At 35.2% G+C, this 60,948-nt stretch overlaps 3 protein-coding genes across 3 annotated transcripts; all 3 read right to left on the bottom strand.

Moving 5' to 3' along the window:
• Nucleotides 1-5,544: 5,544 nt before the first annotated feature.
• LOC123705487 lies at nt 5,545-9,275 on the bottom strand. The gene is made up of 5 exons (XM_045654270.1): nt 9,160-9,275; nt 8,996-9,071; nt 8,771-8,866; nt 6,779-7,029; nt 5,545-6,636 (listed from the first exon to the last, which is right to left on the bottom strand). Exons 1-5 carry the CDS (start codon nt 9,169-9,171, stop codon nt 6,463-6,465), a joined length of 609 nt encoding a protein of 202 aa, XP_045510226.1. The 5' UTR covers nt 9,172-9,275; the 3' UTR covers nt 5,545-6,462.
• Nucleotides 9,276-12,530: 3,255 nt separating this feature from the next.
• Nucleotides 12,531-47,691, bottom strand: LOC123704961 (laminin subunit alpha). Its single transcript, XM_045653473.1, has 62 exons — nt 47,483-47,691; nt 45,642-45,788; nt 44,109-44,236; nt 43,916-44,024; nt 43,609-43,779; nt 43,092-43,308; nt 41,785-41,994; nt 38,821-39,014; nt 38,626-38,701; nt 38,211-38,348; nt 37,988-38,099; nt 37,073-37,248; nt 36,285-36,461; nt 36,012-36,134; nt 35,542-35,700; nt 35,061-35,314; nt 34,684-34,820; nt 34,242-34,380; nt 33,813-34,001; nt 32,933-33,274; nt 32,674-32,826; nt 32,401-32,575; nt 32,028-32,188; nt 31,764-31,923; nt 31,386-31,619; nt 30,968-31,130; nt 30,726-30,888; nt 30,503-30,625; nt 30,238-30,415; nt 29,835-30,138; nt 29,428-29,656; nt 29,191-29,318; nt 28,916-29,040; nt 28,483-28,656; nt 27,924-28,125; nt 25,407-25,486; nt 25,116-25,224; nt 24,789-24,903; nt 24,544-24,705; nt 24,223-24,442; nt 23,694-23,803; nt 23,491-23,612; nt 23,138-23,411; nt 22,815-22,976; nt 22,501-22,688; nt 22,138-22,334; nt 21,913-22,046; nt 21,554-21,751; nt 21,264-21,412; nt 20,897-21,175; nt 20,507-20,720; nt 18,378-18,701; nt 17,985-18,168; nt 17,632-17,770; nt 17,247-17,479; nt 15,810-15,914; nt 15,387-15,578; nt 15,098-15,270; nt 14,667-14,906; nt 14,268-14,429; nt 13,648-13,879; nt 12,531-12,952 (listed from the first exon to the last, which is right to left on the bottom strand). The coding sequence occupies exons 1-62, from the start codon at nt 47,675-47,677 to the stop codon at nt 12,690-12,692; spliced, it is 11,025 nt and encodes a 3,674-aa protein (XP_045509429.1). The 5' UTR covers nt 47,678-47,691; the 3' UTR covers nt 12,531-12,689.
• A 2,057-nt stretch (nt 47,692-49,748) lies between these two features.
• LOC123705225 (transmembrane channel-like protein) lies at nt 49,749-55,499 on the bottom strand. Its single transcript, XM_045653920.1, has 12 exons — nt 55,344-55,499; nt 54,647-54,818; nt 54,435-54,573; nt 54,250-54,354; nt 53,974-54,162; nt 53,653-53,885; nt 53,314-53,505; nt 52,927-53,175; nt 51,648-52,857; nt 50,968-51,564; nt 50,615-50,831; nt 49,749-50,537 (listed from the first exon to the last, which is right to left on the bottom strand). Exons 1-12 carry the CDS (start codon nt 55,423-55,425, stop codon nt 49,864-49,866), a joined length of 4,059 nt encoding a protein of 1,352 aa, XP_045509876.1. The 5' UTR covers nt 55,426-55,499; the 3' UTR covers nt 49,749-49,863.
• Between the last annotated feature and the right edge of the window lie 5,449 nt (nt 55,500-60,948).

Here is a 60,948-nt window from a genome sequence, read left to right as displayed (position 1 = left end):
AGTACTGAAAAATAGTACTAATTTCGGAGCGCTTTAAAACCTTAGCTATTGACTTTATGAAAAAATGTTGTATGTAAAAGTTGTTCCTCGAAAAAAATCTACAAAAATGGTCTGATATCATTTCTTCGCAAAATGATAAAAAAAAGTTTTATTGAAAAATATAAATATCTCTATTATCTGAACATTTTCGCTTATAACTTTTTTATTTATAGTTCTATGACAAAAAGTTACTGGACCAAAATTGTAGAGAATTTAATTTGCAACAAATAATGTTAAGAAAATTTTTTTTCATATAAACAGTTTTTAGATATATCGTATAAGCCATATGTTCCGCTATTTTCAAGATGGCGGCCGTGGGACAAGGGTGGCGACCCCACAAACTTGGTGATAGCTACACACTAACCCCCTCTACACATCAAAAAAATAAAATTGCGTCCTCTAAGAAATGCAACCCCAAATGTAACTTTTTAATGGACTATTTGTAGTGTCTTGTGCACTAATTTAGTCCATGAAGATATTACTTGTATGTCATGCTTGTATGACATTTTAACCTAAGCAATACAATCCTTCATAGGGTGTATTCAGAAAGAAAGCTTGAAACTTATAAGCGCTTATCGGCGCTTGTCAGCGCTGGTAACCCGCGCAGGAAAATATATGAACACGCGCTGATAAGCGCTGATCGGTGCCGACAAGATCCGATAAGCTTCAACAAGTGCTGGTCAGCGCTGGGCGCTGCCAAATAAAATTTGTTTTGGTCTGCTTCAACCTGCTTTCTTTATGTAGAACGAACCAGCGTTTACAAGCGCCGATAAGCGCTTATAAGTTCCAAGCTTTCTTTCTGAATACGCCCATAGGCGTGAAGTTGTCAAAAAGCAAATAATATAATGGACAGAGAGGGACAGAGTATAATTTACCAAAAATATCGGATGATTTTTGGTTGTTTTACTTAAAATACTTAAAATTCAACACAACCAATGTCGTACTGCGGTAAGAGGTCCGGAAGTATTACTGCAAGGCCTTTTTTGAAAAATATCTTCATGCAGGCATGTACAGTAACTCCAAAATTAATAATGCGCATGCCTAATTATCGTATTTCCAGAAACACCCGAATCACCCCGAATCATTGAATCGTAAGTGCCCTAAACAATGCACTTGCATCTTGCACCTTGTTAGGAAGAAATAGGAGTCAATTCAGAGTCATACACAATTGCAAAAAATTCGGGCGATAGGTGACGGTAGCCTGTTAGTCAAAAAATCCAAAAATCCGTCAGTCGTCTTTATTTATTGGTGGTGACCGCACGTATTATCTCTGTATGGAATTATATAGAGCTGCTGTTACATACCCTTCTTGGTTTTGTTTCAATGTTGAATTTTCCGGTAAAATGAAAATTAATAAGAGCATAATGAAAGTTCTGATCATTCTACGATATCAGAAATAGAGATAATACCTGATTCTATAAATCTTTTGGACTGAGATTTTAATGATTAGATTTCTACAATTTAAATGTAAACCAGTGTTTGAAAAACATGTTTTTAATACAAACTTTATCTTATTTTAATCTGAACTGAACTGAAACTGAAACTTTACGTTTTTCTCGCGGTTTTTTAATGGGCTAAACACATAATTTCTAATAAAAGATGATTTAGTTTTCTTAATGTCCTATGTCCTAAAGTGGGGCAGAGGGCGTCCAAAGTGCGCTGCCATGCCATCGCGTTCGGTCTTGGGCTACGCTCTTCACCTCGAGCCACGCCAACCCAACCGTCCTAGCTTCCGTTGCCACCGATCGTGGCTATGGTTGTTGTTTGGTTATCTACTCATGTGGTACAAGCGCGTCACACAGTCTAATACGAAAAGTTAGTCTAATACGTTTTCGAATCTTAAGTTCTCCTCAAAAATAATTATTCTTAAATTTGAAGCCTCAAGTGTATCATATGCTGAGCAATTCCCTTTTTAGAACCACACTGATAAGTCATAAATCTACCATTTTATTTTATTTTTACCAATTTTATATCAGTTACTTAAATATTATTTTCATAAAATTGTGGTGTAAAATAACATTTCTTTCTTTCTTACTTTCTATTTGGAGGTTTTAGAATAAGTTGTAAAGAAACTTGTAATAATTGTTATACAATAGGCAATTTCTTTATTTTCTTTGCGTCTGTGTGGCTAGAGAATGAATGAATTGTTTCTCATTATTTTATTTAGTTATTATTTTATGATTAACTAGCATTCTCAAAAATAATTCTACTTATGGAGTTTTGATAGTACACATTCATTGAAAATATTATCGAAAGAAATACAGAATTTGAAGGCGATGAATTCGTGTAAGCCTTTGTTCAAAAAATACTCCCGAGAAATCCATTTTATAAATTTACTAGTGGAAAACCCGGCTTCGCTCGGGTGAAATTTGACTCATAATACACGTCTAGTTGCAAAATGTAGGTAGAAATTTCTGTAGTCATCGGTTCTCAAGGAATATTAAAGGAATAAGCAAGGCATAGATTCGTATAAGGTATAGCTTCGTTCGTTATGTTTAATAAATATAATAAATAAAAACTGCAAAAGTTTTTACACAAATTATTTTTATTTCAAAATAAACTAACACAAATTAACAAAACATATAATTTTTAAGGTTTACTCTGTGTAAACCTCTTTCTTTTAAGCACTCAGTCCTTAGACTCAGTCTTTTTCTCTACTTTGACAGGTAGATAAGTACTTACTAATTTTAAAAATAAAAAATGAAATTGTGGTTCTTTAACCAAACTGGCTAAATCAAGAATAATAGTAGGATTAGGCCTTATCTACCTTTTCCTAGGGATAAATCAGCTTTAACACAGAATGCCTTGTCTCATTGCATGGCTCTTACAAACCAAGTCACTATTCAGCAGAGGAAGTATACATCTAATGTTTTATTTATTTTATATAAGAAAGTTCTATCTTTTATATAAAATTAATAAAACATTTACTGAACATTTTATGTTCAGTTTGACTGTTTCAATGGCATAATCCTACAAAAAGATACAATCCATAGAATATTATTATAAAGGTATGTAAATTGTAATTTACAATGAGTACTTATCCGAGAATTTGGCAAAGGTACTTATAAAAAAATATTCTCTATTATCACAGGTTGATTATGACAAAATTTCTCTATATATAACATTTTTCGATAAATATTTATCACCTTTCAAGCCTTGTTCTGTGGTATTGATAATTTGAATTTTTACATCATCGAATCTTCGAACTCGAGAGAAGGCAACATAGAGCTGTCCATGGGTGAACACAGGATTAGGTAAAAATATACCGATTTTGTCGAAAGTTTGTCCCTGGCATTTGTTAATTGTCATAGCGAATGCTATGCGAATGGGAAACTGAAGCCGACAAAATTTAAAAGGCAGTTGACTGTTAGATGGCTGGAGACGAATTCGAGGAATAAAAACTCTGGTTCCCACATGGCTACCACAAATAATTTCGGCATCAATGACACGTGAAGCTAACGCTCTAACAATAAGACGGGTTCCATTGCACAACCCAACAGTCGGGTTTAAATTTCTCAAAAGCATTACTATACAACCAACTTTTAATTTTAGAATGTGTGGTGGTAGTCCTGCAGGCGTTATAGTATTTAGAAATTCTACGGGATAGTTTAAAACATCATTATGGTCGTCCTCAACCACAGCGTCAGAACTTTCATAAATTTTAAGCAGGCCGGGGATTTTTTCGACAACTTGGTCGTTCAATTGAAAACAATCATCGTTTTTGGGAGTAAGGATAGCTTTCATTGAATAACTTTTATAATCATTTGTGTTCAGGGAAACACCAAAAATATGGTCTACAATTGAATTATCTACAATGCATCGTTGAGGCAGTTCAATGTGGTCGTCATCATCTTCATTAGCTGATCCATCGCCTACCTTTAATACCCATAGAGCAAACTCTAAATCATCATGCGCTCTCATATTATGAGCCAATTGGAGTTGAGTAAAGTTTGGCCACATTGAAAATTGCTTAATTGAAGCTTTTATACTTAATATCATTTCGTGACCCATTAACTACAACTGGTAAAATCTGACGAAAATCTCCTGCGAATAACAAAGTTTTGCCTCCAAAAGGTAATTTATTTTTCATTATATCTTGAAGGAGTCGATCAACTACAACAATATCATGACATTTAGTCATGGGTGCTTCATCCCAAATGATTAAATGAGTTTCCTTCAATAAATTAGCTGCTGGTGACCCTAACGACATATGAGACGTAGAATCTACATCTGAATTAATTGGAATTTTGAATCGCGAGTGAGCTGTTCTACCACCATCTAACAGAGTTGCTGCAATACCGGAAAACGCTATGGGTAGGCAAATTTTATTTTCAGATCTTAAAATATGTAAAATAGTTGTAAATACGAATGTCTTTCCAGTTCCTCCAGGGCCGTCAAGGTAAAACAGCTTTCTCTCTGTGGGATTATTCACAGCGTTTAGTATTGTATCGACCACACATTTTTGTTCGGTGTTCAATTTTTGGTATTTTTCATAGCCATTTGCTTTTTCAAGTTCACAGTCATAAACAGGATCAGATAAGAAAACATTATTTTCACCAATATCTGGTTCCGGAAGTCCGAAATCTGTTAGTCTCTTACCATGGAGTTTCAATGTTTCATCAATTTCTTGTAAAGCCAACTGTTTGGATAATATTTCAGGGCGTGATCTTGTAAAGTCTTCGATAAAATGTGATGTAAACTTTTCCCAAAGAGCATTTGGATCAGTTACTTCACAAAATACGCAAATTAACGCAAACAGCTGTCGTAATTGCCGAGGAAGTTTAAAATCAATTGCTTCATTCAAACATCTTTCCCATTCTTGATCGTCAAAAAGGAGCCCTCTTGCTTGAGCAGCTTCTCGAAATGAGTTGTAAATAATATTTTCATAAGTTCTAACATCTCTGAAGCAAGTTGGCCCTTTGACGTGAAGAAGTAATAGCCGGAGATAATATCGTTCCCGATCAGAAAAGGAATAATTATACATTCTTGCAATTACTTTATCAGCCGCTGACTGAGATATTCGTGGTTGCCACTGTCCATGGATAAATCTGAAATGTGTCGGAATTTCAGTGTAAAGATATTGTCGAGCACTTTCTTCTGTTCTGTTTAGTTCAAAAAATGCTAATAATGTTGATTTTTCAGCTGATCTAGCTGCTGCTTCATGAACATTCTGATCTGTAAATACGACAGTTTGTTGGTTTTCCAAATGAACACCTAACTGTATAATTGTGTGACTCATTTTGTGCATTGAAAATTCAAATATTCGCCAAACTGCTTCAGGAGCCGAAACATACCTGGTATCAATATAAGCCTTAATTTCATCATGGTGTTCATTACTTGATGTCGATTGATCACTGGACTCTTGTGGCGCTACTGTTATTTGTATCTTTGCTCGGTCATGACCTTTATAAATATATTTATTAATATATTTCACACTTTTGACACTTGAACAAATTTCCACATTTATGTGAGCATTAAATTTTTTTTTTAATTTTTTTACTTCGAGCAGTTCGACTCTCTTCTCTGTGTTGAAGATTTTCATGCCATCCGAGTTCTCCATTAGGAAAAAGTAAAGGAAAGGCTAAAGGATCAATATTGGGACTGGTTGATTTGAGTGTAGTTAAATGTTGAGAATATTCTTTTACAGAGAAGTCTATATTTAATGGAGGTTCACCGTTTTCTCCTACAAAGATGACCGCTACCTCATTATTTGATGGTGTGTTATACCGACGCAAATCAAGAGATTTATGTTTACAAAAATGCATTGATACCGAATATTTGGGTCGATTTTCTGAGGCTGCTTTTAACTCCTCTTCAGCTAAAATTACAGCCACTCTTTTGTATGTTTTGACAAAAGGATTGGATTCATTGAGCATTGTTTGTAAAGACCTCATTATATTGCTTCTACATATGTTATTTCTAGAATCAGATAATCGTTCATTTAATGCTGCTTTATCTTCAATTATGTACAATTGGTTGTATTGTGGTTTATGACCTTGCAACGGAAACAAAGATCCAGTTTTTATATAAACTTGCCCTTGTACCCTATAAGTGAAAAATCCTGGAGGGAGTGTGTTCAAGTTTGAATTTATGGATGCCATTGCAAATACTGAATTATATTGTCGTATATTAGCTTTAAAATGATTAGCATCCGACGTATTGCCTTTGTATAAATCTAATAATATATCTGGAATTGGCTTTAATGTTCTATCTGGGTCTATGTATACCTTCCCATTATGACAACAATTTTTAAAATGATTTTTAATTTTTTCACCTAAAAAATGAAGTGCTTGACATTGAACACATTCATAAATCATAGAACCAACTGAATGTACTGATACTTGAATGGTGTTATTTGAAAGTGCTAAATATACATAGTTAGTCCTGGGGGGCTGATGTTCTGTACTAAACCTGCTTGAATATTTACGCTTTTTCGGGGGTCTGCCCGCCATTTGATATATTTTCTTTCTCCTCTTCTTTTAAAGAAATCAAATCACTGCAGACTGACAGCATTGATTTTTGTTTTTTCTCGTTGTCCGAAGAAACATCATCAGTCACCAGCGACTTTTCGACTACCGTCAACTCTTCGTTATCGACCTTAAAGGAGAAAATATATAAGATAAATATTCAAATAATAATAACTATTGTGAATGTATGTAGGTATATCCTCGCATCTCTATCTGGTAATAAGTATTATTTTTCATTTTACTGTACTCAGTGACTTACACCATTAACTTACCCAAAAGTCATCATAAAATAAATCTTGGGAATTGTCAGGTTGTATTGTAGAGGCAGCTAGGGATTTAACAGATGCAACAGGAGCAGTTACAGGTTGTATTGTAGAGGCAGCTAGTGATTTAACAGATGCCACAGGAGCAGTTAGATTTTTTGGAAAAAGGTCAAACCTTTGTTTGAAAAGTGTCCGAGCTTTAGTTATTCTTAACTGCCTAATTGTTTCTAGGCCACAGCACTCGCAATAATTGAAATTATCTGCAAAAATATATTATACAATTAATAATGTCTATTGTATAATAAGAGCCAGCCAAGAAGCTTATATCTAATACACTGGAGATTGCACTATGACCATTAACTTGAAACAAGAAACTATGACCTACAATGACGTCAGTCATGTTTTTTGTCTCTTTCTGTCGAGTGACCACGCTGGTTTGTAAATTCAGGATTTTTCAAATAGAAAAAACTAAAAATCATGGTCTATAAATAATAACGACATATATTTTTAACAGTATTTATATTATAATATTACTGGTCATACTTTATAGGTACATACAATTTTAATTGGTATAGAATGATAGTTTTAAATAACTTTTGGCTACAAAGCTTGGATATGAACCGATATATAGCATTAACATCCTTTGTAAATAGAGGAACGTTGTGTTTTGCATCAGATGCTGTTTACCAAATTGTAAGCTACTCAGATCTTCTTTTTAAACGCGTTGCTTCGACGGGTCAATTTCAAGCCAAAATCATCAAAGAAAAACTGTTTATAGCAGCCTTGCACAAATTTCAGCTAACTTTACAAAGTTTATTTTTCAAAAGGTATGTTTTTCTGGGTCGTAATCCTCATTAACCTTGATGGGCACATATATTTCTTTTTATTTTACTTTTTGTAAAGCTGAAATACGTAAAACAAAAAAATATGAGGTAATTTAAAAAAGTACATATAAATTTCAATTTAAAAACGAACAATCTTATAACTACATGTGAGTGCAATACCGATGTCGTGTGTTGTTTCATTACTAGTAACAATCTTTAAAATAGTGTTCTAAATTTTCATCATAATATTGTTATTACAATATTATATTCTCTTCGCTATCCAAAAAAACTTGTCATCATGGTTACCTTACTTGTTAAATTTGTTTATTGAAAACTTGTTGAAAAATGATAAAGTATTAGAGAAATAACAAATTTAACATGACTGCTTACTAAAATGATGCTAAATTAGACAATTTTTGCCTTTGAAATTATTCTAAACAGGTAAATGCATGAGTATTGAGGAATATTGTAAATAACGTAAATATACACTTGCCTGTGAAATTTTATGCCAGAATTTGGTGTCCAAACACTTCTGCAATTTTGCACAATACAATGCATTCTTTATATTCGGAAAATATTCATTAAATAAGCAACAATATTAACTTAAATATTCGAAGCGACGCAATTTTTTTGACACTTATGCCATATTGTCAAAGTGAGAGTTGCTACAATTTTATAATGGTAACTACCCATAATCAGGGAGTATCGCTTTTTAATAATTGGTTCAGATACTTATTTTATTTAGCATAAATAATAATTGTCTCATCCAACAATGCTTCTGAATGACGTTGTTGGCAATTTATCAACATACTCATGTACAAAAACTAACCTTTTGCACAGAATATTACAGCATACATAGTAGCCTTGGGAAAACTTCGTATTAACAGTGGCAATACCAAGTTAGGTGTGAAAGTGATAAAAAACATGAACTGGGCAATATTTTCTTGTTACACGTCAAATGTTCATACCGAAATCTCCAGTGTATTAGATATAAGCTTCTTGGAGCCAGCCAAGTTCAAGTAAAACTTGCGCATGAAGGGGTTCATTTCATTATCGAGAAAAACGGTGAAAAAATCGTTTGTTTCTGTATGTGTTCATGACACCTCAACACAGGCTATGCATGTGGTCATTTATTATTATTTGTCGAATTATAGAGAAAAAATATTGAGCCGCTTACCGAGTATAATGTTGTCGCACTCCACACATCGACTGCACATTTGATTTTGTTTGCCATCTCTTGCAAATATTCTGCCATTACAAAAATTGCATGTCACTGGAAGTAAATAAGTACTAATTTTATTTTTAAATGCAGAAGGCTTACAATCCACATTTTAAGAAGAAAACAAAACAAAATTCACTTAAAAACACAACCTGCCCACATACCTACTAAAATACTACTCACCATCTTTGCGAAGAGCCCTTCGCTCCATCCACTTTCCACAATTGTGACAATGTTTACCAAACGCACGGAGATTCGGCTGATAACAAAATGATATAGGTATCATCAAACAAAAGACTAAACGAAGACAGAGACACGACCAACGAAACATTTTATGAAATATTTACGATTTTCGGCATGATGTGTGTAAAACAAACAAATTTATTCACTTATATAATACCACAAGAGCTTCAAAATTATCGGGTATTTTCCGATAGGTTCGTTGCAAACAAATGAAGGAGTCAAGTTTTTAGTTTTCAAGTCCAAAAACCATGAAAATGACACCCATGACGAAAAGATGTAAAATTTTCGTCGGCGCCATCTTGGATTTCAGTTTTGACCTCATATTGGTTAATAGCTACCCCAAAAACCATGAAAATGACACCCATGACGAAAAGATGTAAAATTTTTGTCGGCGCCATCTTGGATTATAGTTTTGACCTCATATTCGTTAATAGCTACCCCAAAAACCATGAAAATGACACCCATGACGAAAAGATGTAAAATTTTCGTCGGCGCCATCTTGGATTTCAGTTTTGACCTCATATTGGTTAATAGCTACCCCAAAAACCATGAAAATGACACCCATGACGAAAAGTTGTAAAATTTTTGTCGGCGCCATCTTGGATTATAGTTTTGACCTCATATTCGTTAATAGCTACCCCAAAAACCATGAAAATGACACCCATGACGAAAAGATGTAAAATTTTCGTCGGCGCCATCTTGGATTTCAGTTTTGACCTCATATTCGGTAATAGCTACCCCAAAAACTATGAAAATGACACCCATCACGAAAAAAAGCCAAATTTTCATCGACGCCATCTTGAATTGTTTTACCCCACCAATCTATTCAACAACCCATAAAAAAGAGGATCTCAGGCAAGGTAATTTTAAAAACATAATTTTAAATTACAAATAATTGGAATATGAAACTTATACAGTTTACTCATAAAAAGTATCAAATATTTCAAATCACGAAAAAGACAGTGCACGCACAATAATCTTTTTTATTTCGTTTTTATTTTTGGCACGAGGAGCGATACACCCGTCCTTCCAAGAGCGCTTCTGAGCGCGGTCTGACGAACCGCGAGAACAAAATGTATGAAGAAATCGACAAGTATTTTTAATTTAGCTCATTATTGAAATAAAATTTTGATTTAGATTCATAAAAATTACACCATATATAAAGGACTATATATCCCTCAATAAGATATAGTTAAGAAGATAGATTAGGCTCTTAATTTTCCTAAAATGGTACCGGTTTAGACCCCATTTTTTTGCATTTTATGCGTTTATTGTGATGGAAAAAACGTATTTCAGCGACAATTTTGTATGACGTCGTACAATTTTTATAAGATGAACGTAGAGCTGAATATATTATCTTTAAATTAAGATATTACTATGTTCTCACGTGTAATTGCTTTAAGTTAAAATGGTACCGAAAAACAGCGTGTTTTTGTAAAAATACGTTATAGCGTCCTTAAGGTTATGGTCTTAGATTACAAAATAAAGTACAGATGGAGCATGACAACCGCCCGTCGCCCTTGTCAAAGAAAATACGAAATCAAAAGCAAATACGTCGCTGAACCAGTGCTATAGCGCATATAGTGTCATGAAATACGTCAAAAAGGGTTTGCAATTTTAGTAAAAAAAATGCTGTCTTGTGATAATAAATCGCTGTAAAATTTGGCTGATTTATTTCTATAAACGAATAATAATTTTACAGATATGAAGGAATACAAAACTTCAACGTATGTTGCCAGTATTTTGAAAATGAATTTGCCATTTTTATTGGTAAAACGGTAAAATGGTTAAAAGATCTTCAGGGTAATGCTGTTGGATTTTTCGATCGTGAATGTGATTATTTGTATAGTGCACTAAAGGTTCATGATCATTATGAGATTATTTTAAAAAGCATAATACATTATTTTGTTACTTTTATAAAGCTTAAAAACGTCATAGTCATTTTCGCTAGCGATTTAATTTATGTGAACTCCATGATGAAAATAAAATGTCCCGTATTCTCGACTAAAAACTACCGCTATTCGCAGTTATATATTTTGAAAAATAATAAATAATATAATTATTATAGTTAATATTGAAACTTTTTTTATGTAATTTATTTAATAAAAAATTGAATACAATTATTTTGTCAATTACTTTAGTAGACAGGTACTTTATGTAATAAAAGAATTTAAATAAAAATTAAAACTTGACTTATCATTTATGTATATAGCCTACGTCACTACCGCCACTATAGTCGAGCCAATTTAATAGGCAACATTTGACGTCTATCAATTTTATCTTCGAAGAGAGGTAATCTGCTTAAAAACATCGATTAAAGTGAATTAATCGATACGGATTTGAAACATTTGTCAATCGAATTTATTAATTTATAATGATTTTTATTCACAAGCAATCAATTCATTTGATTCTAGATGTCGGATTTCGATTTTTAGAGTAACATCTCTAGTATTTAAAAAGAAAAAAGGTTTATTGACACAAAATTGTAGCGACGTCAGTTCTTCAATTTATAAATTGTTTATTATGTTTAGAATGGTTTATCAGTAAAATGAAATCTTAAAATTAATTGTGTCGGTCATTATTATTATAAATATATAATCGTAATTGAAAAAAGTTAAGCAAATGTGCAGATCTAACAAAACAAAATATCATGTTATTCTATGTCGTCGTTACTAGGTTACGTTGTTGAATTTTGTTGAACTGTCAAATGTTGCCTATTAAAATGGCTCTACTATAACATAATAATTCAGATCATTGCAATGAAACCTCACCACTCAAAATCGGTCCAACGGTTTATACTGCAGGGCGTGTCAAAGAAATATTATACATACATACATAAACTCGAAAAACATAACCCTCTTTTTTCCGTAGTCGGGGAAAAATTTGGGAAATTTTTCAATATCTGGCAACATTACACGCACACAGAAGCACCGTGTACGTACAGTGCAGCGGTGAAATGACAGCACACATAGCTTTATTGAAAATGACGATAAATTATTCGGTTTAGTTCGGCAACGCTCCATCTGTCTTTTATTTTGTAATCTAAGGTTATGGTTAGTATTCTTCTTTCTATGGTTTTTATCGCAATCGGCCAATCTTAGGTTTAAAGCAAAAACACATAACAAAAAGTATATCATAAAAAAGTGTCAAAAACAATATTTTCGAGAAACGTCAACGACTGACGAAAAGTATTTTTTGTTATGATTCACTAAACGTTGGCGAGGCGTATCTAAGCAACGGAACGTTTATTAACTACCCAAGATGGCGACTGTGGTTTGCTTGGTTTGTCAGTGCAATTGAAATTTAACGAAATTCTCCATAATCCGAATTTTGCGGATATATGTTGTCGACTCAAAATTAATATTTTTTTATGTTTTGTTATTCATATAAGGTTTCGATCGAGTCTACCGTACCCTTTGACGAAATTATTAATATAGAAATTAGGTACAGGAAATATAAAATGATAGCACCAAAATAATTGATTTAATTTATTCAAGATAATTCAGAACAAATACAGAACCTGAAGATCGGTAGATAGTTACAAAAACTGAGTAAAAAATAAAAATTATGTATTCTTTGGTATTGATAATGCTTAAGAAGTATTGTTGCAAATGATGAAATTTGGATGCGTCGATCAGTCGTTGGGGCAGACGCCGATGTGGGTGTTGCGCTTAGCGGCGGAGAGCGGGATGTGCACGGGCTTCTCGTTGATGACGATGTTGCGTACGCAGCCGGTGAAGCCGCGGCGCGAGCGAACGCCGCGCACCTTGGACACGAGCCGCTCGTGCCCGCCCACGTACAGCGCGGACCGCGTGTCCGTGGAGCCCGACTGGCCCAGACCTGCGTCCGACAAGTGCCCGTCCACGCCCACTGACACCACGTGCCGAGATTTTACCGCTGCGGGTTTTTAATTGTTCATCAGTTAATGGTTAACAATTTATTTTAAGGAGAAGGAATCATGGAAAGGTATCCACTTTTTTCCTGCATGTGTTTACAAAGTGTTTAAATTCGAAGCAGTCGAATAATTTTGTTAAGGGGAAAATCACAATTGAGAATGACTAAATGTAATGAATGAATTCGAAACACTTATATTACGTAAGTACCTACTTACACAGAAAAAATTTAATCAGTTTTAAATTACAAAGTCATCCAAAAAAAATTAGCTCCCCATTTTGGTCGTACAGAGCTCAATCAAAATTCATTTATTTTGTTACTAACTGGTCATGATTGGTCAGTATATTATAATAATTGGTCAGCGATATTACCAGAGTTATTAGCATAATAATTATTACATTCAAGGTCAATCATATTATAACATTTAAGCGGCCCAAGCAATTTAAAAACTAAATTCTCATAGCTAAGAAGAATTGAAAAAATGGTCAATAGTTTTTAACATTTGGTCATGTGCCTACACAAAAAAGAAATATAAAAAGTTACATAAAAATTTCAAAGTAACTTTTCACCAAAAATATATTTAGCAGCCCAATATTGAAATTCAGAGCTCCTCTGCGGCTAAAAAACGCTATCTATTTAAACGCTAGTCTATTTATATCTATGTAACTACATATATGTATGAAAAAAAATCTACTAACCATTGATTCTATGCCAGTTGCCATCGCATAGAGAGAACTTGTCGCCCAACTTGTAGCTAGCGTGGAACGGTCCCTTGCCGTTCTCAACATTAGCCACGACTTCGTTCTCCAACAGTTCAATGATCATGAAGTCCCTCCTGCCGTGCACGCTGAGCAGCAGCCCGGTGGAGTTGCGGGGCTTCACCTCCATTGATATAGAGATTTCGTAGCCGACTTTGAAGTTCTCCATCAACTGGAAAAATACAGGTGTTTTGTAAATATGTTAAACATAAATTTATAAAGAATAGAAAAAAATCAATCACGAGGCGGGTCCCGAACTCGACTCGTGATCGATTTTTTTCTATTCTTTGTAAATTCATATTTATAAAGAGATGGAATGGCATTCCAACCAAACATATCAAATTCAATATGTTAAATCTTAAGCCTCCGTAACTTAGAAATTACGTAACTTTGCACTGGTGAGAGCCTTAGATCATTACTTAATGATCTAAGGTGAGAGCATATTCAAAACAGTTTGATAATTTTTAAATTTATGCTGTACTATTATGCATGAAATTATCTTACTGTAACACACATTGTTTGGACTTGATGATAAGTATTATAGTAGTATTCTATATTACCTTCAAATAATTGCTGTGGGCATTGTTAGAAGGTCCGAAGTAGACACCATCCTCAACATTGTCAGTGCAGCGCAGAGAATTGACTCGAACTCGAATGTCGGTCACGTACTGACCGTTCATCATGAGGCCTTTCAGACAACCTTTGAACGGCTGGTAGAATTTCTGGAACAGCGATCAAGTTTAATAATTGTTGATTAAATGTGGCTGCTAGTTAGTGGATTTACTGATATAAATTAGAATAAACAGAACAATATTTGTGAATAATCTACTATTAAAATTAAACAAAAATATGGGTTACACCTGTAACAATTATTTATTTTTGTAACTACATGAATACTACTAGAAGAGAAGAGAGAATACGATTGAGAAGAGCATTTTTCATCACTCAGTCCAACTAACCCCCAAGTTCCGGTCCATATCAGTAGTAAGATTAGCGAGGCCACCGTAGTAGTAGGGCGGGGTGAGCAGCTGGGGCGTTTCGCAGGCGACGCTCGCTTCGCCCACGTGGTCCGCGTCCACGGTCAGCTTGCCGTGTCCGCCGGCGCGCACCAGCGTCACCGTGTGCCAGTCCGTGCCGTTATACGTGCGGGTGGACGACACGTACGCGTTCTCGCTGCCGCAGTTGAACGCGAAGTGTAGCTGCAATGGGTAGTTACGCTCATTTAATATGTACTCTTTAAAGTGATTCTTTAAGTCACATCAAAATTAGTTATAAGTATCTAGTAAAACGAAATTGTATAAATATAGTGGTTATCATTACCTGTGCGAATTTTGTAGAATTTTTTACTAAATTCAATTAGTGTGGGTACATTTATTATTTAGACATTTACCTTAGCGTCTCGCATATAGAGCGCGAGGAACTCGGTGGGCACGCGTTCGGATTGCGCGTAGAAGATGAGCCCGCCGTGTCGGTCGAACGTGCGGAACGTGATCGTGAGGTCGAAGCCTTCCAGCTGTCTGCCGGGCAACTTGCCATACTCAATTCGACTGTCGTTGCGAGTACCTGGACAGCGGACACGTTGAATTGTTAAGTATAGAGTATAAGATAATATAACTTTGTATATTGTATAACATAACAAAATAGCTAAGTCACTAAAGAAAGCAGATAATATAACATACCGAATCTATAACCCTCCTGTGGGTCACCGATATTGTACTGTGGATCGTAAGCCAAAGCACAACCCAATTCTGGTTTTGGTTGCGGTCTTCTGGTGGTGGGTGGTGCACTTGTGAACGGAGCTCGTGTTGTAGTGGGCGGTGCTGGTGGTATCGTCGCTGATGTCGTGTTCTCTTCGGGCACGGATGCAGGACCTGATTAAAACAAATGTGTTAACATTGATTGGGAATTATTCTACAAATTGTCAGAACTAGACCAAATATGGGGAAAATATGGGATCACTTTAATTATTGTAATTGAAGGCACCATAAAATCATCAAAATCGGTTCACCCAGTGGCAATTGCATTTTAACTTTCATACTACGGTATCCTTCACGCGAGTTGGTCTCTTTTTCGAACTTGGTTGAAAAATGAGCAACAAGTACCTTTATCTGTTACACTTCCGCTCTTATCTGGTACACTCTGCACAGCAGTTAGTGTTGGTGTTGGCAGCACGTCCTCCCCGTGCGGTGCTGGCCACGCTGATTGGTCTGAATATTTTGATAAATATTTACCATTTAACTTACATTTTATTCATTAACTCAATTTTTATAGAAAAATAAGCAGAATTCCATAATGTGAGCAGGACTGGGATTGTCTTACAGACAATGCAATCTTAAAATAATTGTTAAGGTACCTATTTAACAAGGGCGCAATAACTATTACCGACTTCCAGGTATACCAGGTATTTCTTAGAAATTTGGACACAGTTAAGTAAAAAATTATACAGGGTGTCTCAAAAGAAAGTTTATATTTTGTGGATGAATAAAAAAAAAGTAAGCGGTGTATTGAAAAAATGTTTATTAATTATTAAAGTGCATAATACGGGAATTTATTTCTTAAAAATAATATCGTCCAAATGCAGTCCATTGCGTTCACGGCACTCATTTATGACAGCTCGGCAGGTAGACACAGTGATGGCTGCCATTTCGTGTCGGATATTTTCTTTTAAATGCACTAGAGAAGTTGGTTTTTTGGCATACACTTTAGATTTAAGATACCCCCACAAGAAAAAGTCCATGGGAGTTAAATCAGGGCTGCGTGGAGGCCAATTTATATCACCTATCCTAGAGATCAATTTTCCCGGGAAAATTTCATGAATTCGAGGTAAAGACATATTGGATGTGTGTGATGTAGCTCCGTCTTGCTGCAACGATGTTCTCTGGTTATAGCCAGGAAAGTTTTGCAGTGCAGGCACTAAAAACTCGTCTACCATCGCTCTGAATTTACTGTAACTGCACGCCCCCTTTCGTCTTCGAAAAAGTAAGGGCCAATAATTCCTCGCTAATTTCTATTCTTGATAATTTCCTGTGGGGGTATCTTACATCTAAAGTGTATGCCAACAAACCAACTTCTCTAGAGGATTTAAAAGAAAATATCCAGCACGAAATGGCAGCCATCACTGTGTCTACCTGCCGAGCTGTCATAAATACTGTAATTTTAATGTTCGATTAAATGAGTGCCGTGAACGCAATGGACTGCATTTGGACGATATTATTTTTAAGAAATAAATTCCCATATAATTAATAAACATTTTTTCAATACACCGCTTACTTTTTTTTATTCATCCACAAAATATAAACTTTCTTTTGAGACACCCTGTATAACAATAAAAAGAGTGGATTATATTGTATTCTACAATTATTACAGGCGCCTTGAAAACAGCTGAGACGAAGTCTTTTGCTTTCTTGTAAGACCTATAACAAACTGTAATGTAATGCACTGTCTTACATTACAGTTACGTCGTTTGATCGCACCTTCTGATGTAATGTGACAGAAGAAGCAATAAACGTTTATTTGTTTATTTTATTTAGATCGTTTACCTGGCGGCACGCCGCCCGTGGTGGTGGTGGTGCCGCAGCGGCCAAACGTGACGCTGTGGTTTGTGAACGGCTCGAGCAGGTTGAGCACGCGGCCGTTGAGCGTGGCGTCCGCTATGCAGCCACGGAACGGCTGCTTGGAGCCCACCTTGCCGCCCACCACGTAGCCCGGCTGCACGCCGCCCATGAACAGCACGCCGTCCAGGATGTGAAGTGGCGCTGGTGCTGTGTCCGTGCTGGAATTTCAATAGGTATTATGTGTGCTGAAGAATTAGGAAGCAGGGGAGATACTGTGACGTCTTCAAGTAGTGCGTAGTTAGTGATGGCGTTAGGCAGTCTATACAGATCACAATTCACACACACAAATGTTATTAGCGTCTAAAATTACCTGAAATAGTCGAAATCGTCGACTACCAGTCGCAGCGCCTTGTTGCTGTGCGTGACGGTGACGACGTGCCACTGCGAGTCGTTGTACGTGCTGATGCCTGTGTCGAGGCGCTCGCGTTGACTCATTAGTACTAGACTTCCTGTAATTGTAATATTGGCTTAGTACAACGGTAGTATTTTAAAATTGAAATCAATTGCATCCTAGCTACATATCAAATATTTAAATAATTGGACAAACAGATTAAATGATTTTGTACATGTCTATACATTTACTTTTTATACATTTCTTTCGCGAGAGACACCACTTTTGCACTTACTATGAAAGTAGTAAGTTAAATTAATTAAGAACATTACCTTTGATAAGTGACAAGGATATACTATCAGGCATAGTATTGGTCTGCATTCTGCTCAAATAGAGGAAGAGCAAGCCGTCGGGACTCGACGTCTTGAACTTAAGCGTGAGCTGCAAGTTCTCCGTCGTTATGTCCACGAAGCGCAGGAAACTGTCCTCGCCGGATAGTGACACCAATGATGCGAACTGGGTAAACACATAGTAACTAGTTTCAGTAAAAGATCAATCGTCAAAATGCAGTTTCTGATGATAGATGTATATAATACCATACTTTAATTACATCAAAATTTATTCATGGTGCCGTGATTTAAAATATAGACGTTAAATTTACTTAAATCACTTTAACAATTAATACCATTACAATAAACTTATAATAATGAATTTTAAATAGTTACCTGGCATCCGTATGCAATTCCGACGGACTCCACGTTTTCACTTAAATCTATGTTGATTCCATCTATGCTGATTTGCCTGATACAACCGTCGAAGCCCTTGTCCGTTACTTGTATTATTCCCTTATTATTTCCACCGAAGTTCATTGTATCCAGCGCTGGTATTTCTTTAACTTCTGAGCTTGACGCCATCTTTAATATCTCGTTATCTACTTTTAGGGAACATGAGCTGAAGTATCTTGCAGCATCCAGTCTGTGCCATTTACCGTCGTTGTAGGTCTTTGTGGTACCGAGTATGACCATGTCGTCAGTATTTCCGAGTGATACCTATGACCAATAAGTGAAATATGAGTTAAATCCATTTTACGATAAATAATTGTTTTAGTGAATTTTTAATATTGCAAAAAGATTCAGGTACCTTTATCTCGGTCAACCAAATATTCAAAATTTTATTTAAGTCATTTGTTTGTACTTCAATTATTCATTGTCAGTTGTTTGTATTATACTTGTCGGCGCAACGACAATAAACGACTACCGTCAAACTACTAAATAATTATAACTAGCTAAAGTTTACTTAAATCTTTTTAAATAAGTGGTTAAATTAACGAAATAATTAATGTTTGTTAAAAATGATAAAAATTCATTGCAAAAATTAGAGTGGCAACACTCTCAAACTAATTCTTGTGAGTCATGGTTTGCTTTTAAATACGAGCGCCCGGCGGCACAGAGCACATTCACGCGCCGGCCGTTGGAGCGTTCGGAGCTCTCTCTATAATTACGACGTGGAATAAAAGGGCAGTAAAAATACCCACAGGCGTTCTACTTCGAGTATGAGCGCCTGCCCTGATGATGGTGACGTCAGAATTGCTGACGTCACTCTTTTTAAAAATGGCCTTGGGCTTCTTGTTTCGTCATCAGAAGTTGGATAGAATTCAAGCTCGCTCTTTTTAAATGTTAAACGTTTACATAGTTTTGTAACGGCATACTGGCGTTAGTGTTTTTTCGTGCGTTGTGTAAAGTAAAAGTTTGTTACGTGGATTATTGTAACGGGAGTGTGGTTCATCGAAGGAATTGTGCGTGCTATCTGCGCCTCTCTTTGTGATAAGCATAAATCTACGAGAACCTCCGAGAAATCTACGAGAACCTTCGAGAATCTGCCTATGTCACAAATGAGTAGGTGTTGGTCGCATGATACGCGAACGGACTGCTTCTGTCATGTGGAGTGTTTAGTGTTATGTAAGGTCAGTGTGGCCGAGGCAGTGTGTTTTTGAAATCCCGAGATGAACTACCGTAGTGTTGTAATACGAGAAAAGGCGTACGAGGACGTACGATTGTCAATATGGCCGTGTTAGACGTAACTTTGGTTTAGTATTTTGTGGATGAATAGTTGTCATTATTTCAAGTCAGAACATGATAAGCTTCTTAGATTAAATAATGTGAGTACAAAAAACTGATTTCTAAATAAAACAGTTAAAATCTACGAGAACCTTCGAGAACCTCCGAGAATCTACGAGACCCTCCGAGAAATCTACGAGAACCAACCTCCGAGAAATCTACGAGAACCTCCGAGAAATCTACGAGAACCTTCGAGACTCTCCGAGAACCGACAAAAAAACATGCCAAGATTATAACTTGACATTGTTACAGACTTTTACAACGAGGCTGGTGCAGAGCGCGCACCGCCTGTCAGTATGGCCGTGTCGGCGCAACGACAATAAACGACTACCGTCAAACTACTAAATAATTATAACTAGCTAAAGTTTACTTAAATCTTTTTAAATAAGTGGTTAAATTAACGAAATAATTAATGTTTGTTAAAAATGATAAAAATTCATTGCAAAAATTAGAGTGGCAACACTCTCAAACTAATTCTTGTGAGTCATGGTTTGCTTTTAAATACGAGCGCCCGGCGGCACAGAGCACATTCACGCGCCGGCCGTTGGAGCGTTCGGAGCTCTCTCTATAATTACGACGTGGAATAAAAGGGCAGTAAAAATACCCACAGGCGTTCTACTTCGAGTATGAGCGCCTGCCCTGATGATGGTGACGTCAGAATTGCTGACGTCACTCTTTTTAAAAATGGCCTTGGGCTTCTTGTTTCGTCATACTTAATTCACGAAAAAAAATCATACCTGCAAGTAAACCCGTCCATCTTGCATCTGTAGCGAGAAGAAGTGTTTATTTTCTCCAACGAGGTAGATAAGTCCATCCGCAGCATAAGTTCTGAAGAACAAGAACACTTGGTTCTTCTGTGGTCCAAGGTAACCGCGTCCCGGCATCGTCACATGCGATTTACCGTTGAAGCGATACTCTTGTGGTCCGGACTGGGATGTTATTAACTTGTCCCTGAAAACAGTACATTTTCGTCATATTGCACATGAATACTTCAAATTATCACAACTTCAATTCATAAACTTATGTAAGTGGAATAGATATTGAAAAAATTAACATAAAAGAACTGATTTCGTCTTTGAATAGATAAATACTTTAAAGTGCACACAAGAGATAAAATATGTATGTACCTTTGTCTTGCGCCCTTAAGGTTGGCGGCAGTGCGGAAGTTCCACAAACCAACAGGAGTATCACCAATCATGAGCTCCTCGATTTGTCCTTCGAATGCTGGGAAACTAACGCCTTGCAATTTTGCGTCTGAAGGAACTCCTCCCACATATAGTTTGGACTTCTGTCGGTCGAGATTGAATATTGTGTGTTGTCCGGGAAGTACGGCTTCCTTTACGTTCACGCTATCTGATCCATTGTCTAAGCTCTCCCGAATCGACAGTTTCACATTACGGCCAACTCTGAATTTAATGAAAAAATAATTAAATATGTCACAGAATATATTACAATACATGAAGAACATTCATTACTAAAGAAAAAAAATCTTACCTGTCCACAATAACTTGGTACCATCTATTGTCAGCAACAAATTTGTCGCTACCAATTCTAGCGGGTTCTCTGCCAGATTCTGCACTGTCTCCAATATCCATGACAAGGTAAGGATATCCATTTTGAACACCGACAACCATGAAGTCATCCTGTGTATATACATATAATTAGTATTTTACTAATTTATGATTAAGTTAAATTATATCATCTGCATCCCTAAGACAAAATAAATTTTATTATTTATTTTATATCCAAATTTTTGGAATGCTTTTATCGCATGTCACACTTACAGATTTAGTACGTCTTAACATGGTGTCCTTCGGGTTGCCGAGGTAGAGGATGAAGCCGTTCTTCTCTTTAGTGCGGAAGTACGCAGACACGTGCGTGGAGGTGGACATCTCGTCCACGGTGTCCGGGAGCCGCGGCTGCAGCGTGGACCAGCGGTCAAACGTCACTCCCACGGGGATGCGGTTTGCGACTGTGCGAGCCTGGAAGAAAGGTTTAAATGTAACGAAACGCGCTCTGTCTTCGTTCATAGCTTACCATCAATTTAAATTACATGATTCATATAACAACCAATTATCAAGGCAGTTTTAAAGTAAAATTTTTCTGTAAATCTATATTTATCAACACCAACATCACTTTTTACCTGTTCAATTAATTCTCGCAATTTTTGTAACTTTTCATCAGCCTCTTTGCGTCGATCCTCTAAGCTCTCTTGTTGCATTTTCACCGTGCGGTATGTGGACTCAATATTTGGATTCATTGTTCCTATATCGCTTACTGTAAATACAATTAATATATTAGAATAGTACTATCATATTTCATCAATACTCTGCATATAATATATTGTTTGTAATAAACTACAGCTTACCCAGGTTTTGTCCGTTCAACATCATTTTTTGCGCATCGTCAGCTAATTTAGGTAAGGTTTGCGCCCATTCTTTGCTGGCTGCAAGGTCGTTGCCAAGTGCCGACATTATGTTCACAGTCGATTGTACAGTTGCTGCCACTGTGTCCGCTTTGTCTGTTTCCTCTCCTAAAGATGTGTGCGGCGCTTTGGGTAATGCCCTAAAATAAATCATAATTAATTATAGTTTAAAGTTTTAAGTAGATAAATTAATAATATGTAACCTGTGTTAAGAGAGACAGATTTTTTCGTTGGGTAAATAAAAGGGATGTAGATAAAATATTTTTCACTAGTCTGAATGAAGTAATAAACTATATTGATGCTCACAGTTGTATCGCATGGTCTTCATCGTCTGCATAGTTAAGGGTTGCAGTAGCATCCTTCAGTTTCTTTTCAGCAAGTGTTAGGTTTGGTCTCAAAACTTGTTCTACCATCAGAAGAGCGTCTGATGCGCTCTTTGACAAAGTCAGAGAACGATCGCGCGCTGGCACCACTCGGTCATTCAAATCAGTGTTCTGAAAAAAAAAAGATTATAATTCGTTAAAAAAAATTGGAGCTGTGATCATGACTAATAACAATACTCAACCAAAATCAGATAATAATACATTTTAAAATAAGCAATGTGTGTCATATTTACTTACAATATTATTAACAGTGTCCATAGCTTCTCCTGCATCATCAGCGGCTTTCTTAGCATCTCCGATCTCTTGAACAATAGACGAGTAAGCCGAAGCGGCACTGTATGCGTGTTGCGTGCGAGTGTTGTTGTTTTCTCTCTCCGCTAAAGCGCGAAGGTTGTCCGCCTGAAATATTTTTTTTTAATTTAGTCCTATTCTTTTAGGATCTGATTTAGAACTAGAAAAATAAGTTTTGGACTTCTTCTAAAAATTACTGTTGCAATAACCTAAACGAGGAGAAACCAGAGGATCCATTTATAATTAAGGCAAAAATCTTATTATCTCACCCTTTTTCTTAAACCACTAGCATGGCTCAAAGCTACATCAGTCAAATTCGCGAGTTCGGGCAATTCATCACCAATTGATTCTAAATTATCCTCCATTATCTCGTTGGTATTGTTCAAATCTTCTAGAACTGCTGTCAAGTTCTGAACAATTCCATTCGCAATTGTATTGTAATAGGTGGCATTGTTTATGTCAATAGCGGCATCTATGAGATCCTTCATTGCAGCACTGTTCAATTTTGTTACTGACATCACTTTATTTCCAAATTTGGATTGTCTGAAATAAATTTTATGTGTAAATTTACATTGTTTAAACTAGGCTGTAATACATTTAAAGAATATGCAAGTAGGCTTACTTGTTTTTCTCATTTAATTTTTCTGCCTCTGATGCCTTTTGTTGTGCTATATCTGTGTATTCCAACATTTCATCCAACTTTTCTTTCAGCTCATTCGTTGCGTTGACAAGTTTTGCAAACTCCTGTGTAAAATGCATATTTTTTATGAATAAATGAAGATATAATATTTTTAAGAATTTAATAATTATCGTTTTAACAATTACCTTAACTTGATCATTCACTGGTTCGACAAATACGTTCATTCTTTCAATTTGATCAGTAGCATTTGTGAAAGCACTTAACGCTTGTTCTTCTTTCGGCTTTAGATCTTTGTCTGTTGGGAAAATATGAACCTGGTTAGAATTCTACAAACATTAAAGGCAATCAAAATGTTCAATAGTATATTTTCTATTTTACTCGATTAAATACGTTATAAAGGATTATAAACTTGATTTTTCCATTATGTCACGGAGAGACTGAGATTATAGACGCTCATACAAAAATTGTTATTTGATGACCACTCCGTCATCTCTATTGTCATCTCCAACTATTTCTGTTCCTATAAAATACGCGCTCTTTATGCAGTAATTTTGTTAATACTTGAGACAACACAATTTTTAGTCAGATCTACTTTCGGGGCAGGATAAATGTATATGGATAACCTTTATTCCATTATCCTAATGTCTTGAATCAATCATCAAGATTTAAAATTATGGATTAAAATCATTTGGTTAAGAAGTTTTTGGTTCTTACCCGCAATGTCGCCCTTAATTTGGCGCGCTTCAGTAAGAGCACTATCCACTTTCGGTTGCTGACTCAACTCGAGGCCGGTTGCAATTTCTGCGACATGCGCCACCAACTCCTTGGCCTTGTCGCTGTGTTGCCTCACTTGAGATAACACATTGTCAGCATCCGCTGCGAGATCGGCTGCTCTTGTTATTTGTTTGTCGCTGTCTGTTGCTGCGAATTCCGCCTTACGAAAAAAATATATTTGGTTATGTGTGTTTATTGAGTTTTTTGAGTAGCGTTTTAAAGAGAAAGCGTATCTTTGTAAATATTCCATAAAATACTTACGGAGCGTAAGAGGTTTTTGGCACTGGTTTCTAACGTTTTAACTCTAGACGTAACTTCATCCACGTCAACATTTTTCAATTCAGCTAGCCTCGGTCTTAATTGCTCTGTTTGATTCGCAATATAATTAAGGCGTTGTGTTGTAAAGAATGAATCCGCTTTGTCCTGTGAAGGAAGTTATTAATAAATTAATGTATATTTATATTTTATATTTACACATGATATTTTTTATACGAGTTGAAGTTTACCTTAAATTCAATAGTTTCATTGGCCAATAAATCTCGCATATCCTCTACGGAAGTCAAGAGTGCATCCGTACAAGAGTCACATTCCAAGCATCCTTCTTGTGGTATGAGCACCCATCTGAATACAAAATAATATTTTATATTCAAGATTCTTTACCTGTTCAAATTCCATTAGCAAAAACTTAAATTTTTAACATCGTACAACCACAGATTGGGTTTTTTAATGGAAAGTCTAAGACATCGGTGATGGTTTGCAGATAAAATTTTGTTATTTAAAAGTGTAAATGTATGTCAGAATCGTATAACATAAAAAAAAAAAACGTAAAAAACCTCTCTGGACAACGGTCGCATTTCTCGCCGACGACGCCGGGCAGGCACTCGCACTGGCCCGTGGCGCTGCACATGAAGCCCACCGAGTAGCCCGTGTTGCAGTTGCAGTCTGAGGCATTCAATTGTTGTTTCGTTTATATCGATATAAATAATAAAATAATATTTTTAGACAATATTTTTAATACATTTTTGTTACCAAATACTGGGGACATTATGATTAATTACTTCTTGTACGTTATATTAATTATATTTATTGATTATAGATTAATACGCGAATAAAGCTGTACTTACGAACGCAACCTTCTTTGGTGTAATTCCAATAACCAGCTGCACATTGATCGCAATGCTTTCCTGTTACTCCCTTAGCACATCTAAAGTAAATAAAAAAAAAGATAAATGAAAGATTTGATATTTACAAACATTTGCGACCTGAGTTTGTAGGGTTAATATAAGTTATGTGACAACCCTACGCTATATGTAATGTGAAGCGCTGACGGTGTGCTTTCGTTCGTGAGAACGTTTTATTCCTTTAAATTATAATATTAGAATAAAGACATATTGTGAAGCATCGTGCTCATAATAACACGTATATTGTAATTTTACTTTTTAATTAAAATAATTTAAGATATATAATTCTTTTTATTAATTCACTGGAAAGTGAATTTAACTGGCGCAGTCGGTAGGATACTCGGGTCGCCCGCGGGAAGATATCCGAAATGAATATCGGTTCCGAGGCCCCGCGCGGCCGACCGGTTTTTTTAAAAACCCAAGCGAGTATCCAGAACATCAGCAGTATCCAGCCATCGATACAGAAACCATGTCAATGTGAGTTGCACAGAATTATTTTATTGTGTTGCTTTCCTATATTATATTCCTATATTAATTTTAGAATAAACCTTCACGATTTTCCATCCTAGGAAATCCCGGGGTACCGAGGCTGTTAATACCCAACAGTCCTCGAGAAATAGTTTAGTTGATAGTATTAGAAGTATTGATAGTTTTAATATGTCGTTTGACACGGAAATTTTTAAATGCTTAAGGGTAGTCCCAGATTTTGATGGTAACCCCCATGTATTAACAAAATTCATTAAAATATGCGACCAATTAGTTATTATAACCGTACATTATTAGTTATTACTATATAAAATTAGGGTTCAACATTTAAACGAAAAATTGGATAAGGCATCGTCCTTGTTAGAAGCTTTAAAACCAGTGTAAAACGTAGATTGATAAATGGTTTAGGTTCTATACAGAATTAGCGCAATTCCTAGACTCCTTAGACGATAATATTAATGATTTACTTTTAGTAATAAGAAATATAGAGGATAGTTTAGCTTTTATGCGTACATCGCGAGCGCACCATGTTATGTAAGGGATAGATATATTAAGTATTATATTAGTTACTTTACGTTCCTTTTACGATTCAGAACAAATTATTAATGTAGATCTCCGCGAATAATTCGCACTGGATCATACTTTAGTAAAAATAGGATAGTAATTATATTAAGATTCCCCATTATAACTCCTCACACTTTAATCGTACAAATCATATCATCATACCTCCCTATCCCTATATAGCAACCAATAAAGATATTTATGTGCACATAGAGGCTGAATGCCCGAAGTTCAATCGAAGAGCAATCGGTTTCTATGTGAAGTCGACCCTAAATCATCATACAAGAAGTTCACCCGACTGTATTGCAAAACTCATCACCACGCAAGAGATATCCAGCGACTGTGAATCCACCTGCCTAACATTAACTAAGCCAGCAATGGAGAAATTGGACGACAGTCACTACATCATTATTTTTCCTCATCTCACAAAGGTTAAATTATCCTGCAAGCGTAAAGAATAGCTTCATCTCCAAGGCAGTTTCATAGCAACGTTACCTACAAACTGCTCTCTACGTACTGACGACCTCACTATTACAAAAATATTAATAATGAAATTAAAGATACACCTACAAAAATTTTAATTTTAATTTTAGTTTTTTAGCGTTCTCGTCGGAATATTACTGATTGGTATCAGTAATATTCCGACGAGAACGCTAAAAACCTTGGGACTGCACTCCATCTACCATACGACAATACCACTTTACATCTTTAGCTACTGAGCGCAGCGGCCACTTCAATGTTCCTGTGCTATCGTCGCTACAAATCAAAGAAAATGAATATTCAGAAAACACAGAAAACATCAGCCCCAGAAGTTGATCCTGCCGCAACATTTTCACTCAATGTCCTAAAATAGTTGCGGATCTGCGGGGGGAGGAGTTATGTGACAACCCTACGCTATATGTAATGTGAAGCGCTGACGGTGTGCTTTCGTTCGTGAGAACGTTTTATTCCTTTAAATTATAATATTAGAATAAAGACATATTGTGAAGCATCGTGCTCATAATAACACGTATATTGTAATTTTACTTTTTAATTAAAATAATTTAAGATATTTAATTCTTTTTATTAATTCACTGGAAAGTGAATTTAACTTATATCACTTCCTGTTTATTTGCATTGTTCTACGTCATATATTATGTGAAGCATCGACTCACTTGTACTCTTCTATGTGCTGATTATATGTGAAGTAACCACTCAATTGAACTCTTCTGAACTGATTATATGTAAAGCATGTACTCACTTGCGCTCTTCTGTTATCATTAGGTATATTATGTGAAGCATCAACTCGCACTCTTCTATGCTGATTATATGTGAAACAACTTGCATACTCCTGTACTCATTGTTATAGATGTGAAGCAACAACTCACTGGCACTCTCTTGTACTCATTACTATATACGTTAGCCTCAACTCACTTGCACTGTCCCGTGCCCTCGTCACACTGCGAAGCCGTGCTGGCGAGCGCGCAGTCGCAGGGCTCGCAGCCACGGCCGGTGGCCAGGCCCCAGTGATCGGGCTCGCAGCGGTCGCAGTGCTCGCCCTGCACGCCGCGCCGGCACACGCACGTGCCGGTGCTGGGGTCGCAGCGCTCCATACCGAACTCGTCGCACACGCAAGCTGTAAAGTATTTGAGCTCGAATTGATTTGTCAATTAAACATCGATTTATTTTTTTATTTATCATAAAATTCGGATATCACAGGTTTATAGTTTTGAGCACAGGTTTTGAGTAGTTCTCAAGCTTTAAGAATTCTCCTTCGATATAAGATTTCTAGTTCATTACTATGTCCCTAAATTCCTATTCAGATTATTGTTCTCGTAACTATTTAGTTGCTGTAATTTAGCTTGTCTAAATCAAATCAAATAAATAAATACGATTTTTAAAGAAACACAAATTACTGACTCTTTAAGTGAAAATAAAAAAAGACTTACAATTAATAATGATATTATGTTTTAGCTGAGAGAGCCACACTTACCAGTACAATTCTTGGAGAAGATAGCGTCACCGAAGAAGCCGGGGGCGCACAGGTTGCACGCAGCGCCGGCGGTATTGTTGACACACTTGAGGCAGTCGCCCGTGATGCTGTCACACGAGCTGGGGTCGTCCGTGTTGATGTTGCCGGAGCAGTTGCATGGCTTGCAGTAGTCACCTGTGTGGCAAATTTGCAACTACTTATAAGAGCTCATTGAGGTAAAAAAATATACACCCGAAGAACAATCCTATCTATGTCGCAGTCTGGAATTAAAAATTTAAAGTTCAAAAATCACTTGTTTCTCGTAAAGCAAGAGCACTTCTCGTACCTCACCCGCTTCGCTTATGAGGATTGCTAACTAACGTGATAACGATTAAAGTGCTATCTAACGTAACTACTTATATATAATTGAGGCGTAATAATTATTCATCATTACCAATATCTTCAGGTACGCCGTAGTAACCAGCGGCACAGTATTCGCAGCGAGCACCACCATATCCCGGCTTGCATACACAGGATATGAGCGATCCATTTTCACTCAAGTCACAGCCAATTGCGAAGCTAAGGGAACATATTAGATATGAAATATAATATGTTTTTTTATGAATAAAGTATTGCAGAGACTTAAATATCAAGCTGTAAATATCTATTGAACATGCAAAATTAACAATAAAATATTTGGAGTATTGATAAAAATGCAAAGATCCTTACTTATTTGAAACATATGGCATTGGGCAGGCGCAAATAAGACAGTCCCGCGGAGTTCCAACCGTAGCATCTCCGTGATAACCCGGTATACATTGCTCGCAGTGCTCTCCCATTGTGTTATCCGTGCATTCCTGCATTTATTTGACATTTTTATAAATAATTATTATTTTTTATTATAAGCAACATTGCATTAATTCTAACGAGCTGTTCAAAATTATAACTACTGTTCATTTTACTTACCAAGCAAATTCCAGTATTGACGTCACATTCCTTTGAGTGGCCATGACACTGGCAGGGAACGCAAAAGCCTGCGTGAGGTCCGGTACTGAGACGGTAGTATCCTTCAGCGCATTGTTCACAAGACAGTCCTCGATACGCTTTAGGACACTGACACTCTTCTATGGAGGACGCCCTTCTGTTGCCCTCTCCGTATTCTTCCACTCCGTAGTCCAATGTTACGCCAATAAGTCTGTGAAATATTTGTTAATTAGGTATAAACTAATTACTATGAATAAAATAAAGTTATGTATTGTATCAAAAAACAGAACAGATATTAAATAAAACGGAAGCAGTTGATGACAAAAGAATTGTTAAATTCTCAGCAAAGGACGACAATTGTTAATAACAATCATCTATGAATTTCTTACCTGGTGGTTATGGCTTCATGCCAGTACGTAGCTCTGATGTATATACTTGTGACATTGACCAACACATTCATGAACTGGTCTCTAGTGACCGCTGAACCGTCTATGTTAGTGAACTCTTCTTCAGATATCCTGACGCTATGGAGCCAGTTTTCCAGAGAAGGCGGTTGTTCAACGCTGTTGTGTACGATATAGCCGTTCGCCCCGCCAATGATGACATCAGCAGCCGCAATGGCGTGCCCGTCCTCTCGACTCGTGTAGAAGATGGAGTATGTTAGATATCCACCATACGAAGTGAGACGTTTACCTAGCAATAACATTGAGATATTGTTAATGTTTTGTGAAAAATACATTCATTAAAAAAATTTTGGAGTTGTAAGAATTATGCAAAGCAGTTTATAAATACCAAGATAATAATCGGGTGCTCCAAAATAGACCACTTTCTGTGTCCCGTCCTCATTGCTAACCAGTTCTGCACCAATAACGGAATCGTTGAGAACTGTTGGTGCCACTGTAATCGGGAATATATTGAGGGTTCGGTTAGCTTCCACGTTCACGAGGTACCAGTCTGACATGCCGTTGATCTGCGAATTATTAAAAAAATTAAGTACCTAATCATAAAATATTAGCACTATCTCAAATCAAAGCTGTTAAAGATAATGTTTTCTTACTTCGGCCCAACTCATGTAAGAGCTGCTGCATCGGGTTGTTTTTCCAAAGCAATAGCATTTAGTACAACCTTCGGGGTTGTCTGACTGTAGATTGAAGTATTCTTCTTTACATGTATTGCAAGCCTAGAAAAGAACACAGATCATTAAATAATAATAATTTTGAAGGTTCACAATAATATTATGATATAGTGAATTTGTAATAAAAAAAATGTAGTCTGTATACCTGTCCTCTAACATATTTCTTGCAGTAGCACTGCGCAGTGTTCTGGTCGCAGACGTCATCAGTGGTTCCGTCCAGATCACAAGTACACGGGAAGCAGTCAGGGAACGCGTAGTGTCCGGGAACGCAGTGGTCACACACGCGACCGATCACGTTCTCTTTACATCTGAGGATATAGATCAATTTTTATAAGATTTGACGATATTTGGGTATCATTTCGTGTGTCTTATTAGGCCCAAACTTACGCGCAGTTTCCACTATCGGCCTCGCACTGTAGTTGGTTACCAATTACTCCCAAAGGATTGCAGTTACAGTCGTCACAGCCGCGCTGTACGTCGAAGTTGAAGGTGTATGGTTTGCAGCGGTCACAGTTCTCGCCCTCGACATTCTTTGGGCAGATACATTGACCTAGTGACGAGATGCAAGGTGTATAAGTAAAGAAAAAAAAAACCGATGGAAATAGGATATAAAATTAGATCAAATTACGCTGTTAAACTGTTAAACATCCAGTAAAAAAGTGAATAAAATATTAGCTTCTAAAACATGTTTGGGATGGGATATTACGTACGATGGAGTAAAAAAATGCGCTACTGCACGAATCATAAGATTAAAATGATATAACATGAGAGAACAAGGGACGTTGGCTGTTGTCCTAACACTCACCATGGTCATCACAAATGGCAGTAGCGGGACAATGGCATGGCAGACAGTTGGGGAAACCGTAGTAGCCGGTGCGGCAGGCGCTGCAAGTGCGGCCGATGACGTTAGGTTTGCACGGACACTGCCCGCCGAAGGTCGCGCACTCAAGCTCCGTAGAGCCCATGAAGTCGCAGAGACACGCGAGCGCACCGCTGTTGTACTCGGACGTTATTGAGAACATCGCGTCGCGGCAGAAACCTAGAGCAATGGTGAAAGTTTTAAAGAATTCTTACAAATATTTTCCACCATTAAAAAAATATAACACAGACTTAGAATTCATATAATGCACTGTTTATTTTTTTTACATTAGTTTTGTTAAAATTTGCATTATGCAGTACGTACCTGTTTCGTTAGGACTAATATAGTAGTGATTCATTGCACATTTTTCAATGAATTCACGAGTGTAATCGACCAAGTTAGTTTCTTTAAGCGCGGAGTCAACGAAGTCTGGTTGAGCAACAACCAGAACATAGTCAAGCCAGACGCCTTTGCTGTTACCACCCTAAAAAGATCAAAATCAGTCATATGCACTGCTGAGAAAAATATTATTCTTTCATATCCATCTGTTTAAGAATAAAATAAATCTAATAAAAAAGATAAACAAACCTTAAACTGGATAGTAAAGTTTTCAGTAATGACAAACTGAGTGAATCCGTCCGGCAATGTTAAAAGAGCTCTACACCCTGAATTAGAAGGACAGTGTTCTATCGGCAACTTAGCTTCATAATTCTGGCCGTCAGCAAGCACAGACACGTCGATACTACTCTCTGTAAGCAGAACTTTTGGTGTAAAGTACATCTTCGCAAGATAAAAATTGTAAAATAAAGTAGAAATAGGGATGACTTAAAAAAATCGATGTATGTAGTTAGTGTTAGCCTTCTAATTCATTAATGTAAGTGTACGTATAACCATAGATAATGAGTAGACGAAGTGTCGTTAAATTTAATAGTATATTATACCTAATTGAATTTCAATTTACCTGGATGATTGGGCTGGTAGTAGTGGATAACGAACATATAATTTCCGGGAGATGGAACCTTGGACTCGATTTCGATGTTTTCAGCATCAGGCGTGAGGTACACCACAACGGTTGAGTTGTCCAGGATTTGTGGACGAGTTTCGCGGTCACCACCTCTTCCTGACTCTATTTCAACCTACAAGTGAAGGAAATTGTATGAAATGCTTAAATGTATTGAGTAGAAGGAGAATAAAATGCTCATTCACTGTTATGGATATTTTTAGTAAGATTTACCTTTTTAGAGTCAACCGCAGCAGAAAATACGGCGGGAATACATTTTTCATCGCGGCGTAAACAGTATGGACGCGGCGTTATATAGTCCAAATGCCATTCTGATTCCGGTATTGCAACTATTGATTTTACTCCCGCCATCGTTCCTGTAGCGCCCTGAAATAATTCACAGTCTGAATGTATGTAATAAGTACTTATGAATTACATGAATTGTTTGAAAGAAAATAAATTGGTGTTAAATTTTCAGTAAATGTACACTTACGTTGAGGTAAACGACGTTGTTCGCATCTTCGATATCGAAGACGTATATTTTTGAAAGTTCGTCCAGGATCACTTGTCTACAGGGTGTTGTGAAAGGGCAGTCGTTCAGGTTTACGGAAGCATAGTTCTTCTCTCCATCTCCAGATTGGAAGGTTAGGTCGATGATGCTATTGGGTGAGAACTGGTATGACTCTTCGTTGGTGCCTGCTGCGTGGTTCACTGGTGTGACGTATTCAATGAGCAGGATGTAAGGCCCACTGGGGTCGATCTTCAGGTTGTATTGGAGCTCACTTTCGTTTATTAGAGGAATGTCGTTCGGTCCCGCGTTGTATTCCTTGAGTTGCTGTGAGAGAATTGAGGCAATAAATTTTTTTAAGGTACTTACTTTTTCACGAGTAATACGAATTTACATTAAAATGTGTTTTGATACAATAATGTATTATGTAATATAATTTTTTTATGAAATACACCCAATCCATACTATCCATACTTATATTATAAATGCGAAAGTAACTCTGTCTGTCTGTCTGTTACTCAATCACGCCTTAACTACTGAACCAATTTGCATGAAATTTGGTTTAGAGACATTTTGATACCCGAGAAAGGACATAGGCTACTTTTTATCCCGGGAAATAGGATAGGTTTTATCCCGGAAATCTTACGGGAACGGGACCTACGCGGGTTTTTATTTGACTGCGCGGGCGAAGCTGCGGGTGGAAAGCTAGTTTTACTATAAAACAGTAGATAGAGATAAAAAAATAGATTTCAATGATATTTAAAAAATTAAAGTTTCAAAACATACTGTTAAAAAATTATATAGGTATAAGTGTGATGACTGAAAGTGCCAGCTCTATTTACGCGGCTATATTTAAAGTAATTACCACAGGGTCAGTAATATATTCATCAGCAGCGGTTATAAGTCCAGACGCATCAGCAGTTGGTTTCCCACTGAGGCTAGGGTAAGCGAAGTGTCTGCATAGTTTCCTGTCTCCAATGATACAAGGCTTGTCGACTACTTTAGTGAGAACTGTGGCCTCGTAGTACGCTTCCGGTATGAGCACGAAGTAATCCTGGAAGAAGGAGTGTCTTAAGGTTCGTTTTGTAAATGGGATAATAAGGGAAATTATAATTATAAAACACCACATTTTTTCCAAATTATGTATTATAATAACAATATTTATTTGTCTATGTCAGTGTACGTAGTGTCTTTCTATGAATTTAGTTCATTTCGTTAATATTTTTGAACATCATTTTCGTTATTCTTCACTGCTATATAAAGTGATTAATATTATTAAGCAGTAAATACTAACAATCATAATTTCCTTAGTAGTTTTGATGGTGACTGTCCAGTTGCCAGCGTTCATGACGAAAGGCGCTGGTGCGTTGCCTTTTTCCAGTTGCACTGTGATGAGCTGAGGCTGTGTTGTTGGTCGCAAATATACGTTGAATCTGTTTCAATTTAAGTATTATGATATAAAATAAAATAAATTGACACTATCTTAGAAAGTTATCTTATATAACTTATCGGAAAGTAACTACTGTACAAATTTTATTTACCTACCTACCTACCTACTGTACAATTATATTTTTTTGCAGATAAGTACATTTTGTGACTTATTTTTTTACATTCTATTCCTTTTGAAATTCGTTTCATTCAACTATAAATTAATTCTTTTTCAAACCTAAATCCATAATCCTAGGCTAATAATACAAGTTGATTATTACAGTCTTCCTTTTAAATATCTAACATACCTTTGTTGTGTGTCGAGTACACTTTCAGGTGTAATAACGATGCTTGCGGTGATTGCGTCTTTCAGTGGGTTGGCGTACTTCAGCACCATTCGGTACAGGGACGACTTGTATAATTGCACCACGTTTATTACTTCATTCTGTGGACGTTATTTTGGTTATTGGGTATTGTATGAGGTGGATAGCTTTTCCAATAAATAATAAGCTACCCCCCATAGCTTATTATTGATTGAATTGAAGTGCAGGGAAAATTCCGTATCATATTTAGAATAAGTAACAATGTTATTATTATGATTATTGAAAATTTGAGAAAGTATTCAAATATGTTCTCAACAATTATGTTAGTGTCAAATGGAAGTTCTTTCTAGAATTTTCATTACCTGCAATGACGAGAAAACGACGTAGCCCTTCCACGAGTACCCCGGGAACACGTCATCCGAGCTCCTGTAGCGCACGGGGCCGGAGTTGGTGAGCCCCTCCTCCACCTCGTAGTGGAACTGGTGCAGCGTGGGGAAGAAGTGCGCGCGGATCGGCCGGTCGCAGCGGCGGCCCTCCACGCGCGATTGGCAGCGGCACTGTCCTGTGCTCTTGTCGCACGTGTTGTCGGTTGAGCCGCCGATGTCGCACTCGCAGGCTGCGGAGTGTCATGTGTCTTGTGATTTTGATAACTACTATACTAGGTGTTCCCCGTTTTTACCCGCATTACTCCACTCATATTGGAGATAATATAAATAGCCTATAGGCTTCCTCGATGAATGGAATATCGAAAAGTAAAATCATTTTTCAAATTGAGGTTTCTATCCTGACTACTTGATTATAACACTGCATACAATATGTTTAGGTAATAATAAATAAACTAACCAGTGCAGCCGAACATGTCTTGTGACTGCAGGCTATAGAAACCGTCCTGGCACTGGTCGCACTGCCGTTCGCCAACGTGCATCTTGCACGTGCACTGGCCGCTGCGCGTGTCACACGCTCCGAGCCCGCCTAGCGTACCCGCCAGGTTGCAGTTGCATTCTGGAGAAAGTGTTATATTAATCACAAGCTGACACACGCTATTCGCCTGCTCTCAATATAGAAATTAACAAAAATAATATTTATGTAAATTTTGTCAATGCTGCTCTGCTTCCATAGGTCGTAGCAGAAACGGCCCTATCTCTCCTCCTCTCTATTAAATACGAAAAGCTTTGTAAAGAACCTTTGGTGTGGAAATCCGACTCGCACTTGACCAGATTTTTATTTATTTTAAAAAAAACAAGAGGTCATTAAGAAATTTAATCCCTTTAACAAACGACCAATAAAAAAAAATTTTAACTTATGATATTCACCTTCACATCCAGTTGGATTATATTCCTGAAGGTTCCAGAATAATGCTTTACAGTCGTTACAGATGCGGCCTTGTACACGTTCTTTACACTGGCATAGCTCTCCTGCTGGCACTGATCCACATCCTAAAATGAAAATATGATTAAAATCAATTTTCAAACATTTAAAATAATAATAAAGTGTCTATACCTTCGATGACACAATAATATTCCATTCAACAATTTTTGCTGGAGTTTAAATAACAGTTAGGACAGTAAAAATAATTAATATCTTACCAGCAAAAGACGCGATGACACCTCTCGGGTCACAGTTGCATTCCTCGCACGCGGGGTAGTTGTAGAACTGCTCCTTGCACTTGTCGCACTTAACACCGTCAAAGTTAGGCTTGCAGTGGCATTGTCCGGCATCGTCGCACGTTGAGCCGATGGTGCCGGACTCGTCGCAGCTACAGGCTGTAAGGATTTTATTTGACTTATTGGAAGTCTTAATGTATATGGTGATATTTAATAGTTTGTATTGACTGTGAATTTACATAACACATTCTAGAAGAGCATGAAAATTATGTAGCAGTAATGAATAATTGTGTTGTGTTCAAATACGTATATAAATAGTATAAATTTGAATTTCTTGTACGCGTAAATAATACTTTAAATGTGATAAAATACATACACTAAGATGGTGTGTTTTCCACAGTAATGACATTAGAAAGAAGCAAGCTTACAAACTTTAAAAGTAAATAACGAGTAAAAAAAGCAGAAAATTATGTACCTATCTAAATTAGCTCGGTTCTCGCATAATCTTAATTTTTGAAGTGAAAACTTCTTTAGCGGCGTTGAGCACTTTTTCTGTAATGGGTATAAAATCTTAAACTCGCGTCAGGACACGTGACCTGATCGAAAAAGCGTAAGACGGATGGAGGGTAGACAGCTATCCCCTCTCTACTACGCGCGTTTTCACTTTTGCCGGCACTCCCGGAGTGCAACCCGTCTTTTTTTTATTATTATAGTTCTATGGAACGCAACACCACAATGTTTCAGTTCAACAGTATCAAAGGGTGACGCACCCAAACAATCCGGGTACTTGTAGTAGCCCGGCGAGCACTGGTCGCACTGCTTGCCGCCGAAGTTGGCGAGGCAGTTGCACTTGCCGTCCGCTGAGCAGCTGGTGGATGAGGAGCCGGTGGGCGAGCAGTTGCAAGGTACGCACGACCGATCGCGACCGCGCACCTCCATGTAGTAACTGTCACAGAGTAAGTAAAATACCTCACAGTTGGGGATCAGCTGATGTTCCAAATTAAAAAAAAATGACATTAATTTATTTCATTTGTTGAAAGTAATTGATATCTATACATATAATAAATATGTAGAAGGGTCAATTCTGTACATTGAAAATATTGAAAAAATAAATACCAGGGGGTGTTACTGGATCGATACCAAGCCCAAATATGTGATTAAAAAAATTTTTGTCTGTCTGTCTGTCTGTCTGTCTGTCTGTCTGTCTGTCTGTATGTGAAGGCATCACGTGAAAACTAGCGGTTCGATTTCGATGAAACTTGGTATAATTATACCTTATTATCCTGGGCGTAAAATAGGATACTTTTTATCCTGGAAAAATACGTAGAAAAAATTAATCTTAACTTTTCAGTTTTATCCATAGACGTTGTTCCGCAGAACCGCGAACACACGTTGCGTATTATTATAGGCCTCTAGCCGTATTTGGGAATTGGGTCCGATAGATATTTATAAGATGTTATTGTCAGAGGTACTCAAAATGGAGAAATAAACCATCCACGCGAAGACCGACATCAGCGCGGACGGAGTCGCGGGCGGAAGCTAGTATTAAATAACAGAATATATTATTCAAGTAAAACATCTATTGTTATTTGATGATTTTCTTTAAATTATTCTCATTCTGAAGTAGGTGTATGGTTTAGGCACTCACTGATAAGTACCATTTAATATAACCTATGTAAACTTACCCAGACAAACATTGATCGCAACGGGAACCACCGAATCCAACTTTGCAGATACATTGACCGGTGACGTCATCACAAATGTTTGGCTCAGTACCACTCGTGTCACAGTTGCAATCTAAAAAACTCAAAAAAGTATTGAACAGTTCTTATATATAAGATTTGATTATGGACTATGGTCAAATCAAAAATAAATATTAATAAAGTAGATATAATATAATATACGTACGTTTGCATGTAGGGTAATTGTAGTAGCCAGCTTCACATTGGTTACAGGTGCGTCCACTGTATTTGCTCTTACACGTACAGTTGCCGCTGTCCTTGTCGCAAACTTGTGATACTGATCCCACGGAGTTACATTCGCAGTCTGTTACAGAAAAATTGTGTGATAAGCACAGAATACTATAGAAATGCTTTTGGTTTGGCTTTGCTAGCTGTAGTGCATGAGTAAATAAATAGTTCAGAGACAAAGCTTCATACAATAAGCACATGGCACACAAACTTTAACGTCAAGTACTCAATTCAGAAACCGGCCGATTGGATATCCAACAGATTTTTTTTTTCTTAAATATAGTATTTAATTTAACGAACAAATATGAAATTATTTGTATTAATAGTGATTTAAAAAAAAATTGTTCACTTACTTTTACATTGAGGCGAGTAATATCCATCCGCACATATCTCACACGACTTGCCAGCGTAGTTGAATTTGCAAGGACACTGTCACAAAACAAAATAATACTATCATTATAAGAACAAAATCGTCTGGCTAAAAAAAATGTACCTATATTTAAAGGACATTAAACTCTATATAATCTCAAATATAGTTATCTACTCACGACACCATCAGTAGGAGTGCAGTGCTGGCCCTCAGTGCCGTTCAGGTTGCACGTGCAAGGCTTGCAGTCCGGATAGTCGAAGTAGCCAAACGCGCACGAGTCGCAGTCTGGTGGGTTGAACTCGCGCCGGCACTCGCAGCGCCCGGTCTCTTCTTCGCAGTTGCCAGTCGAGTAGTGGAGGTCGCAGTTACACGCTGTTTTGAGTATTTTGAAAAAAGAATGAACTTTGACTTACACAACAAATGATAAAAAGTAATTCATGATAAATTAATATATTTGATAGCTTAGATTACAAAATAAAAGACAGATGGAGCGTTGCCGAACTAAACCGAATGATTTATCGTCATTTTCAATAAAGCTATGTGTGCTGTCATTTCGCCGCTGCACTGTACGTACACGGTGCTTCTGTGTGCGTGTAATGTTACCGGATATTGAAAAATTTCCCAAATTTTTCCCCGACTACGGAAAAAAGAGGGTTATGTTTTTCGAGTTTATGTATGTATGTATTTGTTTGCGTATGTATGTATTTCTTTGACACGCCCTGCAGTATAAACCGTTGGACCGATTTTGAGATGTGAGGTTTCATTGCAATCATCTGAATTATTATGTTAGTTGCGGTAGTGACGTAGGCTAAATACATAAATTAGCAGTCAAGTTTTAATTTTTATTTTAAAATAATTTCGGGTTTATGATATTTTTTTTATAATAATATTGTAAAAATTCTTTTATTATATAAAGTACCTGCCTACTAAAGTTATATATGGACAAAATAATTATATTCAATTTTAAATTATGTAAATAAATCACATAAAAAAGTGTTTCAATATTAACTATAATAATTATATTATTTTTTATTTTTCAAAATATGTATATGAATGCGAATAGCGGTAGTTTTTAGTCGAGAATACGGGAAATTTTATTTTCATCGTGGAGTTCACATAAATTAAATCGCTAGCGAAAACGACTATGACGTTTTTAAGCTTTATAAAAGTAACAAAATAATGAATTATGCTTATTAAAATAATCTAATAATGATCATGAACCTTTCGTGCACTATAAAAATAATCACATTCACGATCGAAAAATCCAACAGTATTACCCTGAAGATCTTATAACCAATTCACCGTTTTACCAATAAAAATGGTAAATTCATTTTCAAAATACTGGCAACATACGTTGAAGTTTTGTATTCCTTCATATCTGTAAAATTATTATTCGTATAAAGAAATAAATCAGCCAAATAATCTACAGAAAACCTGTGAAACGATGTTTCATCTTTTTTTTTTGTTTTCGGGAACAAATTTTACAGCGTTTTATTATCACAAGACAGCATTTTTTTTACTAAAATTGCAAACCCTTTTTGACGTATTGCATGACACTATATGCGCTATAGCACTGGTGCAGCGACGTATTTGTTTTTGATTTCGTCTTAGATTACAAAATAAAGTACAGATGGAGCATGACAACCGCCCGTCGCCCTTGTCAAAGAAAATACGAAATCAAAAACAAATACGTCGCTGCACCAGTGCTATAGCGCATATAGTGTCATGCAATACGTCAAAAAGGGTTTGCAATTTTAGTAAAAAAATGCCGTCTTGTGATAATAAAACGCTGTAAAATTTGTTCCCGAAAACAAAAAAAAAGATAAAACATCGTTTCACAGGTTTTCTGTAGATTATTTGGCTTATTTATTTCTTTAATACGAATAATAATTTTACAGATATGAAGGAATACAAAACTTCAACGTATGTTGCCAGTATTTTGAATATGAATTTGCCATTTTTATTGGTAAAACGGTAAAATGGTTAAAAGATCTTCAGGGTAATGCTGTTGGATTTTTCGATCGTGAATGTGATTATTTGTATAGTGCACTAAAGGTTCATGATAATTATAAGATTATTTTAATAAGCATAATACATTATTTTGTTACTTTTATAAAGCTTAAAAACGTCATAGTCGTTTTCGCTAGCGATTTAATTTATGTGAACTCCATGATGGATATGATGAAAATAAAATGTCCCGTATTCTCGACTAAAAACTACCGCTTATTCATATATTATGAAAAATAAAAAATAATATAATTATTATAGTTAATATTGAAACTTTTTTTATGTAATTTATTTAATAAAAAATTGAATACAATTATTTTGTCCATATATAACTTTAGTAGGCAGGTACTTTATGTAATAAAAGAATTTAAATAAAAATTAAAACTTGACTTCTCATTTATGTAAGCCTACGTCACTACCGCCACTAACATAATAATTCAGATCATTGCAATGAAACCTCACAACTCAAAATCGGTCCAACGGTTTATAGTGCAGGGCGTGTCAAAGAAATATTATACATACATACATAAACTCGAAAAACATAACCCTGTTTTTTCCGTAGTCGGGGAAAAATTTGGGAAATTTTTCAATATCTGGCAACATTACACGCACACAGAAGCACCGTGTACGTACAGTGCAGCGGCGAAATGACAGCACACATAGCTTTATTGAAAATGACGATAAATTATTCGTTTTAGTTCGGCAACGCTCCATCTGTCTTTTATTTTGTAATCTAAGGATTTCGTATTTTCTTTGACAAGGGCGACGGGCGGTTGTCATGCTCCATCTGTACTTTATTTTTAACCGACTTCAAAAAAAAGGAGGAGGTTATCAATTCGGCCGGTATATATTTTTTTTTTTTTATGTATGTACACCGATTACTCCGAGGTTTCTGAACCGATTTACGTGATTCTTTTTTTGTTCCATGCGGGATGGTGTCGAATTGGTCCCATAAAAATTTTATTCGGATAGGCCCAGTAGTTTTTATTTTATGAGCATTTTTGTCTGTAGGTATTTGTAAATTTTGCAAGTGCAAGTTTGAAGTCGGTTGTTTTTAACGCAGTTATCACTTGTGTAATCTAAGTTTGATAGTATTTAGTTTGTTATAAAATATATTTTTTTCTCTCTTACTTACGTTGACAAACATCAATTTCATCCCATTTCTTTCCATAAGGTCTGTAGAATGTAGGCTTGCACTTGTTACAGTTAATACCCTCTGTATTGTCTTGACAGTTCTTACAAACTCCACCACCTTCATAGCGGCCATGTATGTCCAGAGACAATCGCTTTTCATCAACTTCTGGGTCAAATTCGCACTCAGTCGTGTGGTTGTGGCAATTGCAAGCTAAAAATTAATTAGAGATACATAACTACGATCTGTTTATAAATGTTCACGCTGCGGTGACAAAGACCTCCACGCGGACCAATTAATGTGAGTTGAAAGGTCCAAAAAAAGACGCAAATTTTTCTGATCACTCATTTAAAGTGTGCACATTTTAAATAACTAAATTCCCATAAAGAAGTTTTGTTTAATATAATGGTTCTTTTGGTTCTCATCTCAAATTCCTAAAATGAAAATACGTTCAACGTCTTCACTAACGCGAGTTATATGATGGGCCCTCTACACAATAGCTGGGTCCACACCGGACGATCCAGAGATCCCGCGATCCGTGATCCAGGATCGCGGGGCATGGATCGTGGATCGTGTTAGGCCGATCCACTTTAAAAACTTGCGATCCCAAATATGCGCTCCATGCGATCCTAAGGCGATCCGTGATTCAGCCAGTCTAACTCTTGTAAAATATGGAGTCACACGTACGTACTTGTAAAATATGGCGTCTTGCCGTTGCAGCAGTGACTTTTATAACACTTAAATGTTTGCGCAAAAAATCAAAAAAAAAGAAATCGATGGTTTTGGGTGAAACAATTTTACAAAAATCGACTGGCATCTGGGACTCAGCTGTACGCAGAGTTAGTTTCAGATGAAGTTGAACACAATTTTGCAAGAATGAATACTAATAAATTTGAGATATTCGACTTTCTGAGATGTCCATGGTGAGGTGGATCGCGCGAACCAATACAACCATCCACACCGCGCGCATCACGCAGCTGAGGCACCTTTGAAGAGAGCACAAAAACCGACCACTAACGGATCGCACGAGGTAGGGAGCGCGCGCTCCAAAACGCGTGCATGGATCGCGCGCGGCACGTCCACACCGCCCGCATCTCGCGGCAGGCCCGCGATCCGATCGCGGCGGATCGTCCGGTGTGGACCCAGCTAATGGGCAGCGTTGGCCCAACAAATGATCGTCGATATTTGCTGCCATTACGAGGATCATGAAAAAAAAAATATAATGACGACCGAACACAGATATTTAGGACCGTGAGTGCCTCTACTTGTCTAACGCTGCCCATTGTATAGAGGTCGCATTACGAACTTACGTTCACAAGCAAAACGATCCCAATGCTGCGAAATGCGCCACTTCTTCTGCTCGAAGCCGGGGCAGCAGGCCGCGCACTGCGGTCCGCACGTGTTGTGCTGGCAGCGGCACACGAGGATGCTGGCGTCGCTGCCCGGCACCGCGGGGTCGCAGTTGTCAGCGTGCCCGTTGCACATGCAGCGACCACCGATACTGATGTCCTTTATGCTGTAGAAGTACTACGGGGTGCGAAGGTTACGGTTTCAGAGATATATAAAGAGAGAATATACTTTTAATTCGAACAATTAAAAGGACCGCGTGCAGGCACAGTTTGTTTTTCCTTTCAGTGATATGGATGGCAATCAAATCAAAAAATTGAAGTGCAATAGAAATGTTTGGATGCGAAGACTAAATTGTACATGTTTTGAGGAACTGGTATATTTTACCTATAGTTACAATTTAGACTCAACAACAAGACCGCAAAACAATGTAAATAACACGACTTTCTTTAATTTATAAAGATTATGCAGATAACTTACTCTTCTAGTTACTGTAGGATCTTGCCTTGCTACAGACATCAGATGACCCAATAAGTTCTTGGTCCGCAGCAAACGTAACCTAACATTGGTTGCTCTAGTCCATTCTTGTAATACTGATGAATTGAAATATTTGTTTGCTGACGGCCGATAGTTCAATAATGATATTGGTATCTGAAAAAAATAATTAAAATGTTATCTCGTATATATGCTTAATATGGCATATTCGATTTTTTAAGTTGAGTTTTAGTAATTGATTATAATATTATAAACAAATATGATATTGTTCTAGGATGCAATGTAAACTGACCTCTCCTCCTTCTAGCGGGACAATCTTTGAATATTCGGTACTACAAATCACTGAGTCGTCGCTCGTGATGGGTTGCAAGCTTTCTTTTCCAAAGTAACGTTCGCAATCCCTAAAATAATAATTTTAAATTAAATAATTTACATATAACTTAGATTAAATTTAATATTAGGTATGAACAGATTGTTTCACTTACTGTGGTGAATCGGAGAAATATTGCCAAGGTTTGAACGTCTTTCCGTAATCAGTAGACTTTTCTAGCGTCCAAAGTCCGGGGCGTGGCGAATTACCCATACGAACGAAAACGTATGCGACATGGAATTCCTGTTAAAAGTATAAGTAATATGTGTACATTTTTCTATTTCTATATGATATATTATAATGTAACGAAGATAATAAGGAATATTGTAGTAATATTAGGGTGTGTATAGTGAAAGTAGATATATCGTGTGATGTGTTGTGAAGGTGCAACTAAAGGAACACTCAAACTATACACGTCAGTTCAAATAACAACACGATCTTTCATCAAATCTGTGTTTATGAGTCTGTCGTTACGTGGACTGAAAGTTATGATGACCCGGCCCTTTCGTCTGCTTCGCGGAATTTTATTATCTGTAGGAGCTATCAACACCCACGCTGTCCTGCCTTAGCAACGCTACAATAATTTTTACTCGATTATGACGCAATAATTTATATAAAGCTATGATTATAGCTTGATTATAGATGAATATTATATAGTTCAATGAATTAATTTATACCTACCATATTTGCACTTTAGGTATTCGTGAAAAATCGTAACCTTCCATTGGGTCATAAATTAATATTCGCGCATGCCGAGGCTATGGCAATATCAAATCAATGTCAATGGCAACTTAAATCTACATAGAAAATAATATAAATTAATCTGAGACATTTATTTAATTTTAATAATTATGTAAGTACTAAAATGGCAACTTATATATAAAGTACCTATACGCTTTCGCTTTGCTTCACTTAACAAGGATTTATTTCTATTAAATATTTTATCAACGCAATCTTATATTATGTTGTTATTTTTATTTTATTTATTTATTATTATTTATTATATATTTGTTTTAAATTCTTTACATAACAATCACAGTAGATGTGTGAACACAAGTATTCAAATGTCGCAGAGCAAAGGCTGATGCGGTGGCATGTAATATTAATAAGTAGCATAATATAAAATCGCAAAGCAACACAATGATAAATCCATAACAAAACCCAAATGGGAGGTTACGAAAAAATAATCAGGATCTGAAAAAAATTAAGCGTAAATGAATGCGTTTCTTGTTGAATATCTCATAGCAGAAACTAGTAGGTTCCAGCGAGATAGGGCGGGTCGATGCACTTTCAGTGTGACTATTTTAAGGATAAAATGGCGTAACCCGGATGGCTGAACTGCAGAATGTCCCATGTATGTCTCCATCCGTGGTGTAGATGGTTTAGATGTGTATTTCAAAAGCAAACCCATCAGTCGTGGTGATATATTGTGTAATGTGTATCTGTATTATGTATATGTGTTTCATTTTCTTAAAAGTAATACATCTATAATATTATACATAATATACTTTATTGTATTTTAATAAAATATATTATCTAAATTAACGTAATGTATTCTCAGAAAAAGTATATCAAAAATTTTAAAACTATTTTTTTAACAACGTAGACTTTTGGTTTAATTATAGACAATTTCATATAATTGGAGTACCTGTCCAAGGTCAATGGTCAAGTTGACTTCGTTGTACTTCATACCCCTGGATAAGGGGGGGCTCTGCCACCATGTTTCCATTCCATCTACAGCATATTCTGGCGGATGTTTCTTTGCGTCGTTCGTAGAGTCGCAAATGTCGCACACCTAGAGCCATTTGAATATGATTATTGATTAGTATTATTTTACATCGAAGATAGTTGTCATTTTAAAGAACTATAGAAAGTCGGATATTAAATTGGAAAGTGCGTGGTCAATTTTGCCAGACAAATACCTAGTTTTTATACATATTCACTTAACATGCTTTTATAGCGTATTCATGATTAGCATAGTATACGTATATACCTAATTTTTACGTGTGTTCAAAAGATTTAAAACATTCTTAATTATTGTTGAAGACACTCTATTACTATTTTTACCAAGTAAAACATCAATGAACATACGACAAAAGAAACATAAAAAATCGAAGTAAATCCATTCATTCAGACATTTTTTCTTTTATGAAGCCTACAATAAGCATGCGCCTGCAAAAAATAAAAATGTTAAACGTATTCATTGTTCAGCATCCAAGAGAAATAAAAGCGATCCAAAGTTGAGATGAGCATTTGGCTACCACATGTCCATAAAAACGCCACGACGTTTGCCGAACTTTGTCGAAAATTAACGAATGTGTGCGCATTGAATGAAAAGGCTACGTTAATCGCACAAATGGTCTACTTCATCAAATTTTGTTTTGTTTTCACTTAGAATCATATTATTGCAAGCTCATGTTTGAATTGCTTTCACAGCGGTATGGTATTAATTTGCTGTGTATTGTAAAACTAATTGGCACATTACTGGGAAGATCATAGTGTCTATCATAGTCGTTTCTTTTTAGTAACCTTATGTATGTGTACCTACCTTATTTGAAAAAAAAAAGATTCTTTAGTTAATATAATTATGAATGAGGTATTTTATCATTAATATTACCAATACACTCGGAGAGACAATATGTTCCTACATAATATCATGTATACCTAAATTATATAGATCAAATCACGAAATACACAAGAATTTTTACGATAAGAACAGCTCACACTATCACAGTGTACGTATTTTTCTAATGATAATGTGACCTATGAACTTAGAATCACCAAATAAGAATATGAAATAAACTAAAAAAATATGAAAAAACTATTTCCGGCTCTCGGTCTCTTCTCCTATACATATTGTTAATAGTAGGTAACATTTTTGTAAAATTCTCAGCTTTTAGAGAGAAGAATTGTTTAATTCGATCCATGATTCTGTAGTTATAACCGGTGTTACTAACCATAATATGATAGATGGAGATTACATCAAACATTCCCAAAATAATTTTAAACCTAAATATATGTATACTTAAATAAATTTAATTAAAAACGGATGTAAGTATTTTGTAATCGAGACACAAATTCTCTTATCTATGGGATGGTGAGCCAACAGGACGCACGATAAGAGCCTATCAAACTCCCGTTTATCTTGCCGGTCCATGTACTCTCATTTACTTACTTACAATGTTTTAAAAATTACGACAAAAATATACTTGAAAATAAATAAAATACTTTGTCAATCATAAATTTATATGATATCTGTCTCTATATAGAACTTCCTAAAAGTTCTCTCTATAAAGTAATCATTCAAATTCTTACTACTAAATTTTATTATTTACTCCTCATAAATAACAAAACTAATGGAATATTTGAAATAAAATTGTCCTCCATCTTAATAAGGTCCTAAACTCAACACATTTATTATATTATAATTTGCATAATATCCGAGTATCCGAAAGATGCTGCAGCGGAGCTTTAAAACAATAATATTACCTGTCCTTGAATAACATGTTCATCGTGATCAGCGTTGGCGCCGGCAAGCTTGCAATACAGTTCCTCTCCTTCATCTCCACATGTCGCGGTCGCCGTAATCTTTTTCCCGAGCGCTAAGTTGAAGTACGGGGGTGTTAATATTTCTGCGCGCACGACGCTTGTACACAATAAAAGGAGCGCGACGACACGCGCCATGTTGCGCGAGCGCTGTCCCGCCGCGGAATGACGTTCTTACTACACTACGCCACGAGCTTCGGGAAGGGTGGCGAGATTATTTTTTTTCAAACAAATTCACAGAAATATAATAGCTTACTGTTCGTTCGACCTGTTTGTAACTATTGTTTCGGCCCCTATTTGTTTCCGATGTCATTATTTTGTTTGTATACTCCCAGAAGCTATATTAATAATTCTCTGTGTAGATTAATAATACTATGTTTTTACTATTTTTAACATATTATAGAGAAAGTTATAATATCTATGACTTTTTAACCCTTTTTGAAAATTCTGTCTTTTGCTAGATATGTAGCTAATGGATACCTTATATTTTTACTCATAATATAAGATCTATACTTCTTATTTTTATGTGAAGATTCTCTGAATATTTCAAGCGTTAGCAATATTTGCTGGTAAAGCGACATACATATTATTCTTTCAAAATTTCAAACGTATAACTATCATGGTTCACAAGATACAGCCAGCCTGGTGACGGACGGACGGACAGTAGGCAGCGAAGTCTACTGTAAAACGGGCACCGTTTTACCTTTTTGGAACGGATTACGGAACCCTAAAATTGCGCTAGAAGAAAATATATAAACAAATAAACAAATTTAAGGTTAATACCTACGACATTTATTTATTAGCAGCAAATCACTTATAAACTGTATCTTAACAACTTGTTAGTACCTATGACAAAGCACTAGGTATATTGTTTAATCTAGCTACGTTTTTCCAAGACACCCTTAATAGTACGGGAGCTAGCAACGTTTAAAAAAAAGTCATTTTAGTATAGTTGGGTTTTTGATATACTGTTTCTCTTGCTATTTTGGTTAGAGTCCGGGCTGTCTGGCTGGCCGCAGTGGTTGCGTTTATTAGTGCGCATCTTATCTGCACAGGAAAATATCCATAATTTAAAGTCATTTTTTAACGCGTAATTTTTAATCTTTTGCCTTTAGATAGATCCATCAGACATAATTTTTTTATTGCAAGACGTTTTTTTCGTTGTAAAATAGGTGCCATACGCAATTTTTATTTCAAAATAACTAAAATGTCATCGAAATAAGTGAAATTACATCAACATGAGTTCGCTTAAAAGGTAAGTAATAACTTTATTATTTATATTATATTATCCTTTTTTAATACTTATATTGAATAATTAGTAAACTAATATTTTTAATAGATGGTTTCATATTTATTACACTTTTGGGTATAAATATGAATTTGATGATATTTGTATTTTCTAGTGTTTGATTTTACGCGAGTATTATACATTTTGAAATTAAAGACTTGGGAAAATAATACAATGAATAAATCGCGTTTAAAATCCGTTAAAAAGACTTTAATTTCTTGATGATATTTGGTTTTTATCAAGTTTACATTAACGTCCTATTTGAAGTTCGTTGGGAAAAAGGAGGCGATATGGTAGATTGTTGCAAAAAAACTGTAAATAGTAAAATGAATATTATATATAGTATAAGTAACACAGTGATTACTTATCCTTCACTGGGACTCATGTTGATGGAATTTCACTTATTTCGATGATATTTTAATTATTTTGAAATAAAAATTGCGTCTGGCACCTATTTAACAACGAAAAACACGTCTTGCAATAAAAAATGTATGTCTAATGGATCTATCTAAAGGCAAACGATTAAAAATTACGCGTTAAAAAATGACTTTAAATTAAGAATATTTTCCTGTGCAGATAAGATGCGCACTAATAAACGCAACCACTGCGGCCAGCCAGACAGCCCGGACTGTAACCGAAATAGCAAGAGGAACAGCATATCAAAGAACCAACTACATATACTAAAATGCTCACTTGTCAACGTTGCTACCTCTTAGAATATAAGCGATAACGCTTAGTGATCTAAAAGTGACTTCTATCTAATTTTAACCTACCCAATATTAATTTTTTTTAATGACAGTCAAGGCATTTCAGAAGAGTTTAAAAATTAAAACTCGAGTATTTTACAGCTACCCAGATAGATGTTTGTAATAAACTATAAAAATGAAAAAAAAATAGGGAATACAAGAAATACTATCGATCTTCTGTTAACATTTTTTATTTCTATTATTAAGAAATAAAGAATTGGAGAAAAGAGAAATCACTTGATATTTATTTATTTCTGTGATAGCTAAGTGCCTAGATTTTACGTCGAAATTTAAAGAGAGTATTGATATTTATGTCCTCCTTTATCAAATTTATCATTAGTAGTTATTTTGTTTTCGTGTATGCTCTCAAAACTACTTTGTCTTTGTAATGATTTCAAATCTGAACTGTTTTTTGTTTTTCTTAATTGGTCTTTTTGAGCACGCGATTTGTTTTCAGGGTTAATTTCTTGTGTTTTCTCTTTGTTTTCAGTAATATTTGAATTCTGTATAATTTCTTCATCACTTTCGGTTGTGCTTATTGTTATAACTGGTATAACTGAACTGATTGAATCAGATTGTTTGGATTGGTTGCTCGACTCCGACGTTTGTTTTCTATGAAGTTTCTTGTCTGCATTAAAGTTAGCACTTTTAACATCAGTTTTAGTGTTATCTTCTTTATTTCCATTTGTTTTTATACTTTTTTCAACAGCTTGTTTAGAGTTCTTATCATCAGTCACGTTGTTTTTTATATTCATTGTAAAATCTACTGCATTTCTTTTAATATTGTGTTCCCTTTTTTTTGTCGCTATGATGTCTTTCATCTTTAGTATTTCTTTAGGCAACGATTCATGAAAATCAGTATCAGTTTCGTCGTCATTGTTTGTTGATGGTAAAATATCAGATGGTTCTTTAGTAGGAATTTTTTTGTCCAAAGCTAGTCCAACTATTTTAGCAAATATTCCTCCTGAAATTTAATGAAATAATTTGATTAAAAATTTGCTTTTACATTATATATTTTCTATTAATTCACTATTTATATACTTCGTTTAATTTTTTCTGGTGCCTTTATATCCATTTCACCCATGGTAGTTTTACGATCATCGGAATCAATTGATTTACTTATTGGAAGTGAAGGTAATGCCTTTTTCCATCTCCCAAATGGAGTATTATCAATAGATGATGATCCAGTTCGTCTTCTTGTATCAGCTAATTGAAACATTTTTCGTCTTTCCTCCGTTCTCTCCCTTCGGAGTTGTATCTGGAGTTAAAAATTACATTAAAAAAAACGTATCAACTAAATAGCCGAAAACAAAAACAAAATCATCGTTTTGTAACCTAATGAACTTGTTAATTTATATAACATAAGCCTTCTTAAATAATATATATTATTTTACCTTTAAGTCATTATTAGCCTCTCTCAGTGAGTTCGTGAGAGATGTTAGGTAATATATTATTAATATGAGCAGCACTAGCAACGGTATCACAATAGCTGGTGAAGCAATGTATTCCAATGCAAAGTTAAGTGTTTCCGGAAGGATTTTGTATATGTTTGTTGTTAATATCTTATAAATTTTATCATATTCTGAAAAGGGCCCACAATGCCATGATGGTTTAACCCACACAATAGTATAACCAACGGGCAGAACACATAGAAACAGCATTGTTAACAATAAAGCTAAGTAGAAATTATTGCTTTTAGAAACTCTAAATACAACTTCATGCGGCACATTACAGGTCATTACTGCCCAAGATCGAAGATACATCATTATCATTAATTTGAATACGTTAAGAACTACAAGTCCTGGTGAAAAGAACATGCCCATCCAAACCATGCCTTGATTGTTGATTAGATGTAAAATATTTTCTGCAATTTTAAAATCACCGTATTCAGGGAACTTTTTTTCTAAATCCCAACAACAACATTTATTCATATATCTTACAAAAAGTGCTCGAAAAAAATCCATGAAAAGGGTTCCCAACAGAACAAATACCTAAAAAGAAAAGACTTCTTTCAAATAACTGTTATATTACTTGTGTCCAATAGTAAATACTTATTAATTAAATTATATTTTACCAAGTCCATCATTGTTAATTTTACTAATTCTTGTCCAAACATAGTTTCCCAACATAACTTCAGTAATTTTTTTCTCGTTGTCACTGTTAAATTGTACATTTTTCGTTTGTGTTTATCATAGTATACTGTATCATGTAACGTTTCATTGGAAAAGCTTTTACTTTCTGATGGTATTGTAACACATTGAGTCACAAAGCATTTTATATCTACAACCGCACAATTCGATATAAAAAATATTTGAGTAATATCATTTCCTCCACAATCAATTGAGCAATTAAATGATATATTTGGACACATTTTAGCATTGTTTGAAAAATATTCAAGTGTAGTATTATTTGGATACAACGTAGTTTTTTCAGTTGGATTAACATCTTCTGTTCCTGCGTCATATGTGTTACTGCTGTCTGTAGTAAAAATATATTGAAATAGCGTTGTGATATCTTTAGATTCGGTAGATTGGAAAACTGTCTCTGATGAAGTATGCAATGTGAATTCGGTGTTGGAAGTACTTTGTGATGAAGAATAAGTGTTTTCTGTATTTGATTCACTATTCGTACTTTGTATTGTATTTGAGAAGTAACTTTCAGTCGTAGTGTCACTAACTGTTAGATCCGATTGATTTTCAAATTCAGTAGAAGCGGAGCCTGTAAATATTTCCTCAGTACTTATGATATCTGTAGGTGAGTCAGAAACTGTCGTAGATTCCGATACGTCGATGCTTGTATCGTAAAATTCGTAGTCATCAGCGTGATCTTCTTCAGCGTCAGATTCATTTTCATCAGTGTCATCTCCTCCATTTAAATTTCTAAGTCGCTCTAATTCTTTTTGTAAAACACTAATGACAGTGGTCTCTTGTATTTCATCATTATTATAAAAATTAATATTATTTTCCATTTCTTGTATTAAAGACATAAGCTTGGGTGTATTGTAAATTGGTGTGGTTTCAATAGCATTAAATTCTTTTATTATGTCATTTGCTATTGGAAGTGTCATCATATGGCAAGGAAGACACGGAATAGAAATTTCAAGGCACTTAGTAGGAATACGAGTAGTTGATAGTTCATCCATATTTAGGTTATTTGCAAACGGAGCAGAATCATTCATATTGAGCTGTGGCTGTAATTTTACTAATGCCCCGCTCATACCTTCTATTTTGCTAAACAAAGCAAATATTAAAGAATATAAGTTGAGCAAGTTTAACAGCATAATTCTGAAAATAGAAAATGTATTATTTTACGAATAAGTGTAATAATTATTTAATTTCTTATTTTACGCTTACCTGGCTAATTGTAATCTTAGCTGTTTTCGGGGGTGGTAATGTTCTAAAAAGCCCAATAGTTCAAAAAATATCGGAAATGTAATGGATATAACAGTTACCACAGTAGTTGTTTCATTTTCACGCCACCAACTGGGTGATTTGTCAATATCGTCAGAGCGCGACACTACAGTAACTACAGCAAATGCTGATACTATTAAGAGAATTACTACGCAAATATTTACTATTGCCCTTAGGGAAATAATTCGCCAACTAAAATTAAATAAATAATTAGTATTTATTACATAAACTACCTGTTAAAGAGTACGAAAGTTTAGACTTTAATCGATTTAAAATCTTTAACAAAATGTCAACCATTTATTCTATAATATGTACAGTCACGCTTCTTACTTTCCCAAATTTTTCTTTTTTTCTGCTTCTTCCAGTAACGCCTCTTTAAAACCTAAAATGACTGAAGCAATCCTATTATGCGCTGTTTCTGCATTTCCAATCATAAAGTCCCAACCGGTAAATAGCTTCCACGAGAATATACACTCATCTTCTTTTTCCGATAGTTTTGACATGCGTGAATTTTCCGCCATTCTGCGAATGTATAATGTGTTTTACAACAGTTATTTAAAACTGCATTAAACATTTTATTGTTGTTTAGGTAATACTGTGATTATTTACAAACAACGATATTTCAAAGGACGTTGCACTGTGTCTTTATAAATTCTAAATATATCTTACTTCCTCAATATAGCGACGAAACTATATACATAGACCACCAAGCCCGTCAGAAAATAAGCTAATGGCATTTTGTATTCTGATCGTTCTACGTTACTATAATAGCCGTAAAATATCGGAGAATATTTAAAAACACCATCGAATTCCCATAAAGTTAAAAGATTTGTGGCATTGCGGCGTTCCTCCTCCATAATTATCTTTCTTTCCCCATCTTGTACAGGGTTTGCTGTGAGGTACTAAAAATGTAAACAGAAATAAAAATTAGTCAAAATGATTAACGTACAAATATTAACTATGGGTAACCGATGTAAAGCGATACTTCACCTCTGGCACAATTACGAAAACCAGTAATATGAAACCGATAACTAAGTTGACCCAAAACAGCCACCTTAGAAACGTGAAATAAGAAGCGACCACTGATCCAAAGTGTGATTCAATTTCTTTTATACGCAGTTCCCAGGGTATCAACAAATTAGAAGTATTTGCGGCTTCTCTTTTCAGTTGCTGCCATTTCTTAAAATATAATAAAGATATATTGCAGTAAAATATTTATGAATATCGTAATCGTACCGACTATAATATGTTCAAATAATGACTTACAGTCGCTAAGAGAATACTAAATCTTGCGTATATGTCCTTTGTGCATTTCGATTGTGCTAATCGTTCTTGTAGCTGGCCCTCGTGCCGCTTGATGTAAGCTTTTGCCTATATATTATGACAATGAAAATGGTAAATTTTTATTCGATAGTTTTATAGTTAACCATGAATCTTATAATGGTACTTACTTGATGAACAATTTTTAATTTGCGTCGCATGCCTAATGGTTGCTGTTTTACGGACGTTAACACTTCTTTATGAAGATGTATGTTCTCGAAAATTTGCTCTTGGGTCATAGCTGGAGTCTCATCAATCGATATTGCTGTGCTGCGAACAAAAATTGTTATTTGCAGTATAAAAAAACGGACAATTGAATTATTAGGCTTTGCATATAGCTTACTCTCCGGAACTAGTGGTAAAAACTGAAGATCTACGTCTAGAACGATTGTCTTCAGGCAGGAACGGTGACGAGGGTCGCCTAGTTCGGCCTTTCCGAGATCGCCGCACGCTCGCGCGGCGTTGCCGTAACACCGCGCTCAAACTAGCCGAGTAATCTTCATCTTCCGAAACATCTAAAAGATATAGGTAATATTTTACTAAAATACTAAGTGCTTGAAACATTCCCTCAAACCAGGATTAACTGCTTTTTACAAACTACAAAATACTTATATGTAGTACCTATTCTACATTTATTACGAAAATAATTATTAGATTTTTTATTTTCTTTTGCATATCCCGTAAAATCAATGATACGTCTATCCGGATTATAGATAGATATTCCTTTCGACTCTTATATCTATATATTATAGATAGATATAAGAATCGAAAGGTTCAATTTGTAGATACCAACTTTATAACGATATTTGCTATGAACTCATAATTCAAAGTAGTAAAATCGCGTGTAAAATCATTAGTAAAAACATCGCATTAAATCAACAATCGCAACATTTGTAATATTAAAACATAAATTTTGAAAGTAGGTAACCAGTAATTTTAAAAAATCTACATACAATTAATTATAATTATATTAAAATATAAAGGTTGTACGAAGGTAAATTCATATAAAACCTCTATGCATATAGATTTTGTATACAAACCTCCAGCCGAAGAAAACTTGACGTCGCTGCTTACAGGTGTTTCTGAGGGCAGGTGAAACAGATTTACTCCCGGAGATGTCATGCTGGAGTCTGGATCCGCCCACGTCACGGACAGGCGGTCTATCGACGGCTGAGGTGAACACGGAGGTCGATCGCAGGAACCCTAAGTAATAATGAGAAATCAAACAATAATGCTCCTCTTAGTTGCTGCGATTTGTTAAGGTATAAAGATTGAATGTAAAGTAAAATCTTCGTTACAATTTGACACACAATTTTCATGCTTTTATGCAATAAAGAAAATAAAATTCGTATCTAGCAAAATTAATTGGAAACGAGTACGTCATATGCCACATAAATATTCTTAGCACATTTCCCCATATTTATCAAAGGCACTAAACGAAACACTTTAATTTGCAGTGCAATTAATGCGCCATTTCATTACTTATCTTCAGCAAACAATTCAAAGGTCATTTGTGCTGTTGCTAGTCATATTTTTTAATACTTGTATTTTAATTGTAACATATCACTTTGACCGAAAACAATGTGAACCATACCGGCTCCGTAAGTTACATTGCAAGCAACTTCACCACAGGACGCCGGCAGTAGGACTGCGCGATTGGGAATCAAAGAAAAAAGCACACTTCGTTATGGAATGAACAATAAATTAAACAATTTATTACCCTATTTAGGTGTTTTGCGTAGTCGTTCCTGTTTAATAGATCTGTGTCACGTATACAGGTAGAAATTAATTCGTTAAAATCGTTGTTTTCTTTCTCTTCGATACGGAAGTAAGGTTTTTATACCAAAAGTATATACCTATTATACTTTTGAAATCAAATACTACTAAGTACATTTATTTTTTTGGTTGTAGAATAAATTATTGTTTAATATGTTTTGAATATTTAATTATTATAAAATAATTAAACCGTAATAGAGAATTGTTAAAATTAATGGGCTCTATCTCTCTACATTCTGTACCAATGAATCTATGGACTATAGTAAAGACAAACCAGGATTCAGAGCTGAAAGTGAACCTACATTTCGCGAAAGTCATTTTAGTGTATTTTTTTAATCTAATCTGAATAAAAAGCTTAATTACACAATAAAGTATGGAAGGAATAAGTTTGTAGATGTGACCTTCCGAATTAGTAGTAGGTAATAATCTATCACGAATTCGAATAACGATATTCGATAGATCTTGGTTAGCGAAATTTCAAAGTTTACCTGATATATTCTGTTTTTTTTGTGAATACGTAAGTAATTTTCCTTTTGTATTTATAATAATATATACTATTATGTAGGATCCACGCCTTAGTTTCTCGTGACAGGGAACAGTCAGTCAGTATGTCCGCCAATGAGTGCCAGCCAATCATTGACTCTGATTAATTATTTCGTTTAGGGTTGTTACATCATAATTAATTATATTATTTTATTCGTAACTTCTTTTATTGCAATATTATGCCAACAAAATTACATACAAATAAAATTAAACGCGATATTTTAGTATTTGCATTGAAATATAAGTAGACTAATAACTTTAACTTATGTTACAATGTCTTAATCCAACGAATATATTATATAATAAAACTATCACACACAGTCATGCTAACATTAAATGAGCAAGTACAAAAATGATCAAAATTTTAAACTGACGATACTGTGAAATTATTTTATCCGTTAATTAAATTTTAATATGTACAATGTCACAGCCCTATGTTCTCATTCCATTAACAAGAGCCTCCATCAAAGACGGCACCTAGCGTTATAATTAAGAAGCGATTTTTCGCTGGGTATCTACTAGCTGTAACAACACTATCTAATTTGTAATTAATGTTTTTTTTAGATAAGAAGTATAAAACGTATCATTAATGAAAACAGCTAAAATCCATTTAGAAATTGAACACCGAAAAAAAGAATACCTAATAAATGTGTCATAGATATGATGACTAACATATTGTCATGTATAATTTGGTATTTTTATAAAATAGAACCATAAATTGCATATATTTCAAGTACGAGCATGCAACCTAAGCGTTAATAACAAAACAAACAAAATAATATGCACACATTTATTTATTTAACATCGTTAAAAGATTAAACTGCTTTTAAATGTACACTATTATTCTAGTAAACAATATTTTTGTAAATAACAATGTCTAATTACTAGTGTGAAACTGTTCGGTGAATTTTGGATAGTGTATGTTAAGAACATTTTGTTTCGTTAATAATTGAGGTTCGGTGTCCGCAAGGCCGTGCCCCGATTTGGCCTGTAATTACATATAGGTACTATTACACCGGGCTTTATTACAGTGTTCGTAAATAACGCGTTTTTATACTGTGCTATAGATACATATTTTGTATAGTGGATCGATTCCCTTTACAAAGTAATTTTAATAAAAGCCATTTTTACATGTGATACAGTAACCACTAACCATCGCCACTAACCATTCTAACAAATATAACAAAAAGCTACAATTATGTTCCATATTACCTACAATTGCTGTTGAGTAAATTTGGAACGCAGTTACAGTTATTAAAATAATATTCAAGAATCTGGGTCTGTTTATTTAATCCTATAAAAGTACATAATTAGAGAAAAAATCATATCTACCATAATCTGAAAATCCTTCAAAAAATCTATTAAGTAAGGAACGATTACGATACCTGTGGAGTCGACACCAATCTTGGCTCGATTATAATCTTTGGGCGAGGGTCTAGTTTGAGAATACCTTTCTCTTTACCCTGCAAAAAATTTACATATTAGATATAAAATATGATAAACAATAATAACTGATTGTGATGAGGATATTAAAGTCAATTAAAGTTTTTTATTTACCATAAAAATGCCATGTTTATAATAAGAGACAATATTCAGTAAGTTGTTCGATCTAATTTGATCAATAGCGATTACCATATTATTTAGAGGTACAGATATGGTAGATTTAATGACTTCAGAAGATATTTCAAGTCTTAAAACTGTGATATGATATTTGCTAAAAACTTAAACTAAACTTTTTTAAATCGTCTTCAGTCCAGATTCAAGCATTTAAAATTCTACTTTAACATCAAAATGGTATCAGGGTGGTTAACCAAGCTTTGGAACAAAGGAATGGTACCAAGGATCACACTCTTCTTTCTTACTGAGAGTAAGAACTCTACATAAAAATGCAGCTAGTTTCTTTAGTAAAGGAAAGGTACCTTGGAGTCCATGTTGATGGTAACCGGCGACCAGCTTCAGCCGCAAACAGCAACTGGTCTGAAACCCGTTGGTCACCTGTCGCCTGCCCCTTTCGCTCCTCTGGGAAAAACTCGCAACGCCATTTATCTTGTCAACTATCCTTTATCGTGTACATTTTCATCCACGGCTATTATACTAAATTAGTTTAATATATTAAAAGGTTGAGGGAAATATTAATATGATTACTTTTTTAAGTTGATATACGATATTTAAACTAGGTTTTAAATACCGTAGCTAAAGCTAGTTAGTCATTGCGGGTAATGTTTGGTTCCTACGGATATACATTTTTTCATTTACATATATTTTAATTCGTACATTACTTTCCAATTATTATACATTTGCTTTTATTGTTTAATTTTATATGTAGATACCTACTTTGGACAAGATAATTTGTAATTTACTACATAAATAGTTGTTCGCCGTGGCTCTACCGAGTGGATCAGGGGTAAAAACAAAAATAAATATACCCATCCTCACGAATCCCGTAAAATATTGTAGCTTTCTTCTAATGATAGAATTTTGAAATCAAACCAGAACTTTTTAATAAACTTTGAAATATACATAACTATTTTTTTATAATACTCAAAGTATCGGTTTGAATTTAAAATTATTATTAAAATCCATTAATAAATCACTGCTTACCAAAAATATTAAGTTTTCAGATATATTGTTTTGCTGAATGTTCGTATTAATTAGTCAGAAAAGCCAAGCCGAGGTGGGCTGTTAAAAGGGGTGAAACGACTCAGGTCATTTTACACCTTGATTGGTATGTACGTACCACCCCTTCAGATAGATATAGTCGAACTAAAAGTGTCTGAATCATCATCACTTTTTTGGTATTACTTCGTCTTGTGTATCTACAAAAGTGTCTGAATATAGTTAATAAGTTTTATTTAATAGTAATTTTGTATAAAGGTCAATCTCAAATTAATATCACGAACGCTAATGATTACCATGGTCCGTGAAGTTGTAGTAAGTATAAGTATCTATAATTCAAAAGATAATATATATATCTTTTGTTAACTGATGGTTTAACAACAACGAGCAATGTAAGAGACTGATGTTAAGTAATTAATATTAATAACATCCAAAAGCTTTCCACTAACCATTATCCGGGCGTAAGAGTTATGATAATGACGTTATGATAATTATAATTAAAACTAAATAGGTATGATTAAATTCTTTTTTGCATTCGTTTGTATGCCAAAACAAATTAACACTGCTTTAACATGACTATCGTGGGGCCTATGTAAAGAACTAAAGAATTAGGACGATATCACAGCCGTCATCTCCTTTGAGGAAGGTTCTTTGACCTCTGCTATCTTAAATTATGGATGTACCGCCCAAACGTTTTTAGTACAGTATAAGCTTCCGTGTTAACAAAAATTTAGTTCAGCGTTATCAAGCCGTTATTAAAATTAAACGATTACTAAGTAGTTAGGAAACTTAGAATTTATATTTATAACTTTTAAATATTCTTCCATCGCGATCGGTGTATATTTGACCAACACGTGTCTTGAACGTTTTCATGATTTCAATGTCATAGTTCATCTGTTTAGCTATATACCTTGTATATACCTATCATTTTTAATATGTATATTTTATTTATATTTCTCAATTTATCTATAACTTTTTAACTATTATTTTTATAAAGAGAGGTACTTAAGTACATAGAACAATATAAATATTCAACATTCACGATTTTTAACAGTTAACATAGTTTATCACAATATGACCTGTTCTATTGGCCTTTAATAATAATCAAAAGTATAGATAAAAGTGTACCTACTTTATTATAAGTTTATTTTTAAACCATTCATGATATTCATTAACTCGTTGCTAATAAAATTATTTGCTCAACATCATCGAGTAGGTATGTTGATTGGCAATGTGGAATCTTTTATTAATTATTCAAAATATTTTTTAACAATAAAAATGAGTAAATGTTTAAAGACGAGCTTCAAGGTCAAATATAGCATATTTATCTATCAAAATAAAATTAGGCGTGTGAACCACAGATGTCTGCCATTTGAAAACTAAGATAATTGGCCATCTGAACATCTTTAGACATGTGTTATTTTATTTTGTGGAGTTAAGTACCCACAATGTCAGGCAATGATTACAGTATATGTTTAAAATAGTTATTATGTAATTTGTTTGTTTTTGTTGTATTATATTTTCTGTTTTTACAGCGACTTCTTGAAATAAAGGGGATGAGGGAAACACTTATTTATAAATTTTATAAATAATAATCGTGTCCTTTTGTCTATAATATGAAAATTGCTTCTACTTGTATAATATAATAATTAAATAATTACAGTTATATAAACACTAGTGGTCCGCCCCGGCTTCGCCCGTGGTACATAT

Source organism: Colias croceus, chromosome Z, assembly GCF_905220415.1.
Source record: "Colias croceus chromosome Z, ilColCroc2.1".
NCBI lineage: Eukaryota > Metazoa > Arthropoda > Insecta > Lepidoptera > Pieridae > Colias > Colias croceus.
Note: the sequence above shows the minus strand (reverse complement) of the source record. Positions and strands in the feature narration are given on the sequence as shown.

Coding starts and splice junctions, on each gene's coding strand:
- LOC123705487 (XM_045654270.1), bottom strand. Junction 8,867..8,995: donor AAGGGCTCTTCGCAAAGATG/GTGAGTAGTATT, acceptor ATTTACTTCCAG/TGACATGCAATTTTTGTAAT. Junction 7,030..8,770: donor GTGCGACAACATTATACTCG/GTAAGCGGCTCA, acceptor ATATTTTTGCAG/ATAATTTCAATTATTGCGAG.
- LOC123704961 (XM_045653473.1), bottom strand. CDS start 47,677: ATGGCGCGTGTCGTCGCGCTCCTTTTATTGTGTACAAGCGTCGTGCGC. Junction 31,131..31,385: donor TGCCATTTGTGATGACCATG/GTGAGTGTTAGG, acceptor TCTCGTCACTAG/GTCAATGTATCTGCCCAAAG. Junction 14,430..14,666: donor ATATGGACCGGAACTTGGGG/GTTAGTTGGACT, acceptor TCGCTGTTCCAG/AAATTCTACCAGCCGTTCAA.
- LOC123705225 (XM_045653920.1), bottom strand. CDS start 55,425: ATGACATCTCCGGGAGTAAATCTGTTTCACCTGCCCTCAGAAACACCT. Junction 54,819..55,343: donor CAAGTTTTCTTCGGCTGGAG/GTTTGTATACAA, acceptor TATATCTTTTAG/ATGTTTCGGAAGATGAAGAT. Junction 50,538..50,614: donor ACCAGAAAAAATTAAACGAA/GTATATAAATAG, acceptor ATTAAATTTCAG/GAGGAATATTTGCTAAAATA.